The sequence below is a fragment of the Heterocephalus glaber genome, unplaced genomic scaffold, assembly GCF_053883595.1.
Source record: "Heterocephalus glaber isolate CG9 unplaced genomic scaffold, H.glaber_assembly_v1.0 deba00001428, whole genome shotgun sequence".
In the NCBI taxonomy this organism is placed as follows: Eukaryota; Metazoa; Chordata; class Mammalia; order Rodentia; family Bathyergidae; genus Heterocephalus; species Heterocephalus glaber.
In genome coordinates, this window is record NW_028258293.1 from 5,036,725 (window position 1) to 5,108,813 (window position 72,089).

A 72,089-nucleotide genomic window follows, 5' to 3' on the forward strand; every position below is an offset into this window, starting at 1 on the left:
AGAAACTTTCCTGAACTAAAAAAATCCTGGTACCTAAAAAGACACATAAATATCTGCGCCTACACATGAAAGTATGAAAACAGTGCACAAGCCACGGCCTCTCTAAAACACCCAGAACAGGCTGCGCGCCCGAAGGTCATTCTGGGACTCTTCTGCCTTGATAATAGTAATTTCTGGCCCGAGGATTTAGCTCAGTGGTTCTTGCCTGCCTTGCAAGCGGAAGGTCCCGAGTTCAATCCCCGGTACCTCTCCCCCCAAAATAAAATAAATAGTAGCAATTTCTTCCAAGTCGTGGTGCCTTGGAGTTTCTAGAGCATTGCAGGTACGTTTTGTAGAACAAACACACACACACACCACACCAACAATAACAACACCAACAACTCCACCTTCTAAAGACAGGGAAGCTACGATTTAGAACTATGAGGACACTGGTCTAAGTCCAAGCAATTAGTGTAACATGGTGCAAGATTCAAATCCGGGTCTTCTGGCTCCAACCCCTGCTTCCTGTCTCTTTTTTCAGACCTGTTTATCTGCAGTCGGTGTTTTCTGGAGTTGGAGTGGTGAGGGAAGAGTTATGCAGGCTTTGTCTAAAACAGGGAGAGGAGGGGAAGGAAAGGCAAGCTTGGAGGATGTTGAGAGCCCGGGCACCTAGGGGAAAACGGTGCCTGTCCTGAGCTGCTAAGCTTGAACATGTTTAATCAGAGAGGCTTTTTATCTCCATTTACAAACGAAGAAACTGAAGTTCAGAGTGATTAATCCAAAATCTCATAGCCAATGACAAGCTTCGGACTTGAAGTCAGGTGTGCCTGCTGCTAAGTACCGTGATGAAAGCGGGCGCTTTGCTCTCAGCCTGTTCTGCACTCTGATTCCGGTCCGGCCAGCAGCTCCAAGCCTGATGTCTGCCTGTGGCCTGAGGCCAGTCTCGACAGGCCCTGGCGGGGCCTGGCTGTGGGAGGAGGTGAGTCCATCCCAGTGCTGCAGTTGGGGCAGCATCTGGTGAATAAGGAAGTGCTCGGTGAGCCTTAGGGACTAAGATCAGGTGCTCGGATTCATTGCTTCCTTGAACATCGCTCCTCCACTCCTAAGGTCTCCCTGGAAAAGTGCAAGGGATGGGGAGCAGTTGGGTGCGAACGCATGATCAGGTAGAGGGGCGGGTCCTGCTGGCCTCGGCCCTGTGTGTGGGTGGTCTTGGATCCTCGGGCAGAGCTGGGTGGATCAGAGGTGGCCGCTGACCTACATGGAAACAGTGAGGCTCTCCCTGCTGGGTACGGAAGGTGAGGCTGGGAGAGACACACCGACGAGGCGTGTGCATTTCCGAAACTGCAACCTGGAAACCTACAGTGTGCAGGGAGAGGACGGGAGGCCTGCAGAGGAAGCGGAAGCCAGACAAAGCTCCGGGGCCAGCTCCTTGGGAGGCTCTTGCCCTTCCCCTGCCCTTGTGTTCTCCTCGCCCTTCTTCACGGACTCCACCGTGACAGCCGTGTCTGTGCAACTCGGCGCCGGTTGTGCTGGAGTCCCGCCCCGGCATCTCCTTGGAGTCACAAGGTCTGCTCGTTTAGCAAAGAGGACACCGAAGCTGCCTCGCAAGCACCCAGAGGAGCACTTAGGCCATACTGCCTGTGGGCTGAGGCTGCCGGATCAACCTATTTCCAGTGGTTTGGGCTCTGAGGACACCTGGTTATATAAAACACTGCTCCCCACGACTCGGGGCTCCAGCTTGACACTGAGCACCACGAATCACCGAGTCCCGGGCTTGCTCAGTGAGGGACGCGGAGCAAGGAGCCCACTGGGGAGGCTCGGCCTAAGGAAGAGGGGGGCCGTGTCTTCCCGCCCAGGCGCCCGCAGCATCTCCTGCAGCCTGCGCAGCAGGGAGCTGCGTGTGAGCACAGGGTGGTCAACAGCACCCCGCCGAGCTGAGACTCAGACACGACACGGGGCTGCGGCACCCCGGTGGCCGCGCTGGACACAGACACGTGACCCACTCAACCTACCCGCCCTGCAGGGAGCCCACGTGATTGGACAGCTCCTGGCAGGGGTTGGGGTGGGAGACGTGCACCCCAAGTAGGTCCGCAGGGAGACTGGGCTCCACAGGCGGACTCCATGCGGGAACCCAGAAGACAAGGTGTCTGGCGTTCACTTCGGCAACCCCCGTGGGCTTCAGGAATAATTGGGAGAGGGGAGACTTGACATAATGAGGGAAGAGCTGCAGGAGCAATTAAGGGCGAGGAGGGGAACCTGTAACTCATGGGGCGTAAATAGCTTCCAGGCAACCACCGACATTGGGACCAGGAGCCTGGAAGAATCGAATGAAGCTGTAAGTGCAGGCCGGATGCGGACTGCGCGTCACCCGGCCTCCTCCCATACTGCAGACGCGGGGTGACCTCGGTGTCACGGAGAAGTTGCTCTGCTCTGACCTGAATATCACCACATGCCATCTCCGAGGGACTCCGAGGGCCAGCGGAGGAGGGGCGGAGCTGTGTGGGTTCCCCGGGTTTCACACGTGGCAGCCAGTACTGCATGAACTCGGGGTTCCCCGGCGGGTCATGGGGGACCAGGAGGGGTTTCCTGTGAAGTCTCAAATACTGCACCCAATTCAAATGTTTTAAGAAAACATTACAAGGCGAACCGCAACAGGCAGTGGCCAGCCGTGGCTGCTGGCTTGAAGGCTTGTGCTCTGCTGGGAAGAGGGAGGTAACCCTGAGCTCCCGCCCTGGGTCTATTTTAAAACCGGTTCGAGCCTCGGCAGCATCATCAGCTTCCTCTACGCAGACACCACAATGAGGGAGGGGAAGACAGGACCCAGAGCCCGCTCTGGCTGCTTCTCCACCCTCCCTTCCCTCTGCCGGTGGCCCCTCCATTTCTGAGAAAAAGCGACAGTACAGACACCCTTGATGCTGGGCGACCGTATTTCCAAAGCTTGTCGGGGGATTGATGGGTTCTGACATTATCTCTCTGACTGCTCAAGTTCGAATGAGAAGCAAGTGATCTTGGGAATTGGGCAAAAGAGGAAATGTCACACAAATGCAGGAGAAAGTCCCTGGGGAAACCCTGGTGGCCAGGGAAGCGGACACATTACAGGAAGGTCACTGCTGCAGCGCACTGAGAGGCTATCAAATTCACGGACAACATGACGGTGGTTAAGTGAATCTCACCCGGCAGACAGGTAACGCTCTTCCCAGGGTTTTAGCTCCAATAATTTAAAAATCGTCTGTGGCAAGCATTGCAGACGGAGTGAATGCAGATAGCTGTCCCTGTTGAACACCCACTATTCCCGGCACCATGTTCTAGATATTTTTCTGTAGCTGTGGGATGTGGCGGGGGGGGGGGGTGTTAACTGCATCGCGTGCACACTCAATTTACGTCTGTAAAATAAGAGCCATAGCCCTTGCTGCAGCGGCTGAGCTTACTTGTGTCAACTTGGCTGGCTTGGGGTCCGCCCCCGGGATTAGGAGAGCGTGCTCCTGGGTGCGTCTGGGCGGGTCTCGAAGGGGGGACCTGGGGACCACGTCCGGTCTCCGGCTCCTGCTCTCTGAGGCTGTTCCCCTTCCCACCACCACGCCCTCCACCTTGAAGCTTCTGTCCGGGAGCCGGCTGACTAGAAACCACGAACTGAACCTGGCCTCCGCTAAAGTGTGGGGTCCTGTGTCTAGCAACACAAAAGGCGTCTGACAGCTTGTCTTGTAGGCTGATTACAGGAAATAAGACCACTGGAGTGAAAGTGCCCGGTGTGTGTCAGGTACATAGTAAGGATGCAACAGGTTATTGTAATTGTTCTCTCATCGTCACCGTGATTCCTCCTTAGCAGGCAGGCTCTTACAGAGACGCCTCGGTTCGCAGCCTGACTCTTTCCACCATTCTGGTCACAAACCGAGTTGGACAACAACCGAAGTGAATTCAGTGGTTAGAGTCAACGTTGACCTTATGGGGAAATTTGATTTGGTTCTTGTCCAGTTTGGTTTGCAACCAGAATCGTTAGAAAATTGAGCTCTTGAACTGAATATCTGTATTGGATGAGGAAAATTTAAACAAAAAGAGGTTACTTGTCCAAATAACCCAAATTCTTCCAGCCAAGGAACCTGGATTCAAACAGGGGTTTAAAAAATTTTTTTTCAGTGAAGTCCCCCCCAGCCCCCAGAGATATTAGCAGCCCAACATTCTACAATTCTCTGAGCAGTTATTCCTCTCTGGGCCAAGGGCTGACAAAGGCAATGTTCCCTACCTGACTAAACCCCCACCCCTGGTGCCCTTGGCCCATAGCCAATGGCTTTTTTTTTTGGTTGTTAAAACCTACTCAACCTGATTTCAGAAACATTACAAAATGGTGTGTATGTGTGTGTGCGTGTGTGTGTGTGCACATGACTTGTGTGTTGGAGTAAAAGTAATTATTACTATACAGTGGACCCTTGACTTATGAACTCAATTCATTCCCAAGGGCTGGTTGTAACTCAAGTTGGTCAATGAAGGCTCAGGCTTCTCGGCACAGCCTTCAAATTCTGTCTCCTGTGCACAGGCAGAGCTCAGTGTCATTAGAGAGACCTTGGCCCAGGATTTCTCAGTTAACCCCACACAGGAAAGGATGCTGTACTGTTCCTTCCAGAACTCTTTAAGGGTTACATCTGTGTCTGAGACCATCTGGAAGCACAAGGGGCCGGCATTTGGGTCGTAACTCAAGAGTTTGGTCATAAGTTAAAACTAAAATTCTGGTTGTAACCCAAGTTGTTCTTATGTCAGCCTGGTCATAACTTGAGGGTCCACTGTAGTTTGTTGAAATTTACATTTTACTCCGGGTGAATTTTAAAGCAAAGTGTTCATCTTCGAATGAGTGGAATCAAAGTCTCCTCTACCAGGATGGCAGGTTAACCCTCAGTGTTCGTTTCATGACATATTCCTGAAGACCTGAGGTTCCACAGGATAAGACAAACTCGGACATGGGATGCCTCATCATGAGGGGTTAAGAGGAGTCTGCCCTCTCAGGAATGGGTTCTTGAAGGCATTGTCACTGGAAGTGGCTATGAAAGGATAGTTAGTGTAATAATTGACATTTGTTGAAGAGTTGGTAAGTGGTGGGCACTGCTATCAGTCTTTCCACCTTTGCCAGTTAATCCTGACAGCTGTTTTATGAGATGGAAATTATCACTATGCCTTTGGTACAAATGAGGCTGTCGGCTAGCAAGTAGTAGAGGCAGGACACCAATCGAGGACTTCCAAGTGTATTGTCTTGTCACTGGGACACAAAACCCCTAGCACCTACAACTTAAAAGGGGAGAGGTTTAATTTGGTTCATGGTTCAGGGGATTCAGTCCGTGGTCTGCTGGCTCCAAGGCAGAGCAGCATGGTGGAAGGGTGTGGCAGAGGAGGACTGCTTACCTCATGGATGCCAGGAAGTGGAGTGAGAAGGGAAGAGCCAGGGGATCTGTACCACCCAAAGGCAGCCCCAGGGCCCCACCTGTTGCAGTCAGGCCCCAGCCCTAGCAGCACGCTTAGCTGTGAACCCCTCAGCGGATTCATCCAGCGCCCCGTGACCCAGTCACCTTTCAAAAGCTCCGTGGGACATTCTGGGTCTAAACATAGCTCCAAGGGTTGTGAATCCATCAGAAAGACAGAGAGAGGGCAGAGAGCAGGGCCTGGAAGAGCACGGCGAGGCCTGAACACTACTCTCTGGGCCAAGGGAGGCCACTGCACCCTTGCAGGCCGAGCCAGAGTCCCCAAGCTCGCACGTGAGCGCCCGGTGTGCTGTGGGAGTTGTCCACAAGGCCCCAGCTGTGCTGCTCTTCAGGCTGGGGCGCATTGCCCTGGAGATTAAACTCAGTGACAGCTGGCTGAGGACACAGCTTATGCAGGCGCGCCCTTCAGCGCACTGCTCCCTATTCCTCACTGCTTTCCCGCACCTCCCGAGTACACGCCTCTCACACAGGAATCCTCGCCCCACCGTCTGCTTCTGGAGGGACCCAGCACAGACACGGGGCGTGGCCCGAATGTCTGGGAGGAGGGAAGATGCCTGGTAAGGAACCTGGGGCCGGAAGGAAGGCCGCTGTGGACCCGCGGAGGGATGCAGCCCCGCCTTGGAGGGGAGTGTGTGCGCGCATGCGTGCAGTGTCCCTGCAGAAGGTGCCGGGAGACCCAGTTCTGGCCCATTTCACAGATGACCACTAGGTTTTATTTCAGCACATTTGGGCCCGCCCACGACGCACTAGGATCGTGTCTTGGCCCGTCACCCTTCCTCTTTCAGCTCCATCCCTCGTGTGTGCCTCCTCCGCCTTGGTAAAGTTGCCTTTCTACTTCTGTGTCCTCTCTCTCCTTTCTCTCTTTTGCCCTAGATTTCTCCGAAGGGAGGAAACATGGGCTATTTGTCTTTCTGAGCCTGGTTTATTTCACTTAGATGATGGTCTCCAGTTCCATCCATTTTCTTGCAAAGGACATGTTTTTTCTTTTTTAGAGCTGAGTAATATTCCATTGTATATAAACTCCACATTTGCTTTTCCCGTTCCTGTGTTGATGGGCACCTAGGCTGTCCCTATCGCTTAGCTGTTGTGTGTTGTGCTGCACGAACTCGAGTGTGCTGGTGTCCCTCTAGCATTTTGACTTCAAGTCTTTAGGAAATACACCAAAGCACAGCTAACACAATAGTACTTCTCCATTTGGTTCGTGGAGGAACCTCCATGCCACTGTCCAAGTGGGTGTGCTAACTTACATTCTGACCAGCAGTGTAGAAGCTCTCCTTACCTGCCTCCTCCACCCCTGCATTCTGGCTGGCATTTGTTGTTTTTGCATTCTTTTTGTTGTCAGTGTTGGCTCCTTTGTTTTTTGAGATAGTATCTCACTATGTAGCCCAGGTTGGCCTTGAACTGACAGTCCTCCTGCCTCGGGCTCCCAAGTTTGGGATTACAGGTGTGCACCACCAGGCCTGGTGTTTGTTTTTGTGCTTTTGATGATGCCCGTTCTGACTGGGGTGAGACAGAATTTCAGGGCTGTTTTGATTTGCATTTCCCTGAAACTCGAGCTCTCCATACCTAAACGCCTATACTGAGAGTCCGGTCCCCTGAGGCATACCGAGGAGACTCTGGGGCAATCCTACATCAGCCCGATCTCCATGAAGCTCTTGGGTTCAGGCTCTGTCTTTCTGAAAACCTCCCTTGCACTCACCAACCTTCCAGATGCGGCCAGGACCCACGGGCCTGAGACAGAGAATTCTGCTGCAGGTGTCAAATAAGCCTTCATCCTTAAGATTTCTCAGCCATTTGGTTACCTTAGCCTTCCACTTCTAGGAAGCAGTGGAAATGAAGTACACAGAGGCATGCACACACGCGTACAAGACAGCACTGGCTGTGAGAGCAACGCAACAGAAATCACTGCGGATCCGCTGGTGACCCGCACCCAGTGGTGGTAAATAAATTAAGGACAATCTAAAAAGGTGTTTGTGTAACAGGGAGTAGGAGAGGCGCGCTGTAAACATACGTGTTGTGTGATCCCCCTGTGTTTAAGAAGAGAAGCCTCTATGTGGAGGGGCGCTTTGCTTGGTAAAGCCCCAGACAGTTCTGGAAGGACAAACAGCACACTGTCAGCAGTGCAGGGCAGGATAATTCGGGGTGTTAACTCGAGCTTGTCCTCCTGTGTTTCTTCCTTCCCTGCCTCCATGGGAAGCAGATGGTTGGCTGCTTTGTGGCTTCCTGCCACAGGGAGATGTTTGTCTCGGGGCCAGAAGCCAAAGTGGCCAGCAGGACACTTGCAAAGCTGGGGCTGGGTGTCACAAAATCGAAAGGCAGCAAGGTGATGCTGCTGGTGCGGGGAGGCTGGAGAAAGGGAAGGAAGGGTGTGAGGCTGGAGCGGGGACCAGGGCTTTCAAAGGGCGGAGGCTGAGGGCTCAGGCCTGGGGCTGATTTCATGTAGAAAATGCAGGGCTGTTTTGTGCTTCTCTGCATTTGTGGACTAAGGTGTGTTCACTGCAGGTCGCAGGGTTGGAGACTCAGAGGGGAGAAGGCCGTTTCTTGCTCTGTGTGGCTTTCGGGTGGTAGAATGATGGACAGCGCTGATCTTTCTTTTCTCCACCTCCTGGTGTTGGCTTTAATGTTCACGGACACCTCTCCCACCCCGTCTCAGCAGGCAGGGTGTGGCTCGCTGGTCCATGGCACCCTGGAAAGACCCCACACTGCATGGTCTGTGGCTGTGGTCAGGAAGGTCCTCCTGGCCCCGAGGTTCTCTGCTCTCTGGGCCAGGAACCTCTTCTTCCTCCCTTGGCACTGTGACTGCAGGCGTGCGTTCACCAATCGTGTCTCTGTGAGATGCTTGTTAGGTTCCTTTGCCAGGCATCCTTGTGAGGGAGGGCAGATGCCCACAGGGACAACAGGAAGGATAGGGATGTGGTCACAGCCAGGGACAGTTGCAAACGACCTGGAGTGGACCCTGCTGTCAGTGTGCTATGGGACAGCAGGCTCCACCGTGACCAGAGCAGCAAGGTGTCTAAGCCCCCCGCATGGAGGATGAGGAAATAGGCCTTGAGTCTTCCATCTTTCCAGGCTCAACACACAGCTCCGAGCCCTAGGCCAGGGCTCTCCTGGACCCTTGGAGGCCAAGCCTGGTCTCTTGGCCTTTAATTTTCCTTCTAGAGGAGCCACATCATGGACCTTCTCACCCAACCCTATTTATGTCTCCCTGGGGCTTAACCTGTCTTCTCCATGAAACCTAACTTATTTCTCTCCGGTCATAGTCCCCCACTGTGAACCCAGATGTTCCATACACATGCTGGTATGGGTCAAGGTTCTCCAGGAAAGGGGGGGGGGTTGCAAAGAACTGGCCATGTAACTGTCGGAGTCATAAGCTGGCAGTCTGGACTCTGAGAAGAGGCATTGTTGAGGTCAGTCTTGGATTTAAAAGCCTCAGGCCAGGCCAGGATGGAAACTCAGGCAGGATTTCTATTCTGCAGTTCTGAGGCTGAATTCCTGCTTGTGTTGGAAACCTCAGCTCTTGATTTTAAGGCCTTCAGCTGATTGCACACAGCCCACCCCTGATGTAGAGAGTAATCAGCTTTGTTTGACGTCTACTAACGTAAACATTAATCACATCTGAAAAATGTTTCACAACAACGAACAGATGAGCATTGGATACCATACTCTGCCAAACTGACACGTCAGATTAGCAGTTCCATCAGCCACTTCAGGACACAATGGCATCGTGAACCTGGACGGAGACATGTCTGCTGAAGACAGTCTTCTAAGAAGCAGAATCTCAAATCCCTTACAGATCCTGTGACTTCCACCATCCAGGGATGGAAAATATGGGCTTCTCGCTTTTTCTGCTCCAGACACCAGGTGGAAATAGCTTTCACTGGAGTGGGATTCAAGGAAGTGCCGGTGAGCCCAGGCGATAACTGAGTTACCCCTTGTCCCGAGGGACTGGCGGGGTGAGTGGCCCAGAACTGTGACTGAAAGGAAACTGATGTTCAGCACTGGACTTCTCTAAACCAGACTGAGCCCACACTTACGGGGCTGCCCTCTTCCCTCTGTGCTCCACCACCCCCAAGGCAGGCAGGCAGACAGACAGACAGACAGACACAGCAGTGAGTGTCTCTATGCCTCAGCCCTCCACAGGCTGGTGAATGAATCTGAAGCAACCTGCAGTATTGAGGTTAGTGTCTGTCTTCACAGAGGCTCCCAGGAGTCTGGCCAGAGAAACGCAGGCTGCTGAGAGGGGAACCAGAGAAGGTGAGCCTGAAGCTCTGCCCTGCCGGCCTCCAGAGAAGTCACGGCCGCAGACAGCGGCAGCTCGAAGCAGGGGGCCGCAGAGGACAGTGACCCTGCAGCCCCGACGGCTGGGCCTCGAGGGGGTGGGGGACTGAGCGGTCTCGGGGCAGCTCCTGCCCTTTCCCTGAAACCTGTCATCTCCAAAAGGGATGGGCTAGGTCTGACTTTAGTATTTAACATGAAGCACATACCAGTAGTAATTCATCTGCTGGCATCACGTTCCTAGAGTATATTTAGAATTTTCAGTTGTTCCAACAATTACACTTTTTGCCAAATTTCAGTCATGGAAGGAGCTGTGCTTAAACATCTGCTAGCTGCAGATGTGGAGCTGTGTGAACTAGTCTAAGATGCCAAATTACAATTAAGATCATAATATTTTTCCTGGTAACACATCATGCTCATCAGTGGAAATTCAGAAAGAAAGAACTCAATGAGCAATGAATGGAAATAATTCTCTGAATAAATCAGTTGAGCCTCACAGGAGGGGAGACTTAACTTTTAACTAAATCATGTTAAATCATCCATGCCGATTTTCCCAGCTCTCAAACAGCATGGTATTTTTAAAGCAAGGCTGCAGTCAGGTGGGTGAAGATAATTGGGCGACTCTCTCCTGACCTTTGGCAGGCCACTGAATCGGAAGGCATCAGAGTGCCAGCCCCTGAGATGGGACGTCGCCTGTGGGAGCCAGCGTGGGGCATAAGCAACACCTGGGCTCCAGACACAGGCGAAGGCTGAGGACGCGGCCTGACCCGCCTCAGCCTGCAGAGTGAGCCCCGCCACGGTGGGAGACACATCTCCAGCAGGGCTCAGGGCCTTTCCTTCTCTCCCTGGAGCCTACAGCTGCCAGGTGTTGGTTGTTGGGTCTGACTAGGTCGAGGGGAAGCAGGAGTACGAGTGGAGCTTCCAGCAGGGAGAAAGTGCTGCTCTTGTGTGAACTAATCAATACCAAGAAATCTCCAAATAGCTCTCTCCTGCCTCAAATTCTACCATTGGGATTTTTCGAGGCCTGAAACCTTGAAAGCTCTCTAATGTTCCTGAGTAGAACAAAAGAGCCTGTGGTAGTCAGTGGCACTCTAGCTTTTTCCCATTTCAGTTTTAGGCCGAATTGTATCTGCTTCCTCAAAATACACTGATCTTCTCACGAGAACTGGACATACCTGGGTAAATGGTTCAGGCACCTTAATTTGTTGAGTTAGCCAAATTCTATTTTGGGTAAAAGTATATTTCATCAAATTGGCAGATCCACTGTTTCTTCAATTAGTCGTTGATTAGTACCTGTTATGGCCAAACCTAGAGTAGTTCTAGTTTAATGGGGGTGAAAATCCACAATCTTCCATGGGACAGACAATCACCATGCAGTGTAGTGAGTTGTCTTGGTGTTCATAAAAGGTCACACCCGAGCTCACCCTGGCAGTGCACTGATGGCTCTGTCCTTGGGTCTCCGAGTACACTGAAAAAGTGTAATGAAGAAATGTTAAATCAGTAGGGAGTCTTTATAAAGGGTTCTAACATGAGTCCACTTCCGTGCCAGGTGTCTGGGTTGGGACAAGTGTTAGGGAGAGGAGACAGGAGAAATTGAGAAGGAATTTCTCCTGTCTCAGCCCTCAAAGAGTTCACAAGTTAACCGGAAGAAAGAAAGAAACGTGTGAGAAATGATCAGAAATCAAGACAACCTATAAATATGTAAAATACCAGCACCAAGTTGTGGGGGACACTGAGTGACTAGGATGAGGAAAACGGTGAGGCAGGATGGAGTCGGCTCAGAAGGGTCCTCCCAGAAGACGTGGGGCACCGGAAGGGCTGGTCCAGCTCACAGTGGGAAAAACACAGGGCCTAAGCCACCCACGCCTCGGGAGCACTGGGGGAAACGTCTGGAGTTGGCAGAGAGGGGCTGCTCTGTGGGCATCACGGGTGTGGGTGGGGGCTGCAGTATGAGACCAGCTGGGCGGAAGTGGATTTCTGCACAAAGTCTTAGGGACGGTTCAGCCTGTCTGCTTGACCAGACTGGGAGCCACTGAGGGGCTTAGCAAAGCAGACTTCTGGGTGTGTCTGGGTGCGCATGGCCTTGGGGACTCTGTCTGGTCCCTCCCCTTCCTCCCTGGTGCTGTGCTCTGCTCTGCTTGCCTGGCACCATAACATGGGCAGCTCTGCCCCAGCTCGCTCTTCTGCCAGATGCCGGCGCCTGGGAGCAGCTGGCCACACCCTCTGAAACTGCACTGAAATAAACTCTTCCCTCTGTGAGTTGTGTATGTCCAGGATTCGGTCCCAGCAGATGAAAAGCGGACCGACGCTGTCTTCTAGTCTCCTGTTATCGAGGGCCAGGCACTAGGCTACATTACGAATACAGGAATTAACAAATCCCCACCATCTTGAAGTTTATCATCCAGTCCCGCACACGAATTTAAACAGCACATGGTGTCTCTTACATGAGAAACCCAAAGTTTAAATAAATTAAAGACCAAACACAAGACAGATAATAGAAAACAGGGAGACAGAGCTTTTGCAAATGGGAAGGGGACCTAAAAAACCAAGAATGGCTATGTAAAGGTGCCGGTTCCCCAAGAGGAATGTAATCATCATGCATAGCACACACAGGCTAATAAAAGTAATAATTTAAAAATCTAGCCCTAAAAAGAGATTTATTAGAGAGATTTCTCTGAGCTTCAGTGTGCTGGAGTCTGCTCCCCTTTGATGTCACCCTTCAGACTCTGTGTATTCAGTGAAAAGCACTGGTTATTCAGGCAAAGCAACGATAAAGTAACAGTAACAGCTAAGGTGACCATGGGTCTCCCAACCAATGCACCGTGCTAAACACTTTGTATGCCTTATTTGTAATCAAAAGTAACATCTTTTTGAATGTTTCCATGTAGCAGACACTGCACTACAGTCTTTCCAAAGGAGATACAATGTAACATTTCAAGAGGCTTTGGAAGTGTGTGCTGCTATTATACCCATGGTATAAGTGAGAATGTGAGGCTCCACGGGGTTTAATCGTTTTCCCCAAGATCACCAGCAATTTTTTCAGAAGGGAGGAAGGAAAGACGCTTAGAGAATGGTAGACTAACACCATGACCCTCCTATTGTGACATAACATGTACCATGTGACATCATTTATAATGTATACTGGCTCAAAAAAGTAGTTGAATATCAATCTGGTTATATCTTTACATCTAACTTATGGTAAGTGGAGGGATAAAAGACCAAGATAAATGAGAGCAGAAAGAAGCAAATGAAAACTTAGAATTTGACAATATCGGGAACTGCAAAACAACTGACCTGATTTCTTCAACATGTCAAACACAATAGGAATACCATAGGAAGTGACTTTGGGTTGAGTTAATGTTTGGGCTTTCTTTGGGTCCGTGTTTGAGCAAACCAGTTTTAAAGAGCTACATTTTACTAAGTAAAGAAAACATTTTAATGTGGACAGGTTATTGGAGGATACTTAGGAAATATCCTTCGTTTTCTGGTGTGTGGTGGATGATGCCTCTGCTGTGGAAGAAGATGCTGGTTTACGAAGGTGTCGGGGGTGACATGAAGTCTGGGATTGGCTCAAAAACATTTAGCAACAATGACCACGATGGAAATGAAGAAGGAAGAGACTGCGGCAAGTGTCTGCTGATTTTTCAGTCCAGGTGATGGAGAGAGGATTATTGTATCAGCCTCTCCATTTTCCTGCGTGTTTTGAGTGTTGTTGTTGCTGTTGTTCTTTGTTGTTTTTTTTTTTAACAGAAATCATTTTCACAATTGCTTTAAAAACCAAGCAGGCTGAAAACAGACCCTCCCGGATCTCTGGGCCCCTTCCTCGTGCCCAGGGAGGTGCAGCGAGCGCGAGGTTGATCCCAGCTTTGGGGCACGGCATGGGGGCTGCGTGTCCTCAAGTCGCAGATCTCAGCAGCCTGCGCCCCGGGCAGGCGCCTGCTCCGGGTCCTCATCCTGCACGGTGCTTCTTTAGGAACTATCATCCCCCTTCATCTCTGCCTTCGAGGCTGTCTTTGGTGTTAACTTTGATCAAAACTCACAAATACAGCATTTCCAAAGTGAGCGAGGGGGGCGTTTGCAGCGAGGTCACCTTGCGAGTCTGGCTCGCTTGCTTCGACTAAGGCTGATCTCCATCTTGGAGAGCAAGCAGCCACCGCCCCCGAACACGGCCCCTAAGGAGTCTACGCTCCATTCTCACAGCCTTTCCCTGGTGCCAGGCCGGGCAAAGATGGGCCACAGCAGGCGGAGAGACACCCCAGTGCTGACCTCGAACACGACCGGACCGTTTTTTGATATCGAACCTGTAGGGAATAGAAAAAATAACATCAGCCAATATTCTCCCAGAAACTCATTTATTAGACCAAATTTGAACTTTATAACACTTCTTCTCCAAAGGGAGACAAGATGGAAAGAGCCTACTTCTGATGAGACATCTGTGCCTCAGTTCCAGAAGCCAGAGCCCGAACGCCAAGCACGGAACTGGCTCCACTTCCCGAGAATGAAGTGGTGAGGCACCTCATTCCTGCAAACTGAACAGCGCTGCGTTCACAGTGACGAGCGAGCGGGGTGAGGGTGGCCTCTCCGCGAACACGGAGGAGGGTGTGGCCTGGGCCCGAGAGGCAGCCCTGCTCCGAATCGCGCTCAGCCCCTGGGATTGTGCAGTGAGTCTTTCAGTGCTTCGGAGGAGAGATGGCGATTTCTAGGCCGCGCAATGTCCCGCACAGGCGGGACCCCCTCTTAGAATCAAGGGTCTGTTTCTTAGGGGTCCCGAGCCTGAACAAGAAATGAGCGAGAGGACGGGAATGCACGAGCACCTCTCCGCTCTCTCACACGCAGAAGCTTTGAACATATGAAGCTGCACTGCGAAATAGAGCAGTTGCTAACCCCACAAGACTGTGCAAACTTAAATTAAATTGAATTAAAAACCGAGTTCTCAGTAGCACCATATTCCAAGCACTCTGTGGTCCCGTGTGGTTAGTGCTACCATATTGGACGGCCAGGATTTAGAACATTTTCATTGTTCCCAAGAGCGGCGTTACTGGGGTAACTTGTTCCCCATTCTTGTGAAGTTAGAGCGGTATTTGTCTCTGTAGCTTCACAGAAAGATTTCATAGGACCCATAAGAATATACCTGAATTTAACTTCTCTAAAACTTATTCTCAAACTATCGTCTCAGTGTAAATAGTGTACGATTTTGAGTAAACGGATCTTGAAATATTGAGAAAGAACGGCAAGAATTTTGGAGCCTACTTAAATAGTAAATTGGATTTTTGATGTTTGTTACAAAACAGCACTGGATTGGATCTCATTTGAAACTAGGCCAATGGCAGTATGGATATTTATATATAAGTACCTTAATGATGGCAGTATGATCAAAATATTTGATGAATGTTTACAGTCTTGGAAATTTATTACAGTAAAAGACACATTGCCATTAACCCACTTCCCCTCCCTTCGAACACACTTATTTCATTGTTCTTGGCACTTTCTGAAGCAGTTCTTGAAGTTCTCTTTTGTGAGTGTCTTTAGGAAGTATGATTAAAAAAAAATATGGTGAATGCTGCTGCTGCGTGCCATCCAGTAGAAAGGCGAGCTCATAAAGACATCATGGTTTGTGCTCATCCACCTTAGTCACCAGATCTCACACCATGTGACTTCTATCTCTTCCTGAAAGTGAAAATTATCATGAAAGATAAATGTCTTGAATCCACTGAGGACATCGGGCAGCCATGGCAGCACAACTAAAGATACTCACAAAAGAGGACTCCAGATCTGCTTCAGAAAGTGCCAATGGTGGGATAAGTGAGTTCAAAGCAACAGCGAGTATTTTCAGGGAGATTAATGGCAACGTGTCTTTTACTGTAATAAGACAATTTTTAAACATTAACCGCATTTTCAATCACACTGCGTACATTCTGAGAAATGCTTCATTAGATAATTTGTCATTGGATGAAAGCTGCAAAATGTGCACAAACTATCACCTGGCAATATAATCTTAAGGGGCCGCTGTCATATATGCGGTTCAGTGCTGGCTGAAATGACATTATGTGGTACAGAAGCACACACACGTGAGGGCTGATTGGGAATTCCAGGACAGAGCGAAGACATGCTTGTGACTTATCTTTCATGCTGTGTGTTGTCTTTGAGGAAAAGAAGACATCAGACTATAGCACAAGACAGAAAAGAGCAGGTGCAGTTTCTTCTTAGATGTCGTCTTCCAGGAGGAAGTCACTTGTTAGGCGGAAGAGAAGCTCAAGCACAGGAGGAGGTGGCAAAGGGTAAGAGGTAAAGTTCCATCCAGGCTCCGGGGCTGGCAGTTTAATTCTAGGAAACTTCTAAATCTGATGCAATGATTGGCGTACATTATTTTACCCACAGATAAAACCAGTGTTAGACTAAATATGCCTGTGAACCAGTAAGACTTTTTGGAGAAAAAAAAAAAAGCACAGTTACAGGGGAAATATCCACCATTGTTTATTCAGAATAGAGTGGTGCTCTCACTTGTACCAGGCTGTGTGAGGTGCTTACAATTTATTGGGAGAAATCGGCATTAAGAGATAACTGAATGGATAAGCACTAATAACTGAAATAAGTGTTATAGTGAAAAAAAGCAAAGGTCCATATAAAAGCATATAAGGAAAGAACCAAACCTTTGGAGAGTCAGAAAGTTTCCCTGAAGGCTTGACCTGCAGGGAGACACCTAATTAATGTGCAAGGGTACCCCAGTGAAGAGCGGAGGGGAAGCAGTGTGTCCAGAGGTGATGTGCATGGGATCCCTGAAGGGGAGAAGCCGGGCTGAGCTGGCGATCGCTGTGTGGCAGAACACAGCCGGCAAGGGGGAGCAGGACTTCAGGCTGGCAGGAGACTGTGATTGGAGGATAGATGAATGAATGAAATATGCCTGAATAGAAATGCTGCTAGCTTGTGTTTTAACGGACAGTGATAACTCCCAGAAAAAGGCACATGTTTGGAGACGTCATGATCTAGAATGTTCCTTAGTTATCCAGATCCAGGCAAAGAAGGATTTCCAGATGGAAGGAAGCGGCACTTCAGTGTTGTGGAGATAAGAAAAATATGGCACTTTCTAGAAATAGGGGAAGGACATGAAGAAAAGTTAGACTGCTCATGAGGCTACATTGCTGAAATTTTAGACTCGGGTAAAGTAAATGAACTTCCCCTGTTAGGCAGCAGGAAAACTGACCATTTCACGGGGAAATGAAGACTATGTAGGAGGATTGACTGAGAGGTGGTAGACAGTTAGAGAGAGAAAATTAAATCAACAGAGCAGTTTGGATTTGCTGTTGTGGCCAAAGCAAGTTGTGCTAGATTCTGAAGGTGGGCACAGAACCTGGAATGAGGAGAATGACTCAGTGAGGAAGAGGATGAAGTACTGCCGGGTTGGGATTGGGGCAGGTGACATCTGGAGCTGTGGATGTGGAGGCCCAGAAAGAAAACACAGTGGGAATCAGACCCGGCTCCCTCCTGTCCCACCGAAAGCACCCGGTTTCTTCTGGAGACCAGAGCCCCACCTCAGCTTCGTGGTACTGGACTTAGTCATTAATGTGGTATTCAGTAGCTAATTAAGTATTTAATGATCGCTTCAGGGATATTTGAGTTGTTCTCCTCAGGCCAATAAGACACAGGGGACGTCTCCTGGGGCTGCTCCAGAGCGGCCAGCTGAGGTCTTCTCCCTGTATGGAAAGGAGCGGGAGCTGAGGAGCTGAGGGAGCTGCCATCTTTCCTTACGAGGACCACAGAGCCAGGAGTGGAGGGGCCCAGCACAGGGCAGAGCAGAGGCACTGCAGGGACCTTGTGCTCACCGGTCACTGATCCCTGGCCTTCCCTGTGTTTGTGGAGGCCAATTTGAGGGGTTTCTGCAGCCTGCCACCACGATGCCCCTCAGAGATGCAGCAAGGACAGACAAAACTGAGTTAATCCTCAAAACCAGAAAACTGATGAGAAATCCTTGTCAGGTAGGATTAATTTTATCTCAACCATTTGATAAGATGAAGAGTGGCTTTTTAATCCAGAGCATAAGGAAGAAAATAAAGAGAAAAAGAAGTTTATGATCTGTAAGGGGTGCAGCAGCTCATGGTGTTAAAACCAACGATCCCTCTTCCAGCTATGGCTGCTGTTTGTTTTTGTTCTAGAATTGTTGCTTGCAACAAACATGACTAAAACTTCCTCCCTGCAAAGTGAAATTCAAAAATTTAAAAGGCATCTATTAAAAATCACCGGAACTGCTGCTAGGATTCAGGGCCTGTGTTTTGGGGTGTCTCAGCACACGCATTCCTCTCACGATGGAATCCTGATGCATACACTGTGTTAAAACCTGAGTTTTATACATGCTCTAGACATTTCCATGGCAAGAATGCACATCTGTCTCACCTTCTTACAAGCAGCTTCACATGTATGACTCTATCAAGTGTACCTCTAGGCGGTAACGAGTAACAGGTTGAAGCCAAACCGCACGCTTGGATCTTGGCTTGACCTGTACCCAGTCCAGTGCTCTCTGTCCCCTCATTTCCATTTTGTACTTTAAATGGAAAGATGCTCTACAAAGCCTGGCACAGGTAATGAGAGTTAGCATCTTTGCTTTTACTATTATTCATACCCCGGATATGGCCAACAGCCGAGGTGAGCAATGTGGAAGCTCCGTCTTAGGTGTGGCTATCCTGGAATACAGTTGATCTCCCTCAGTATACAATAGAAAAAGTAAAAAGCAATGGCAAGCAAGCAGAAATGGTCATATTCCTTGACACACAAATTACCCTAGGAATATGAGGGTCAGATCTAACCCTTGAGCATGAGCTTGTTCAGTGCCTGGGCACTTGAACCTCTTCTCCGATTCCTTCCCACCTTCCAACAATTAAGCCAGGGAGAAGAGCATGGAGTTTCTGCCTTGGTGAAGAAGTGATTTTCTGTGTGTCCTCAGGCGAAACGCCTGCAGTTGACAGAGGCTCCATCTGTACTCCAGGCAGAGCTGCACGTTCTGCTTTTTTTAAATGTGTGTTTTTAAAATACCATTTGGCACCTACTCTACAAAGCTTAAAAATTAGCTTCTGGGGGAAAAAATCACCCAAAATGTTGCCTCTCGTGTACAGCCAAGCAAATTGGATTCATGTAAATGATCCTTAAGAAATGTCTTTACTTCGGTATTCCAACAACTGCATTTTTAAAAATATACATTGACTTGCTTTGAAAATTTCAGCCTCTTCATATCTATTTTCCTCTATTAAAAAAGAGCCTGAATTGTACAATTACATCTTGCATCAAGAAACCTAGTTTGGGACCAGGGATTTAGCTCAGTGGTTCTGGCGCCTGCTTCACAAGCGCAAGGTCCCGAGTTCAATCCCGGTACCAAAAAGAAACTTAGTTTGATTCATAGGAAAACTAGGGAGTCACTATTTACTCCTCAAAATTATTGCTAAAAACAATTCAAGTAAAATTCCTTTAAATAGGAAACTTGCAAGGGAACTAAAAACATGGTTTAAATTTAATACAAATTTCCTAAAACTCATTTATGTTCACGACAATGAATATTTTAAAACTGTTGATATCGTCTCCATTATACTTTTAGTAATATATGTATTTCTGTAAATATTTTGAACTAGAAAGAGGTGGAGGTATCTTCTAGCATGAATATCCCTATGCATAGAAGAAGGTGACCTCATAGGCAAAGTGCTAATAATACTCATTTGTCCATTGGACTGTAGGTTCTTTCAAGGCAGATATTATGTCTCATACATGTTTGAATTAATGTTCTTTTCCCTCACACACATTGCATATTTGCATTCTAAAACATACAGTCTATGAAATAGTCCACAAATAGTGTTTGCTTATTGATTGATTTTAGACAAAATAAAGCAGGATTTCCGCCTCACCCTTTTATATATCAAAGTTAATTCCACATAGATCAAAGAAAAGATTTAAACATAAAAAACAAAACCATAGGCATCTACTTCAAAAGACTAAGATTTTTGGAGACTCCTTCATGGTACACAACACAATTAAACTTTTAATATGTATGTTTAGTGCATGGATCGAACTTTCTTAGTAAAGAGAACTTCCAAAATCCTTGCAGCTAGAATCAACAAGGGCAAATCATCTGGCAGCTGAAGCTTCTTATTCTGGTCAACACAAGGCTTGGCTTTATGAGCTACACACGAGGTAGGCTGTGTAGGGAACAAAGCAGAATGAAAGGTAAAGCAGAGACTCTAGAATAAAAGGGGGACCCTGCACCCCAAAGATTAGCATTCTCATAAAATATTAAAGAAACTTAAAATAAGAAGAAGCCTTGGTCTGTTGTGGGCTTGACTCTATACAGAACTGAGAAGGAGAGAGAAAAGTGGACAGATTCCTCCCCTACAATTGCTCATCCATAGACTCCCACTCCCACTGGTTGGGAGGATAAAATTAACATTACTTGTGCACCTCCACCCCAAAATGCCTCTAATCAAAACTTTGGATCAGAGAGATAAAATTGACTACTTATTAAATTATGTTTAAATAATGATTAGTCATAAGGAGAAAATGAAATTATATTTCTACCACATGTAAAATTCTTAATGGTTTGATGACCTTTGAAAAAGATAAAAATTTTAAATCTTTAATAAAAAAAATATGATGTGTGATCACAAAACAGGTGAATGTTTAAATAAAAATTAAAATTTACAACAGTCAATGACACATTGCCATTAATGCCCCGGAGATACTGTACCCTCACTTCAAGCCCACTTATTCCATTCTCTCACCGCTTTCTGGAGCAGTTCTGGAAGTCCTCTTTCATGAGTGTCTTTTCCTGGCTGCTTCAATGTGCTGAATCATTTCAAAACATTCAGAGCAATTTCTGTCAAACAAAAACCTTCCAGTGTGTCCTCATCCACCTTACTCACTGGTTCTGGCACTGTGCAACTTTTGGCTCTTCCCAGAGTCAAAATGATCCAGAAAGGTGAATGTTTTTGAGTTGACTCTGGACATCCAAGGAGCCATACCAGTGCAACTAAAGACACTCAGGAAAGAGCACTTCAGAAGGTCTGCAAGAAGTGCCAATAAGGGTGCAGTAAATGTGTTTTAAGTTGGGAGGGGGGTATTTTGAGGAGAATTAATGGAAATGTGTCTTTTGCTATAATAATTTTTTAAATTTAAACATTCATGATATTATCTGACCACATCTTGTATTTTCACCTTGATTTAGAGAAGAATATCTTTACAGAAGATACAAAATGTCCAAATTGAAAAGAAGAGAACGATAAATTTAGATAATTAAAATTAAGAATCATTCATCAAATGAAAAAAATACAATAAAAATGGAAATCAACAGTCCCTAAACAGAAATTACGGTGAGCTTAACAGTAAGGCTTCCAATGATGATTAAAAGCCTTCTCCTTAGGCCAGTGTGGGTCTGCCCACCTGGGTCCCTCAGGTGGGAGCAGTAATGTGGCTCTGATGCCGCATGCTTGCACCATCTTACCTACAAGGTTGTCATCGGTGTTGCTGTGAATACAAATAATGGATTTCCATGAAGAATTGTTCTGATCTACTTGGATAATAACCTTTGGGGAATTTTCCCCCTTACTCTTCAAGGGTGCTTTCATTCATTCATTCCAGAGCTGGGACATGGTCACACTTGCACAATGGGCTCAATGACTTCTGTGTGTGTCTACTTATCTGTGATGGGACTTTAGAGTTTGACCTTAGAGTTGCTCTCATTGCAAAGTCGCACTTGGTAGTGAGATTTGGGAGTAGGAAACCTGGAGTCCTTTCTCTGTCATGATCACAGGCTGCTTACTATCTAAGAAAAAATCAACCAATAATCCTTAGAGGACCTGGTATTTGTGAATAAGCAAATTGGCTTAGACTTGTGGGAGGTGAATTCACAGGTAGGCGTTATTATCTCAGTGTAAAAGGAGGAAGCTAGACTTCCACTCACAGCCAGCAGCCACTAGCCATGGTCAACCCCTCCATTTTCTTTGTCATCACTGCCAACGATGAGCCCTTGATTTGTGTCTCCTCCAAGCTGTTTGCAGACAGAGTTCCAAAGACAGCAGGAAACATTTGTGGTTTGAGCACTGAAGAAAAAGGATTTGGTTGTAAAGTTTTCTGCATTCGCAGACTCTTCCAGGATTCAGGTAACTTCACATGCCATAATGGCACTGGTGGCAAATCCATCTATGGGGAGAAATTCGATGATGAGAACTTCATCCCAAAGCACACAGTTTCTGGAGTCTTGTCCACAGCAAGGGCTGGAGCAAACACAAATGGTCTTAGTTCTTCATCTGCACTGTCAAGACCGAATGGCTGGATGGTAAGCATGTTGTCTCCAGGAAGGTGGATGAGGCGTGAACATCACAGAAGCCATGGAGTGCTCTGTGTCCGGGAATGACGAGAGCGTCAAGAAGACCACAAATGCTGACTGTGGACAGCTGGAGTGCACTTGAACCAGCAGACCGCTCGTTCTGTAACACAGGAGAGCACCCTTCTCACCGTCTGTTCCCAGTACCCTGTAGTCCTCATGGTCTCACTGTAGTTGTTTGGGTTCCATATTTTCCTTACTCTCCTCCATGTCTAGCTTAATTACAGAGTTAAGATTTTGGTTATGAAGAAAAACTGAACAATGAGACAGAAAATTAATAAGGTTTAGAAGTGTAAAGTCACTTCATCAAATTCTCAGAATTAGTAAGTGGAAGATCTGGGATTTGGAAGGCAGGTCTGTGCAGTTCTGCAGCCTTGATTCCAGTCCCTTGACCATTATGTAATCTTGAAACTCTGCTCATGAGGCTGGACACATGGTCACTTGTTACACTGGAGCCTCAGCTGGCAGAGCACACCCTCAACCCATAGCTGGACACAAGGTTCGCTATTCAAGGATGGATCGTCATGTACTGAGCCTCCTTTCCACACCACTGACCAAGAGCACATTTCAGGGCATATTTTTACTATCTGGGTGTCAGACATGCAGGTCTTTTGGGGCTGTGTCTGCCTCAGGAAAGAAGATACAGGACATCTTGAAATCCTATTACTTCCTGAGGTACTTTTCTCAAAGGATTCTGGGTGGAATCCTGCAAAGAGAAAATAATAGGAAGGGCCAAGTTGCTAATCTTATTAGAAGAGTGCAATTGTTTGAACTCGGACGCTTGACAGCGTATGAAATGTGCTGCTCAGTTTACAACCATGTAATCCAATCCAGATAATGCTCTGTCTCGAAGACCCCCTCGGCCCCATCTGGCAGCAGCCCCCGCTGACGGCTTTCTGGAGGGAGCAGCAGGATGCTGGCCACTCTGGCGCTCTGTCCTCTCTGGGTGGGTGGCTACTTCGCCTCACCTTTTGATTCTCCATGCTGCGTGTTCACATCGTCAATTGCACCCTCCCTGTTGACTTCGGTGTTGTGCACTGATCTCACATCCTCCTCATGGCCTAGAAGCCTTGGCCCCAGAGCTGCTCACATGGTGCCTGGTGCCAAGGGAAAGACCCAGTGACCCCAGGAATAATGTAACAGCAATGCCTTGGTCCTCCTGGGCAGCTGTAACAAACCATCATAGACTGAAGAATTCAGAAGCAGCAGGAATGTGTCTGTGACCTTTCCGGGGGTGAGAAAGTCGGAGGTTAAGGCAGGTTTGGTGTCTGGTGAAGATCAGAGCAAAGATGTTGACTTCCTCCCCTGTCTTCACCCAGAGGGAGAGGAGACCTGAGTTATTCTGACCCCGTGCAGTGGTACTAGTCCAGTGACAGAGCTTCACCCTCATACCTGAATCACCTCCCCAACACCCCACTCCAAAGAGCATCCCCTCCCAGGGTAGGATTTCAGCATACAAATTTCAAGGCGGACACAAACATTTAGTTCACAAAAAACAACAACAAAAACCTTACTAATAATAAAGCAATCATTTACTAAGTGGTTATTTTATGCCAGGTACTAAAGCAAGTGCTCTCCATTCATTACTCTAGAAGAGCTCACGACAGCCCTTTGACCGGACATCGTGACTGTGGCCCCCATTTACAGAATGAGAGACCAAGGCTTGGAACGTTCAGATGATTTACACGATCCAAAAGTTCAGCCTGAGTTCACCCGACATTTACCCAGGCTCTTAACCACGATTCTTGCAGACCATTAGCCTGTGGTTTAAGCACCTCCTTTATTGTAATCGTGCTGAGTTGGTAGTGAATTTGCCGTTTCTTGTGAAGAAACTAGAATTCTACTGCAGTGTGGTAAAGAGTACAATTTTGGGATCTGGAACCTGGGGTCAGTCTTGGATCTCTATTGGTAAGCCCTCTGAACCTAAGCAGACTGACTTCCCATGGATTGATTTGCTTCTCTGTGAAATGGAAATGATGCAAACACTGCCCAGTAACTTTGCAAATCCGATCAAATAACAGCTCCACAGCTCACCCCTTCCCAACACTCAGGTAATTATTGGCTGCGCTATAATTCCAGTCTTCTCACTTCTGGTCCTCTGCACTTGCTAGCTGACTGGAGGATCTTTTGACTTTCCAGTCAGTGTGATATGTTCAGCCCATGTCTCTAGCTCCTGTTGAGTTGGATACATTGAGAAAGCCAGGCTCACTGAGAGCTGGAAGGCCATTAGCAAGTGAGGAAACAAGAAGAAACTATAAAACACAGGAAGAAGACATAAATGCAGAGGCTATTTAGCCCTGGGGAGATACCTCAAGAGCTTCTGAAAGCTCCCTATTTTAGTACACAGAACTAATTGTGTTTATTTAAAAATGCAGATAATGGTATAATCAATTTCAGAAAGCTGCCCACTAAACATGCTCAAATTTTAAAATAAAGAGATTTCCTGCTTAGTAAGGCAGTCTTCCTATCTGCAGCAAAACCATCCGGACCTCCCTGCCGGCAAAGCCTCCCTCCCCACTCATTTAACAATTGTTTGGCATCTACCATCTGCCAGACACCGATCTGGGTGCTAGGACAAAAATTCTTGGTCTTATGAAGTTCACTCTTATAGAGGGTATGAGGGGCAGGCAAGGAATAAATGAAGTAAGTATCCACCTGTGTACAACATAATACAGCATGCTGAGCAGAATGCCAAAACAAGGTGAGTGAGTGTGAAGCACTGAGGCTGGGGCTAACACTTTAGACAGTGTGGCTCCCTCACCAGGAAGGTGGCTTTTGAGCAATCATATTGTTATGATTCTCTCTGGATGTCCCCTCATAAGTGGTGCTTTGGGGTGGTGATTGGATCATGGGGTTCTATTCTCATTGGTAGATGAGTCCACTGACAAGTTTACAGCTAACTGTGATTTGGGAGGTGGAGCCTGGCTGGAGGAGGTGGTCACTGAGGCATGGCCTGAACGGGTCTATCTCCCTCCCTCTTCCCTTGATCTCTCTCTGCTTCCTGTCACCATGCCATGGACTGTTTCTCTTCTGCCTTGCCTTTCTGCCATGCTGTCTTGCCTTGGAGCCAGCCAACCACAGACTGAAACCTCTATAAACTGTGAGCCAAAATAAACCTTTCCTCCTTGTAGTTGTGGGTGCTAGGTATTGTGTTCCAGCAACCAGTAAAGTAGTTAAGACAGACATGGAAGAAATGGGAGAGCTTGCTCTTGCTTTATATTCAGCTAGCATCATCCTAGGGAGAAGAAAAATGAAATGCCTCAAAGTGGGATCATGCCTGTGTTGTTCAGAGGGTCAGCAAGGCCCCCTGGAGCAGAGAGAGAAGGGAGTATATGGTTTGAGTGGCCAGAGGATGAAGGGAGGGACCAGGCAGGCAAGTCTTGCAGGTTGTGATAAGGACTTGGCTTTTCCCCATGTTCATCTGATACACTGATACATTGCTGTCACTCTGGTGGTTACAGAGAATAGACTACCAAGGGACAAGGACAAGAGCAGAGACCAACGAGGCATCTTTTTCAGTAACCCAGATAAGAATGATGGTGCCTTGGGCCAGCAAGTGGGCAGTGGATATGATGAGAAGGTGTTGCATGTGGCAGAGCAGATAGGACTTAACGGCATACTGTCTGTGTGGGCCGAGTGGAAGAGATGGTCAAGGATGTCACCACAGTGCTGTTCCTCAGCAACAGGAGCATGGTGGAGGGATTGGCATCAGGGCCGCAGCTCTGCATCATGGGAGACAAGGCCTTCGTGGTCTCCTCTGCTCCTCTCCATTTCCTGTCCTGAGCTCCCAGCCATTTCCGGCTCTCTGAACTCATCAGCTAGCTCATTCTCTCTCTCTCCCTCCCTCCCTCCCTCCCTCTCCACACATGGCACTGCTCCCTGTTACCTTCCCTACCCCTTTACTCCCTGAAGGAGGGGACTTAGCCTCAGCATATGACTGGTTGTGCTCAAAGCGTATATAACTGGATCAACTCCTAAGGATTCCAGGTGGCTGAGGTTTACCGGGAGGATGTCATGGTACTGGACGGAGTTTGGCCAAGGCTGAGGGAGAAGCTGAACTGAAGGGCAGCAAGGAGTTCCCAGGATGGGTCAGTGGGACCACAGCACCTTGTCTGCATCCCTTCACCAGGATCCGCAAGCTCAGCCCCCGGAGGGCGGGTAGGGACTGGCTGGCCCCTCCCTGGAACCTCTCTCAGCCCCGGGAAACTCCATCAGCCAAGGTGCTGCTGTCTCCCAAGGAGCCGCCCACGTCCCTTGGCAGCCAATGTTAGGACGCAGAGATGTGGCCCCGTGACCGCGTGTCACCGCAGGTGGGACTCCGAGGAATGTCCTCGGCCGCAGTGCTGCCCGGGGATGGCTGGAGCTCTGTGGTAGGTCAGCGTCTCCCCTGCCTGGCGCTGCCTTCTGAATCCCTGAGCATGGGCTTCCCGGGAGCACCTCCTCACTGACCTGCGAGAGCTCCATCGCAGCCTCTTCCGCTTGGACCAGAACGCGCTCGCAGCTGGGACCACCTTGTCAAAGGCCACATCCGTGTGGCTTTAGAAGTAGGAGCCCTCTGGGTGTCTCAGGGGCGCCAGGAGCCATGGAGGCTCCGAGAGAAAAGACAGGCACAAGGCCATGGCCCGATTACCGCAAATGTTTATTAGTGAAGCCACGTAGTAGAATTTCATAGAACATTCTTCTCTCTGGAGGTTAACAGATTCGCTGAAGCCAAATCCAGGATTCTAATTCAGCAGAGAGATTCTGACCATGGCACAGGCGCTTGGGCTCTGTATGGCAGTGTGGGCTTTTGAAAGCATTTTGGCTCTCCTTTTTTATTTTTATTTTTTCCTTCTACAAACATCCAAAGAGCCTTGAGAGTTAATTCAGCCTTGTAGTCACTCCAAGGCCATCTGTTGTTCAAATTAAAATACATATTTTTAACTTTAACCTTTCAATCTCTAAAGTTTTAAACCTTTGAGATAGAAACAGCCATTTTGCCACAGCTTTTCGGATTCCTGATTCAGTGACATCAACGCAAGGGTGGCATCAGTGTTAGGAACGTCAGGAGGGAAGGCTGGCAGGGCCAATGCCACTGGAGGGACAGGGAGAATAGACCAGGTTATTTTCTTTTCTTGCGTGACATGGAACTGAGCTATACTCTTGTTAGTTAGTTCATCGAAACTCTGAATAGACTTTATGATAATTTAGGAATCTGTGTTTCTTCTGAGCCATGAATAAATAAAGACGAAGCTGAAAATAAAACTGCAAAATTTAGGTTCATGTGTTAGTTCTATTAATCTATCAGCATATTCTAATGCAGACACCCAAGTAAAATACAACCCCAAAGCTAATTTCTTTGTGAATGATTTTTTTCTTTTATTTAATACATCCACATTGCAGAAAATATGGAAACTGTGGAAAACGACAAGGATGCTTATAACCTGCTATCTCTCTAGATAAATGCATGTAAAGTCTTGATGTGTTGCATTCCTACTGGAAAGGGTTCCTTGAAACATCTCCTGAAAGCAGAGCTCAGGTCCTTGTGATGTATTTATCCTTCATCTTTTTTTTTTTCTTCCAGTACAGAGGATCCAACTTGGGACCTTTCACTTTTGAGGCAGGCACAGTGCCACTGAGCTAAATCCCCAGCCCAATCCTTCATTTTCAAAGATGCCATTGCTAATCTCTGATTAAGAGGAGGGTAAGTTTTGAATCTATTTCACCTTATTTCTTCCCACCAGAATTCGTGATATTTGTACCATCCACCTTACCAGTAACAAATGGATAAATTTGCTAAAACTATTACAAGGTACACAAATTAGGATGTATATGAGCACTCTGAGTTCAAATTAATTCAACAGCCCTTTCAGAAATGACAGCTATTATATATCCTGCACTGTGCTGGCTAACACATAGAAATGGGGTAGGACAGAGATGCATAAATATGAAGATAGGGCAGTTCCTATTTCTTCGTCTATGCAACAAATATTTATTGGACACCTACTAAATGCTGCACATTAGTTTAAGTATTGATCAGGTGACAAGGAACCCTAAGCACCTGGTGCCTACCTTTACGGGAGTAAACAGACAAAAGTATACACGAATAAATGAGTAGACTTCAGATAGTGTGCATTCATCGTGCTTTTGGTTTTCAGTATCTTATGATGTTTTGACACCTCAAAAATCTTGGAAGGAAACTACCCCAGGGCCAGCCAAGTTTTAGGACAGCAAAGGGCTGAGGAGCCCACCTTTCATGTGCCAAACAACCAACCATCTTTTTTATCTAATTCTCACGACCACATCTGTATTTCTCCTGCCCTCAGTCACCCCAGGTACCAGACAACTCAAGACCAGCCCAAGAGCCAAAGCCTGCTGAAGTCCCTCAAACTGCCCAATCCCCGGTGTGCATTCTCTCCACCCTACCTCTTCCATTGGATCTCCAATAATGCTCTGGCCTGAACTACTGGCGCATCCCTGCTTTGTCTCCTGACAAAACCTGCTGCTTCCTGTGCAGCCCTGTGTGGTTCGGTGTATTGTGTCTCCACCCCTTGGGAAATGTAAATTTATAAATTCTTATTTCGGTGGCATTTGCCTGTCCACATTGTCACTGTCACCTGCATACACTAGGGTGCTATTCCGGGGGCCAACAGGAAATGCCTGTCTAAGGAGGTGGTATTTTGGCTTGGGCCTGCATGATGGAAGGAGCAAGCCCTACAAAGGATGCTCAGTGTGCAGAGCTCCTGAGATGGACTGGCTGGGCTTACTCTGTGAACAAGGAGGCCAGGCGCTGAGGCAGAGGGGGCAGGAGAGGTGGGAGGGCTGGGTGGGGCGGTCATGCAAGGCTCCATTACAGAGCTGACCAGACGCAGGCCAATACATATGAGGACACATGAGGGGCAGTGCAGATGCCGAATCTCTCAGTCTTTGGAGACCCAATACTGTGAGACCCAAAGGTTGGAACCTCTGATGCAGCTTCTGGAACTGTGCCAGCATCACAAGTGACTCTTCTGGATGGATGGAGTTGATAGCCCCCTTCCAGTAAGCTCTGGCTTTTCTCCTGTGTGCCTGTAAAGTGAATCTTTGTCTATGGAAGGAACACTACTGTCTTAGTCACTCCCCTCATTGCTAGAACAAGATACCCAGCACTTGCAAACTGTAGGAGGAGAGGTTTATTTTGGCTCACAGTCCATAGAGGTTTCAGTCCGAGGTCCTTTAGCTCCAGGCAGAGCAGCGTGGCCGAGAGGGATGGTGGAGAAAGAGCTGCTCACCTCATGGCAGGGAGGAAGTGGAGAGAATGATGGGGGAGCTGGGAAGGGAACAAACCTCCAGTGACCCAGCCCTTCCAATCCGGGGACCCCCCCCAGCAGCGAGTCAGCTGCAAGCCCCCATAATCCAATCACCTCTCCAAAGCCCACTTATGCATGCATGAGGCTCTCGGGGACATCTAGACCTAACCGTAACAACTACTCTCATCCAGCAGGACTGGGTGATGTAAATGTCGCAATATGCGCAATACAGCCTGAACAAAGCCCAAGTGCCTATGCTTCTGTGTGCGATGGGAAGAAGGCAGTTCCCCTTCATATGAGGGCTCACTGAAGGCTGGTTTACCAACAGCTGGGCCCAGAGACTTGCAAGCTGGCCCTGATTTTTGATCAGAATGAGCACTAAGCAGCTTGGCCCCCAGCAGCTTTGTAAAATTAGATGCAAGTAGCTGTGCCCACCTGTTCGGCTTGGTGTGACTTAACTCTGTTTGTGCTTACTTGCTAAGTCCATGCAATTATTTGACTTCTAGATTCAGAAAACAGACTCCAGGTATTCTAGGGCAAGGATACTTTGCAATTTCCCTCTTCCCATAGCATAAAACACTTTCTCTGGAGCAAAGAAAGCTCGGGCCGCAGTGCTACTCAAATGAAATAAGGGTGCAGGTGAAGGAGAGTTTACCAGCCTCGGTCGCATGAGCCGAGCTTCCTGCTTAAGGTTGCACAACTGAACACACTCACCATTATTACAGCCAGTGGTGGGGAGCCTGCAGCATGAATGCCACAACGGGCTGCCTGCATCATTGAAGGCTGTAAAAGGTTCACCATCACCCGGTTCTGTCGCTGCTACTGTTGCCCACACTTCAGACAAGGAACCTGGGTCTCAGAAAGATTAAATTGGTGACTGGAGCCCAAACAGGGCGACCTCGCCATGGGGTGGAGCCCACATTTGCAGGAGTGTTTGCCTTCGGCCTCACTGCCACCACCTGCACTGTCCCCACACAAGGTGTGGGCCAGCCACAGCTTTCCTGGTCCTCATCAGAATGGAGCACACAAACCGTGGCTTTTGGGGGCTCTACCCACAGCAAGGGGAAAGCAGGCAAACAGAGGGAAGCCACACACTGTGCTGCACCCCGCCTCGTCCACACCCCTCACTTCAGTGCCGCTCAAACCCCTGGAGGTGCCAGGTGGGCGCTTCTGTGCACCGTGTGAAGGCCACCTCTGCAGCACCCCAAAGTTGCGGGGTCTCCTACTCAGTGAAGAAAGTAGCGCCTTTAAAGTACTAGCTCATGCGTAGCCTGGTACTTATTTTCTCCATAACACGTCCTCTATATATTTTCCCTGGAATATATTCCATATATAATTCCCCTAATATATTTCCCCAAGACGATAGTAAGCACAACAATCTATCAAACGTTGGTTTTGTGGATATTAACACTTATTCCACATCGGATTTCACGAACAACAGGAGGCACCTTAAAATAGGCAAACAACTCGACATTATACAGAAGATTATAAAGAAGTCTTCACAGAATTCAAAGAAAATAGACAGGAAAGGAAAATGGGAGCAGAGAGCATGTTACTGTAGAGGTGCCTGAGAGCCCTCCAGTCTTTCTAGAATTCGAGTGCATTGACCCTCTTGCTCCTCGACACAACCCTCCGGTGTGGGGACACAACTCACTATTAACTCAATTTTATAGATGAAAAATCTGAGTGAAAAGAGCATGGATGATGTTTCCAGAAGACAGAACCAGTAAAACGGGTGGGGAGTTAGCTCAGTGGCACTGAACCTATCTGGCAAGCCCAAGGTCTGGAGTTTGGTTCCTGCTACCAGAAGAAGAAAAAGACGAAGAGGAAGAGGAGGAGGAAGAGGAAGAGGAAGAAGAAAGAATCGTAAAACAGGCCAGGACCAGATTCTAGATTGCTTCCCTGCAGTGCAGTGCCTCACTGTAGTGCCAACGCTTCAGTGGCTGTCCTCAGCCCTCTTGGTGCTGGCCAGCTGCTGTGCCCTGAGCCCCTCTGCCCTCCTCCACTTCTCTCCCCACCTCTACTAGCACTTTCACCCAAACTGGCCTCCAGGAGCCATGCTGTGGTGGTTAATTTTGAGGCAGCAGTTTGACCTGAGCCAGCCCGGCCTAACAGCTTCCTAAGCCCCGGGTGTGTCTCTGAATGATTGACAGGTAGGCCACCAAGTGAGGAAGGAAGGCCCGCCCCAGATGCGGGGCACCAACCAATAGGGTTGTGGCCTGGAGGGAATGAAAAGGGAAAGAAGGGAAGTCTGCCTTTGGTTTCTTCGGAGGTGCTCCCTGGCCTTTGGATGTTGGTCTCCAGTTCCTTCAGGATTCCAGTGCAGACTCTTCGGCTTTCTGACACAACTCGCACAGGACTGCAGTGAGCTCCAGGCCTTCAACTTTGGACTGGCTCCTCTGCTCTCCAGCACAGAGAGCACCCCACATTCTTGCACCTCAGACCTGTCAGAGGCCGCTGGGACTCTTCCGCTTCCCATCCTGGTAAGCCTACCTGGCAGTTCCTTTACATAACCGCACACGCTATCTGCTCCTCCAGCAAACCCTGACTGATTCACAGTCAGATCTCTCTGACATGATGAAAATCATCTAATCCGACTTTCTCGGTGACAATATCTGGCTCGTGGGTGCTGGCTGAATTTGTACCTTCAGGGGTAGGCATAGGAGGGTCCAGCAAATCATACACCAAAGATCGAGTGGGCAAGATGGTGCATACCTGTAACCCCCGCACTCTGGGAGGCCGAAGCAGGAGGATTGACAGATAGTTCAAACCCAGCCTGGGCAACTAAGTGACTTAGTAAGACCCTGTATCAATATAAAAATTTAAAAAGGCTGGAGATGCAGCTCAGTGCAAAGGGCCTGGGTTCAGTTGCTACCACTAAAAAAAAGAGAAATCCTGAGCCAAAGGTGATGGTTATGCACAGTAAAGTCTTGGTCTCAATAAAAGCCAGCCTTTCCCAACAGCAAGGCTGCCCCCAGACCAGCGTGGGCTGCTGAGCTGTCGGGGGGGGGGGGGGATCCTGAGCTCCCACCTCTGCGTGGCCCCAGCACAGCCCAGAATGTGGTCTGTGACAGATGCATCCTCTGTCTGCCTCACTGTCCCTCTGTGTCCTGATCCCCTTTCTCAAGAGCCTGTGACTGCACCAGGGTGAACCCTGAGCCCGGAGCGCCCCCAGCACCTCTAATGGGACCCAAAAGGAAACCAGAGAGCCCCATAACCTTGCTGGCTGCAACAACTTTCTCTGGTTTTTTTGGTTCTTTCGAAAGCCTCTCTTCTCAGAGCATTTAAAGGGTTTTCCTAAAAGCACTGAATCATACCTCTATTTTTAAAAGCTTAAAGGCATTTCCTGGTGAATTTGAGTGCTGTTTTACCTGAAAGCTACCTTTGTTGTGTCCCCCAAGAATGGCAGGGGGCAGGGCTGGGAAGAGGAGGGAGAGAGTGAGGCGGCAGCCTCATCCCAGGCCTGAGCCAGGGGTTACTAAGACAGGGTGCAGAGTGCTATCCTGGATGGCCAGGAGGAGATGCAGAACCTGTGCAGGCTTCTGAGACACCCAGACCCCAAGGCTGGTGCTGCCACCAGGTCTCCCAGCACCCCAGGCTGCTCACCAGATCTTCTTCAACCCCAGTGTTACCTGTGTGCTTCCATTGGGTGGAACACGACTGGACACTGCCCTTGAGGAGCCTGTATTCTTACCAAAGATGAAAAATGTGATTTTAGCTTTTATGCTGCAGCAGGCTTAGGAAAGAATTAAAGATTGTTTGCAGAGGAGAAGGAAGGATACCATGGAGCACAAGAACAGTGAAACAGTATTCAGCCCCGAAAAGGAAGGGAATTCTGCCACCTGCTACACCATGGGGGTGGGAGTAGCAAAGTGAACGAAGTCCGCACACAGACTGTACTCTTAATAGTGGTCAGAATGCTCAGCCTCAGTGGCATACAACTGTGATCCCTGCTACTCAGGAGGCTGAGGCAGGAGGGTGGCAAATCAAGGGCCAGCCTGGGCAGCTCAGTGAGACCTTGTCTCTAAGTAGAACTTTTTACAGGGCTGGGATGCAGCTCGATGGCAGAGTGCTTGCCTAGCATGCGTGAGGCCCACAGTTTCCAGTACTATAAAGAAAGGGATTAAGATGGTCAGATTTTTTATCACCCCAAACTGCATCTTAGCATCTGCTTCCATAGACCTGGACCACGGCCCACCCAAAAATCTTGGAGAAGCAGAGATGGGGCTGCCCCCAGGAGGTGCCCTGTCTCTCCTCTCTGCCGTCTGCCTGTCACCTCCATCCCAGATTGCCTTTCACTCAGTCCTGGCAAACCTGATCATGAAGAGTTCTGGTAGCTTTGGCCACAGAAATGGTCCAGTTGTTATTGTTTAGTTTCAGATTAAAAACTGCCTGACTCCCAGGAATGAACGAGTATGAAGAGCAGGGCTGGGGTGAGGTACTTACCCCTAGACGGGTCCATTCTGGCAAGACATCCAGGCACTGCGGTTGGGTCAGACAGGTTTCTCGGGAAGAAATTGCACAGAGCAACATGGCGGCCCTGTGGACCCCTGAGGTAGGGGCTACTGAGCAAAATGAAGTGAGTCCCTGTATTTGGGGGTGTCCTGGCTTTGCCTTTTGAAGATTAACGTGGGGCTTTATGTATATATTTGTTTTCTTTTCTGTGGTGCTGGAAATTGAACCAGGGGCTGTGTACAGAAGCCATGCACTCTACCACTGAGCCCCAGCTCCAGCCCCTAATCTGGGACCTGGAATATCAGCTGTTAGAGATAAACCATCTTTATCTAGTTCATTGGGCTTTGAATGCGTAAAAGTAATAGGACTCTCAAACAAAACTTTCTTGAGAGCACCAACAGAACAAGCAGTATCGAAGGAGCTACTGATTTCTGAGCAAAGCAGAGGCCCAGAACTCAGTCTTCTGTCCTCAAACTTCATTTCCCAGCAGCCAGTGCAAACTGTGTTCGTTCACTCAGCAAATATTCACTGGACACTCACTGTGCCTTGGCACTGTGCTAGATGCTGCGAGACAGTAGCTGAGGAGAAACAAGCACAGCCCTGTTTGTGGAGTGTGCAACGTGTGGTTCCACGCACTGTCCTGTGCAATTGCGCGGGATTGGAGAGAAGAGCAATAAAGAGCTGAGACCCAAGAGGGGTGGCTTTGGGGCTGTCCCTTTGACCGGGGAAGCCAGCCCTGACCACTGTGATAGCGAGACGTGGCAGGCAGAGCCACCCAAGAGGAAGTGAAAGGCAGGGTGGGGACAGTGATGTCACGGAAGAACAAGTGACAGGTCTTGGTGACAGCCTCCTACTGGATCTGGCCAGTGTCCATTAACTCATGGTATTCACACAGCCCCATGCACACTTCCTGGAACTGGGTCCTCTGCTCGCTATTCCAGCTTATTCAGTGCGTAGTGTCTTCCAATTCGCATGGCTGCACTGACCTTTAATCACTGTGAGATCTGACAGCACCGCACACTTATACAGATTTCTCCCACTTCCAAACACCACCTTGACAGTGGGCAGCCTGGGCCAGTCCACGCGTCAGCTTTGGACACAGCTGCAATCCATTCAGATTCCTGGGCATGTAAGCTCAGCTGCCATCAAATGTGTCTTTCGCCAGGATATCATGCTCTGGCTTCTCAGACACATTTTGTGTCCTATGAAAAAATTTTAATACTCCTCTTGCATATTTGAAGTTCAGGGATTGTTCAGCTTAGGATAATATGAAATAAAGTCCATTTTTCTGGCCCTCACAATGACTTGGCATTTTTGAAGCGGCTTTGGACTGAAAATGCCTCAGAGCTACCCCTCGGATACTCACTTTGCAATTTAGATTTTCTAGGAGTTCGGCGAGATTTCTTCCAGAAAGGCCCTGATGAATCTTTGCCAGCTGCCCGACCCCATTCGCATTTCATGGTTGAGAACAACCCGCGAGACCGTATCCTGGGTTTCTGCATTTCAGTTCTGTGTTCTCTTCCTCTAGATGACAAGACAAGATGAGGACGTGTGTATTTTATACAGCGACGAAAGCGTCCAGGCAGTTTGTTGGTTGCGGAAGCCCCGTTCCCAGGCCAGCCACGAGCAGTATGGCTGAAACCTCCCTCCTGCGGCAGGGTCTCTTCCCCTGCACTTAGGGTTCCGTGTGCTTGTCCCTTCAGTATCTACCCTGGCTGGATGCTCCTTGAAGGCAGATACCCTACGTGGGAGGTGTTCTCACAACTTCCATCCACTTGGCTGGGCAGGAAGATTCTAGGCCATGCGCTGTATCCGTGGGGTTCCCTGGGGGGACAGAATCACGGGAGATATAGATGTGGTGATGCCCAGGGACGTATCAGCTCTGCTCACGGGTCAGAGGCAGCAGAGTCCACCGAGGCCATCTGCTCCCTGGAGAACCGAAAGATGCAGGGCTGCTCCGCCCAGGACGATGGAGGCCACAGGACAAGACGGGTCAGGGATGCAGCACCAGTCCAAGGCCAAAGGCCCAGAAGCTCCCTGGAGATTCGCAGGTGCAAGGCTACGTTGGGAGGATGAAGGACCTGGAGATCCTGTCCAAAGGTGATGGTGTAGACTGGAGCTCTTCCACAACAGGCCGGCTTCCTGTCTTCCCTTTTTCATCCTGTCCAGGCCCCAATCCTATTGGTTGGTGCCACCCACACCTGGGGTGGGTCCTCTCCGCTCAGTTGGCTGGCCTACCGGTCAATCATCCACGGACGCGGTCAGAACGGTGCTTTGCTAATCTGCTCAGTGGTTCTTGACCCACTCTTGATTGGTGTGCCAGTCACTTATTCATTTCACAGATATTTATGGAGTACCTACTGCACAGCAGGCACTGTTCTAGGTACATAGGAACACACATGTCGCATCCTCTTCAGGCACATTGTACTACCAGAAAATTGACACTGGACAAGATAATATTCAGCGAGTGGTGAATGTGATGATGTTTACAGAAAGGAAGTCCAGGGTCAACAGGAAGACGCTGGCGGCCACTCTGCCTCCCCTTCTCTCCAGCTTCCATCCTCCTCTCACCCCTCCCTGAGTCCGGGAAGGAGCTGGCATCAATGATGCCACATGTGAGTGCCTCACTGAGTGATACTGGTTGATGCAAGTTGGCACCTCACAGCAAGACTGGGGGTGTCTCCCGCAGAGCACAGCTGAGGCGACGGGCCTGAGTTCCTTCCTTCATCCCTTCCTCCAGGCATTCAGCAGACATTTATAGTGGGCTTATTCTGTCCCAGGTTCTGTGAGTGAAACAGCCACTGCTACCCTCATAGCGCACATATGTTTGGGAAGGCATATTTAAAACAATCACCCAGATGAATATAAAGTTACCAAAGCAGTACATCCTATACCTTACCTTCTATACAGTGGGAGGATTTGACTTGTCTGACACACTCGACACAACTAACCTGTGTCTAATTCCCTAACTCCAGCTCTCCATGTCCAGTCACATGGAAAAGTCGATGACTCCATGGTCATGTCTGAGCTCTCTCTCCACATTTAGCACAGATTATTTAAAAGTTCTCCCCTTTGTGGCACCCGAGTCAGCTCAAAACACCATCACTGTTCTGCCCACTGGAATCCCACATGAAAACATCACCGCATTGTCCCCCAAGTGTTTATAAGCAGCTAACAACCCTTTAGAGCCCTGTATTTCCAACATCCCACCCTGGAGACACGTCTCTGCGGCTTCTCTTGGACGTACTGGAAAGCTCAAGCTTGGCCGCCTGGGAGTCCGTGTGCCCATCTCCTGTTTCCATTGTTAGTAGGTCTTTATATCCTTGGCCACTGAGCCTGGGTGAAGCCTCATAATCCACCTCAACACAGGCAGCTGTGGTCAGTCAGGTGGTGTCAGTATGAAGGAGAGACCTTCTCACTGTCCCAGCCCAGCAAGGTCCCTCTACAAGCAAAGTGCACAGAGCTAAGGACCAGGCGCTGCCCTGGGTTTCTGCCCTGAGAGTAGATGACATCACCCCAGCTTCTCTCTGGGTATTCTAAACGGTCACCAGTGTTGCCATCCTTGACAGCCCCATTGCCTGGTGCACTCTTGCAAATCATGACGAGGAGATTCCAATCAGGAGTTCCTCTCCTGCCTCCACTAGTTGCCACTTTCTAGCTTCCTTTCCTGCAGCTCTTTCTAACCACTTGCAAGTGTGATAACGAAGCCTCCTTGACAGGGTCCTTGCGAGATCAGTGAAACATTGCTGGCAGAGGTTATGGACCCTTGATGTGTTTTCTAGCCTTTTCTTTTTTCATCTCTCCTTCGTGATCTAGGGCTGTTCTTCCTAGGTCAATCAAAAGATTCCATGAGAAACTGTAAACCACTCTTGAGAAACTTTTAAAAGACTTGATTGAATGGAAAGACCTCTCTTATTTTTGGTTTGAGTAAGTCAACGTTATAAAGATGCCAGTTTTCTAGAAGTTAATTTATAAATTGAATACAATCCCAGTGTAAATAACAATAAGCTACTTACAATGTTGATTCCAAAGATTAGGTGGAGAAATAAGCACATGAGAATAGGCAGGAAACTCTGAAAAGAGAAAAACTACAATAGAGAACTAGCTTTGCAGGATGTTAAAAAAAACAAAGTTTCCATAACCAAAATTATTTGGTATTGGTGCTAGAACAGACAAGTAGACATGGGAAATAGAATTGAAAGTCCTGGATGAGACCCTAAAACATGGGACTTAGTATTTGATAGAGAACATTTTGAATCTCTGGAGTAAATACATATATGCTGTTTAACAAATAGTTGTAGGAGGCCGAGGATTTAGCTCAGTGGTTTCACCGCCTGCTGCGCAAGTGCAAGGACCGGAGTTCGATCCCCAGTACCAAAAAAAAAAAAAAAGTTCCAAAGAACAAATAGTTCTAGGACAACTGGATACATTTGAAGGAAGATAAAATTAGATCCGTATGAATAAACTCCAAATGGATTAGTGATCTAAATATTAAAAAAAAGAAATTGTGCAAGTACTAGAAAAAACCATGGGCAAATCTCTCTTTAATCTTAGTGTAGGGAACACCTTTCTAAGCATGATTCAGAGTCCAGAAGCAATAAAAAGCAAGAATGATAAATTTTACTAACTAAAAATAAAGTTTTTGGTTACTAAAGCACCACATAGGAAGTCAAAAGTCAATCAACTGACAGAGTCAAAGGATTTCTATCTGATAATAAAAAGGGCTGTAGTCCTACTATTTGAAGAACTAACCTAAGGAAATATGAGGAACTGTAGGAAACTGGGATGCTAAAGACAAAAGAATTATGTATATCCTCTGCTTAGATTTGAATCCATAGAATAAAGTAAATATCCCCATGTCTATAATGGTGTGTAATCAAATAAAGCAATGAGGGAAAGCAACACCTCTTTCTTGCCACAAATTGCAGTTGACAAACAGAGGGCCAAAAAGAAATCCAGACTGAACATTAGATGAACATCACAGTCCTAACTGCTGCACGTAAGGCCCACTGTGGGTACCAGTTTCTGGCCAGAAGTTCCAGGAGAAATAGGCTTTGCAGAGTCCTGAGACATCTCACCCGAGATACTCAGCAGCTCTGAAGGAAAGAGAAAGAACTGAAGAGGGAAGAAACTGCGCAGGCACCAATCTGACCAACTAGTGAAGGCAACCATGGCACCGTTGACATCACAAGCTCCATCTGACACACTGAGAAAGTTACCAGAGCATTTATAGTTTCTCCACAAAACACAGTACTTTGGGCTAATCACAACAAAACAAAACAAAAAATCCAAGTTGAGTGACATTGTAGAAAGTAACCAAAGATAAGGAAAGGCTGGGGGCTGTTGTGGACTAGAAGGTAGAAGAGGAAGTGATGAATGCAATGTAGGATCATGGTTAGGATGCTGGCAGGGGAGAAGGTGCTAATGGACAGATTGGCAAAATGCACAGACTGGGTGTAGTTTAGTTTCCCAGTACTGTACTGATGTTAGTATCTGTTATGGCTGTGTCTAGATGTCCCCCCAAAGCCACCTCATAGGTGGCTTTTTCAGAGGTGGTTGAATCTAGAGTGTGGGATGCTGGCATTAAGGGTGTGTAATTACTAAACCAGTGCACTGGTTGGTTTGGCACCGACCTAATCCCAGAAGTCTGGGTGGGATAAAAGGGACAGAAAGATGCTGTTAAGGTTCCCTTGTTGCTTTTGCTACCATGTGGGCACCATGAACTGTTTCTCCTCTGTGTTGCCCCTCTGCATGTGTCACCCTGCCTTGGAGCCCGCTGATTATGGACTGAAGCCTCTACAAACTGGGAGCTAAATAAACCCTTTCACCTTTAACTTTGGTTGTCAGGTATTTTTTGTCTCAGGGACAGGAGAAAAGTAACTAACACAGTATCCTAGTATGCCAAGAAAAGCCAATGTAGGGCAACTGTAACCATGATGAAGTCTAGGGTAGGGCCTGGTGGGACACACCTGTAATCCCAGTACTCAGGAGGCTGAGATGGGAGGATGGCAAGCTTGAGGTCAGCTTGGACAACTTAGCAAGACTGTCGCAAAATAAAATAAAACAGCTCTGGGGATATATCTCAGTCTGCCCTAAGTTCAGTCATGGGGTGAGGTGGGGGAGTGAAGATAAAACCTAGAAGCTGCTAGATTTCAGAGGTCAAGAAAGAATGTGTGGGCATCCAGGCAAAAAGGCCCAGTCATTGATGTGGTAACAGAAGCGTAGATGGAAATCAGGTTAATCTTAAACATCTCCGAGGCATAATTTAACATTAGAAGATGGAGGAGCGATGCCTGCGGATATCTTGCACCCCCAGAATTTTAACTGTCTCAGCCAGAGGTCAGAAAATGCTTTTAGGAAAGAACCAATGGTAAATGTTTTCAGCTCTGTGGTCCTGGCATCTCCATCCATCTACTCACTTCTGTCATTGTGCCCAGAAGCAGGTATAGACAATACAAAAGTGAATAGGCATGGCTGTGTTCCAATAAAACTTTATTTATAAAAACACCGCCTGCTGGATTTGACCCATGGGCCATAATTTGATGATCTTTGAGCTAAACAATCACTTCAGTATAAAGCACAAGATAAATGTTCTGGAAGTTGTGAGGTCTTCAGGGAAGTAATCCACATAATCTAAAACGTTAGAACACAAATTTCAGCGGACAAAAGATAAATGAAGAACCTGAAGCAAAAATACTGGCAAGAAATAAAAAGCTAAAATCTGCTCTCCTACCTGGAGACTAGAAAAAGAGCCATACCTTCCGGCTCCTTTGGCAGCAAGAGCCTTCGAGGCCCCATGACGTGCAAGGATAATTCAAGAAACCAAGACATCTGTTGGAAGCCATAAAAATTATGATTGGTTCTAAATAAAGAAGGTGATGTCACTGTCACAGAGCCCTTTTAAAAACATCGAGCGGTTCGCAGGGACACTTGGATTCTTAACCCGGGGTGACAGCTGAAGGGGGGCCTCATTCTCCTCAGATGTAAAATGCAGGGGTCGAATCAGATCAGCCCTTCCCTGGCCCTGGCCACCCCTTTGGATCACCAGAGGCAGATTTTTTAATGCCTATTCCAGTGTCCCGTCCGAGACCACTTAAATTACACTTTCTGGAGCTGGGAAGGACAGAGCTTTCTTGGGCTCCACAGATACTCGGGCAGCGGAGAGGGGAACCACTGAATTAGATGGTGTCTGAGGTGCTTGTCAGTTTGTATATTCTGTAAATGCATTTGTACATGTGGAGAATTAGCCAAAGCTTAGACATTTAGAAATGGCGCATTGAGAAGGCTGGCCTGGCTGCTCAGCCATGGCTGTGCACTGCCATAGCAGACCTTTGCATCCTTGTCCATCCTGGCCCAAGCCCCAGGACCTAAAGCAAACCTAAAGACCTAATGTCACCCTAATGGAAAGAAGCTGGTAATTATTCAGGAATAAAGAAAAAAGGAAGTATGTCCTTTCAATAATGTCATTAATTCCATATTTAAAGGCCAGGGGTTTCCCAGCAACCAAGTTGCAAAACATCAAAATGTGTGGGAAGCCGCAGGCCCCCAGGACGGTGTGCGTTTGCTTTCAAAGAGCATCTCTGTAAGACTCATCCCTAGTCTGTTTCTTAAATGGCTCATTGCCAAAACCCAGCACAGTCAGAGAGAGATTTTAAAACAAGAAGTCTCGATGGAGAAAATAGCTTCCTGGAAAAAGCAGCTAACCCCTAATGGCTAGAGTCACAACAGGTCTGGGCCCACAGCCCCCCTGGTGAGGCTGTTTCCCCGGAGCGGTTATGAATAGGCCTGCATTTTTCTAGTGCAGGTGAAACACTGCAGTCACCGCACAATGGGTACGGACAGTGACAAATGAGTTGTGATGCTGCCACAGCAACAGAGACCCCGCTGGAAGTGTGTTCCTGGTAACACTGTTCCCTCGCAAAAGGACCAGGTGGTCAGAGGAGCACCATGGGGCACCTGTCTCGGTTGGCTCTGTGTGAGGCGGCCAGATCACGTGGTCCAGCCAATAGCTAATACTCCCTCGGGAACACTGGAGATACTGAAAACCAGCCCGGAGAGGTTGGAGACTCAACCAGAAGAGGTTGGATGGGAGTCGGAAAGGATTCGATAAGATGCTTAGGGAGAAGATCCAGGGCCAGGGCTCAAAACCAAGCCTGCCAGGAACAGCAGGGGGACGAGAAGCCTCAGCCAGCAGAGAGCTCAGCACGGGCCGATTTTGTCTGGGAATGCCTTACTACTTCCTCCTGGCTTTTACTGACCTGACCCACTGCAGAGGTGTCTTAAGGTATTACACCTGTGGCATTCAAGTAGAACTGTAATTTATTAAAAAAATTAACTGAAGTCTACTCTGCCACAGATTTCCTTAATTCAGAACTTTAATTCAAACTGTTCAATTATTTTTTTTGAAAAGCCAACTTTTCAAATTAGGAAGCCTGGTTTTCAGAGAAAACTGATCAACAGACACTTCTTGGCTGATTGTTATTTGATCCTCTCAGACTTCCGTGCCTCGGGTGGAAGACTGTAGGATGCAGGAAGCACACAGGTGAGATGTCAAATCAATCCCAGCCGGGGAAGCCCCGGGTGCTGTCACAGGAGGGAAAGATGCATTCTCCCCCCTCCATCACATCCCAGAAGGAGAGGCTGGCCGCACCCTGAAAGTGAAGGATAACATTTATTCATTCGACACGTAATTATTCAGCATCTCCTGTGTACACAGCACCATGTCTACCTGGTATATTACAGGGGTTTCTGAAAATGTGAAGAACGAACCACTGCAACTATAAATATTTGTGTGATGGTAACAGAGAAGCATCCCGTAAATCCTTGATGTATTCATTCTGTGAATGGCTCATTACTTATGGCCCCATAGATGCCACAGACTCAAACGCTAAGGTAGTAGCCTGTGATTTCTTAGGAAGTGGAGACCAGACCACAGCTTGCTTTCCTGTGTATAGCTTCTCTTTCACACCCTCAAAATTCTCAGCCTCATATCTTACTCTAGGGTTTAATAGACCTATTCCCGTCCCATAAATTCTAAACTTGTTATGCTAATTTCAGTGATTTTCTGTTTGTTGCAAGGAAATTGAATTTTCTGTTGACTAAGACAGGTAACAATGGCAAATTTGAGCCCAGCGTGGTGGTGTACACTTGTCATCCCAGGACACTGGAGGCTGAAGCAGGAGGATCGCCCCACATCCAAGGCCAGTCTAGATTATGTAGTAAGTTCAGGGGCAGCCTGAACTACACAGCAAGACCCTATTTCCAAAAAAAGGACAAACTTGATATCTTAATATAAGAAAGTGACAACTTTCTCCTGACATTTGACAAAATTCATGTCAAAAATTTAGTCACCAAAGGGAATTACTTCTGCAAAAACAAAAAATGGACTAAATGCAAAAAGGAGAGGAAAAGCCCAGTGACAAATAAGGTATAATCTTAGCGGAGATTTTTAAATCTGACACTGGAAGCTTGGTGAAGGCCATGTGGGGGAGGATACAGTGAGAAATGGAGCTGAGAGTCAGGAAGCACACGAAAGCCAGTTTAATCAAAATAGAAGTTACAGAATAGTTCGTGCCTTCCTAAAATAGACTGCGTTTTTATCACTGAAAGTGCTGCTTTCATTGAAAGTGTTGGCACCTCCACAGTTCTGTTCACGGGATGAATTTGGACATCGTGAACTTCTAGACCCACGTTTTAAACTATCGCTCGGTGGTGCTGCTACTGCTGGACCAAACAGCAACTGCAGCCCTCTCTACAGCCACCTCTGCCGTAGCAGTGTTTATCTGAGTTCTTATTACATCTTTGTAGTTACTCCCTAATTATGAGTGAAGAATAAAAAATAGGCATATTAATGCTACCATCAGAAATGTATTTCTCCCAATCTTAGTACAGTTAGAACCAAAAGTGTCTATAAAAGCTGTGTTAAAGGCAGCAGATCTTGGGCCGGGGTGTGGGTCCGGGATAGAGCCCTTGTCTAGCATGGGATGGGGCTCTGGGTTCAATCTCCAGCACTGTGAACAAAACAAAAGAAACAAAACAAAATAGATCCTTTGCCATCAACTTAGTCATTGGGGTCAAGCTGCCAAACGGATGCTTAGTTTTAAAAGAAAAAAAATATTAGAGAACAAGTATACAAAGTAGAACTATCCTCCGTTGTACTTTTTGCTAAAGGTGTGATATTGCTGAGGATTCTTCATTCTTCTGGAAACAGAGTCCTGCATTCTAACACCCAAGCGGGACTTCTCCTCCGTACCTGCATGTGGGCTTCCCATGTGGCCTCAGGGAGCAGGCATGCACTGAGGTAGTGGACAGCGTCAGAACAGGGCGCATGGGCAAGCTGTGGGATTGTGGGAAATCTCAGCTCACTTAACTACTCAAAGTCCTCGAGCTCAAAGGGAACTGGTTAAAAACTGTTTTACTGACCTTACTGCCAATATTATCTCTTAAATAATAGAAGATATGACAAAGGAATACAGCTATTTTCATCCAGCTCCTGTCTGACAAGGAAGAGCTGGCTGGTTACCATGTCATCCTGGAATGTGTAATAAAGCAAGGAAACACAGGGCAGAAGCAGATGTGTGCTGAAGATTTTAGGAAAGCAGATGTCAAAAATTTCAAAGGCAAGGAAGAAGTTACTGCACACAGGGAAAGAGCTCACACTACAGACTCAAGAACCATGTAGGGTTGACGCCTCAAGGTGAGGCTTACCGGTTGTGTGACACTGCACAAGATATTTCGCTTGTATAAATCTCAGGGTTTTCTTTTGTAAAGTAAGGACAGTAAGGAGAGCACAGGCTGCATGGGAAAACCACTTAACCTCGTTTTTTTAAAATATGGAAACTAAGAGTACAGCCTACAGAAGTTTATTGGGAGAATTAACTACGAAAATGCATTTAAAATGCCTAGCACTGATTTAGAAAAGAGTGCGCATTGGAAAGACACACACACACAGTGTCGGAGTGCACGGGCTTGAATGTTCTCAGAAAGAAGTGAAGGGCTGATGAATGAAACTTGTCTGATGAGCTCAGATCTAAAATGAGTAGAAGATGCAACCGAGGAGAATATGTCTAAGAATGGACGCCAAAGGCCATGACCAGGTTGGGAGATGAATTCTGAAAGCCTACTGGTCAGAAAGAGAGGAAGTTAGTGCTGAAGACAAAAGGAGCTCCTTAGCTATATTTGGAGGAAAGGCCAGAGATGGAACTCACATTCTTGGGAACTGTTATGCAAGGCTGCCCCACAATCTCCTACCTGCCTCCTTTCCCATCTCCAGAGTCTACCTCACTGTTTCCTACCATCACGCCTTTATCACTCCTACCATCACTCTCTAAATTGTTTATCTTTTGTGTTTCTCATATAAGAGAAACTATGTGATATTTAATCTTCTTTATCTGATTTATTTCATCTAGCATTGTGGTCTCAAGATCCATCCATTTCCCTACAAATGACTCCAATTTATCCTGTTTTATTCCTAAGTTGTGCTCCAGTGTGTGTGTAGACCTCATGTTCTTTATCCACTCACCTTTTGATGGGAATCTGGGCCACTTCCATGATTTAGTTATTGTGAGTTGTGCTGCTGTAAATATGTATGGGTAAGCATGGATCACTGTGATATGATTTTCTTAGCTATATTATTGTTGCTGGAGCAACAATACTCACAAGTTAAAGGAGGAAAGGTTTATTTTGACTCACAGTTTGTAGAAGTCCATAGTCAGCTGGCTCCAAGGCAGAGTGGCATGGCAGAGAGACATGGAAGAGAAACAGTCCATGGCAGAGCAGGCAGAAGACAGCAAAGCAGCAGTAGCAAGACTCCCTTTCCCTTTAATTCCATACAGACTATGGTCTGTTGGATGTTGCCACCCACACCCAGATTGGGGCTTGTGTCTTTAGTAAACCCATTCAGCCACACCCAGGACTATGCTAAACCAATTAAACCACACACCCTTCATCCCAGTATCACACATCTGTGATCTAGCCACTTCCGAGAAGCTACACTTATGAGTGCAGCTAGTGATGGTGAACCTTTTAGAGCTTTCCATGATACAAACAGCTTGCCATGGCACTTGTGCTCTAGGTTCACCACCATTGATATAAGACATAGCAATGATGTTTCTAATTCTTTCAGGAAGATATCCAATAAAGAATATCTAAGTCAATGGAATTTCTATTTTATAGCTTCTTACAACTTGTTATAACAATATGGTTCTGAAATTACTATAGCAAAGCATATATGAGATATACTCATTTAAATAACTTGGCCACCTTGATCTTTATAGATTGTACTGTGCTTTATAAAGCATATGTGTTTGGCTTTGATGCTTTCCTAGGTGGAATATTTAATTACTCAAACCAAGTAAGATGCTTCTACGGCCAGTCAACCATTAGTAGATATCATCCATTATGAAAAAGTACTTCATCCTTCTGAAGACCGACAAGTAGGTCAGTTAGACTCATTCTTACTCATTCCAGTGAGAACCTGAGTTTTGAATATGAGCCCAGTGATTTGGAAATACAAAGATGATCCTTTCTGTCCTTGTGGTGAGCTGGGTGCCTAACCATGTGTGTCAGTTAGGGTGCACCTGAGGAGCAAAACTAATAGGAAGTGTATGTGAGATTACACAAAGGACCTAGGTAGGTTTACACGATGGGAAGCAGAAGAGTGCAGCAGGACGTGGATGCAGAAGAAGGAATAACTGCCATCTGCATGCTAGAGAACTGAAGGATCCAAAAATCGAAGGCCTAGAACTCACAGCAGAACCCGGCGTCTGTGTTAGCAAACCCGAGGTCTGAGTGGGAAGGCTGAAGAGCCTGGGCTGGAAGCCTGAAAAAACAGGAGACAGACGTCCAAAGGCAACACCCAAGACCACGGCTCCTCTATGAAATCCAGTCCAGTTTGGGCCACAAGCCCATTGGCTGATGCCAGTCACATCCGAGCAGGTCTTCCTTTCTTGGTTTGCTGGACTACTTGTCAGTCATCCACAGACACACCCAGAAGTGTGCTCCACTCATACTAGGTGGCTCCTCCTCAAGTCAGGTTGACACATCACAATGCACTGTCACACTGTGAACCAGTTGGTGCTCAAAACAGTTTGAAAAACCAAACACAGATGTGAGTAATGGATGAGGGAACACAAAACATAATTTGTATGGAACACACATCAGAAGGATCCTTTCACAAAGCAGACCAGATCCAAGTACCCAGCACAGTGAGGCCTGTCCAGCAGGAAGCCACACCTGCCAGAGGGGAGGCTGCAGAGGAACGGGGCCTCCAGAGGTTACAGGAGTTTTCGTAGGTGTGAAACGGGAGATTCTAACAAACCTCGTAATTTGAGGGAAGAAAATAGATATACAGACAAAAAAGAAAACATCCATATTATGTAACCAAAACTTCAAGTGTTTAAGTTCCTCAGATCATCAGTATGTTTGACTTCAGTTCCGCAGTAAACGCTGTCGCTGACAGCTCTGATCTTCCAAGCATGCACTGTGTGACCTAATTACTACAGCTCTTAGCTCATTCTCAGCCTATGAGAAGACACAGTTATAATCTCCACTTTACCAACCGAGACTTCAAGTGTTTATCAACCTGTCCAAGTTCATCATAGCAGGTGAGGGTCTGAATTTAGAATCAGATCTATAGCTCTTTTGATCCAAAAGCCATAGCCGTTGATACTCCATATATATATATATATATATATATATATATATATATATAATCTCACTCTGTAGCCCAGGCTAGCAATTAACTCACGGTGATCCTCCTGCCTCAGCCCCCTGAGTGCTGGGATTACAGCCGTGCACCCCCACACCCGGCGCTGATCCTCCCTTGATTATGGAGAAAATTGGGCTCAGAGGACAAGTAGGAGGGGAGAGACATGCTTACAACTGTGTCTTGGGTGGCTCTGCAGGGCAAGAGTCAGGAAAGGATTTAGCTAGGGCTCTGCTCAGTGTCTCGAGGCTGTGCTCCTGGTGTCCACTGGGTGATAGGCCTCTCGAGGGGCCTGGCTGGGAAGAACCTGCTTCCAAGCCAATTCGGGTGTCAGCAGAATTCATTTCTTTATGGATACATAGCTGACCTCCCATTTTCTTGGTATTTCTCTGCTAAGAGCACCTCTTGGCTCCTGGGGTCAGGCTGCAATCTCTTCATAACCTTGCAGCTGATTCTTTGACTCGGCAAGAGAACCTCTGCTGCTGCGACTCTTTGGGCTCAGGAAGTTAAAAATCTTTTTATTTGTTAAGGGCTCACCTTCTTAGGTCAGGCCCACCAAGCTCAATCCCTCTTGATTAATTCAAAACCAATTGATTAAAGACCTTAATTACTGCAAAATCCCTTCCCCTTGGTCATACAACATAACCTGACCTCTAGATGCCATCCACTATTCCTGGGTCCAGCTCACACTTAAGGAGAGGGACGACCCGGGAAGGGTGGTGCCAGGGACAAGAATCGTTGGGGCCACGAGGGACCCCTTCCTGTCGCAATTGGTGGCTGATTTGGTACAAGGAGGAGTCAAAGATCAATCAAAGTCTGATTAATTGAGAGGATGCTGGTGTCACTAACAGACACAACACACGAGGAGAAGAGGTCTAATGAGAAAGATAATGAATCTTGGTCGAGTACTCATCTCCAGGCATCGTGGTACATTCATTTATCCTGAACCAATTCCATCAGTTTGTCTCCCCAGCACCTAAGGTTTAACTAAGTGTGGTGGAGAAGAGGGGCTTCTTACATCTGGAAGTGATTCTGTCGTAAAGTACACAATGCTGAAATGTTACAAATGGCCATGAACTTGAGAAACAATTAGCAAGCTGATTATGTTTTAGATTCATGTCTTCTTTCCTTTAATCCAGCAACCAGTCACAGAGTTTTTTTTTTAATTGAGTTGTTTTAATAAATGTGCCTTTCAGACTCTGTTATTTCTGAGAAATAGCCAAACATCTTTTTCCCTCCAGGAATGTTTATCTTAAAATACATCCAGTAATAGCTGAATGAGTTGTTAAGCAAGGAGATAAATGAAATACCCAAAATAACCAAGGAACCATTAGGGTTATACTGATATAAATTGTACTAAATAATCTAAACTCTTGCTTAAAACCATGTGAATTGTCCCATGGCTTTGAGATTCAGGCGATCACATGTCCTGTGCTTCACACAGCCAATTGCAGGATATTACAACCCGGTACAGTGTAGGAAAGACTTATTTGATGAGTGTTTTCCTAGAGCAAAGCCCCATGCTAGAACTTTCACATGCGCTATCTCATTTCCTTCTAGCATCTCTGAAATAGAATAGTATTTGTCTCATTTTTTTAAATCAGTAAGGCAGCTGTGGCTGGCAAGTTAAATATTTCACCGAATCTAGGAGGTAGAAATAACTGGGTTTCAAATATACATGCATCTTCCTTATGTCTCCCTCTTTCCGCCATTCATTTTTCTTCAGCTCTCAGATTAGCTGTAAGTCCCTCTGAGAAGCCATTCATGATCCCTCTCTGGTCTTCCAAGACTCTTACGTGGCTATTTCCACCACTACGTTTTCCTGTAGCAGCCAATTAGAGCCTGCCTTCTGTGAGTGCCAGAGTTTCCAGGAGTGTACAGACAGGATCCGCCTGCCATGGGCCAGGATACACATCCGGCTTTCCATGTGCTAAGTTTATAAACTTGCAAAATTGACCAAGCCTTAAGCCTTTTCAATAAAAAGGAGGAATGTGGTTCCAGGGATCGTGGGGAGAAGACCTAGTGAACAGAGACCCCTATTATTGCTCATTATTAATCACTGTAAGACGTGTTCCATCCATTACACTGGGTTGCAGTTGCATGCTTACTTCGTATTTCACACTGGATTATAAATCCCTTCCTGAGACAAAGGCTGTGTCTCGTGAGCTGTGATTTTTCCCAGAGCCTAGCACCGTGTCTAGCTGGTCCTTGGCAGGCACCCCAAAACTTCTCCTGGGAAGGAAGGAAGGCAGAGGAGTAAGACTGCCCATTATACAGGTGTTCCTGTTTTCCCTGGCATGGCCTCAGCAAGGCATGCGACTACATGCAGATGAAAACAAACCATGAGTTCCCTTGCATCCTAAGGATAGGCTTTAGAAAGCAGAGTTTGTTATGACATCCTTAATGCCAAGCAGAACCTGGAAATCCTCAGAGTTAACTGGTTCCTAGACAAGAACAAAACCCAGGCAGACTCTCAACAAAGGAACATCCTGCCTCTTGAAGGGAAATGATTATCGCCTTTGTCCTCACGGGCTGAGAGTAATGTCCTAAATATGAGAGGCCTTGCTGTAGCCTGGAAGCTGCCCACAGGTCAGCACCAGACAGCGGCTGACTGCGCACTGTGATGAAAAACGCTCAGGGCTCGTTTTTCATTCGATTCATCTCAGCTATGCCAATTTCCACTCTGTCGCTTTCCGCTGCTAACAGGCCAGTGCCTGTTTCTGTTCTTCAGGGGGAGAGAGCACATTTGGATTTGACTGTGTTTTCCACACCCTTTCAAAGCCCTGCGTAAAGTAAGAACCAGTACTAAAACGAGTGTGTCTAGTGAAGAGAGGCCCAAGCGTTTTGGCCACTTCTAGGCCATGAAAATAAAACAGGATCTGGGCTGGAGATTTAGCTCAGTGGTTTTGCTGCCTGCTGTGCAAGTGCAAGGACCCGAGTTCGATCCCCGGCACCAAAAAAAAAAAGAAAAGAAAAGAGGATCCTTCCTGATTTTTCATAGGCTTTATAATAGAGGCAAAGTCACAGGTCAAACGCAAATCAGGCAGAAGTGACCCCAGAGAGGGGAGCTGACCAGGGGCCTCTTCGTTATGATACAGAAATCCGTTATCAGGAAGAAATCTTAGGCAGGCTGTGATGTGCATAATTCAGCTAGGAAGTGACGGTTCAGTATTGAAAATCCGAGGGAAAGCAGAAGGGACTTCCTGCCCACTCCTGTAACTGCCCTGCCTGGTTTTGCCCGTGGACAGCGGATCACTGACTGCCTGGGTGACTAGGAGTGAATGCTGAAGTTCTGCCCTGAAGGCTCAGACCGGGCTCTGAGGGAGCTCTGGATGCATCCCCTTGCCCTGTCACCTGGCTCGCCCTGCTGTGCTGTGTGGGGCTACCATGCCTCTTCCAACCTGGCCCCTACCCACCTGCCCACTGCACTCGTGCATGACAGACAGCACCCTCCTGAGTCAGGCCGCAGCCCGCCCGACTCCTTCCATTCCGTGTCCTCCGAATCAGCCCCACGCAGAACCAAAGCAGGGCCTCCCGGGCACAGCCTTGGTTGCAGACGTGTAACCACAGCATCTCGGTGGGACCCAGGATGGCAAGGATCACGCCCAGGCCGTGTGTGACACACGTGTCCAGTGGGTGATGTCACCGCACGTGGTGGCTGGGTGTTCTGTCCCTGCTCCGCGGAGCTCCTGATGACATATAGCCCACAAATCCAAACAGATGTGTTTCCCATGACCTTCACCCTGACTAATAGAGTCATTTTATGTATTTCCCAGTGAAAATTTCCGCGTTTCAAAGTGCAGTCTCCTATGTTCTCTCAATCCCGGTGCTTTTCACACTTGTTACCATGCTAGCTATTTCGGGAATGTCATAACACTAGTGAAATATTAGGACAAGGAAAAGAATAAAGAGCATATAGGCTCCGGCTTTTAAAAGCTTATTTTAAACATATTAGTTTCCCATAAGCTTTGCTCTCAATTAACTAAAATGAGAGGAAAGAGCCTTGCATGCATAAAATGTTCTCAGAAGGAATGCCCAAGGAAAAGCCATCTCAAATAAGATGATGTCCACATATAGATGTGAAAATCTAGCAAGAATTCACAATATGTTCTAAGATAACTCTACAACAAAGTGAGATGGCCCTAAGCATGCCGATAGATCAGCTCTATTAAAACCATCCCACCCCCCCAAATGCCTGGATTGCTTCAATTATCTCTTTTTCTGTTCTGTCTTGGTTTGTTTTCCTTAAAGGGTCTGTAGACACAGAGGACTTTGAGCAGCTGAGAGTGTCCCTTATTTGTGCCTGTTAATGCAGAGCTTTTCAGTGGGTCCATACCAGTGTGGTACAGTGACTAAGGGAACAGTGGCTCTGAAATCAGAACGGCTTGAGATTGAACTTTTAAATGGTTTGTTTTAAAGTTATAACTTGTTTTTGTGAATGAGTTTTAAACTCACAAGGAAGTCCATAAATAGTACAAATAGTTCTCATGCATCCCTCTTCCAGTTTCCCCCTAGTGTCTTTCCTAACCACAGGATATCCTTAAAACCAAGAAACTGAGGTGGCAATGATCCATTCACAGGCGCAGAGCTAACTGGGTTTCTCCAGTCTGCATGGGCTACTCCTGCAGGGCCTGTACACAGGAAGTGATCAAAACTGGAAGCGAACGTTCTAATTTTTTTCAATTATCAGAGTAAAAGACACATAGCCAAGAATAATGAGATGAATGTGTTTGAAGTGAGGAGGAGTACTTTGAGTGTTCTGAGGGGGATTAATGGAAATAAATGTTTTTCTTTACACAGTCACCATGTATTTGATCGCAGCTTGTATGTATGTATATATAGTCCTGCGATTTGTGGAACCATTGCCACAATCAGGATATAGAACTCTTGTTACCACAAGGAAACTGTGGGAGGCACCTTCCTTGTCATAGCGCAACCCAGCCTCCACTTCCAGTCACAATATGATTCCATCACTGCAGGAACGCTATACAAATGCAATCGTGTGGTACTAAACCCTTTGAGATTGGCTTCTTTTGTTCAGCATAATTCCTTTGACATCCACTCAAGTTGTTACACATTTCTTCATGAATTTCATTTTCTTGTTGAGCAGTATTCCACAGTTATGGGTGTTTCCGTTTGTATTTCCATTCACCTGTTGGAATGGTTTTTCATTATCACACATACATCTGCTGCAGGTTAGGGTGTTGCTCAGTGGAAGAGCACTTGCTAGCATGTGTTAAGGCCTGGGTTTGATTGTCAGTACTGAAGAAGGAAGGGAGAGGGAAGGGATGGAGCGAGGGAGGGAGGGAGGGAAGGAAGAGAGGAAGGGTGGCAGAAAGGGAGGGAGGAGTGTGGGGGGCCTTGCCCCCGCCCCCCGCTAGAACTCTTGAGTGCCTTTTACAGGCATGTCTGGGCCTGCTGCAAGTCTACCCGGCAACAAGGAAGTAGCCCCAGTACCCTCCCCTTGCTCCTTCCCTCTAGCCCTACGGTATATATGCTGTAGCAGCTTCTGCAATAAATGAGACTTGATCAGAAACCTGTCTTGTCTCCATCTCTCGTGTCCCCTGTCCTTTGTCATTCTCACTCCCCCTCTAGGGTCTCCGTTGACTTACCCGCGGGCCGGGACAGAGGAGCACATGTACCTTTAATTTGCATTTCCTTAGAGGACAATGATGAGAGATACAGTGGACCCTTGACTTACAAACTCATTTCCAAGGGCTGGTTGTAACTCAACTTGGTCGATTGTCCTCTGCACAGCCTTCAGAGTCTCTCTCCTGTACACAGGCAGATCTCAGTGTTCTTAGAGAGACCCTGGCCCAGGATTTCTCAATCAACCCCACATAGGAAAGGATGTTGTCATGTTCCTTCCAGAACTCTTTAAGGGTTAAATCTGCCTCTGAGACCATCTGGAAGCACAAGTGGCTGGCATTTGGGTCCTAACTCAAAACTTTGGTCATAAGTTAAAACTAAAATTCCAGTTGTAACCCCAGTTATTCATACATTAGGCTGATTCAAGGATCCACTATACATCTTCCATGTATGGTTTGCTGTCAGTATATCACTTTTTTTCTGGTACCAGGAATCGAACTCGGGACCTTTGGACTTGCCAGGCAGGTGTGGCACCACAGAGTTACATCCCCATCCCACCACTTTTAGAAAAGCATCTGTCCGTGTTTTTTGACCCTATTCTAATGAATTGTTTTCTTACTATTGAGTTTAGTAAGTTCTTTATATATTCTAGATTCAAGTGCTTTATCAGATATCAAATACTTTCAAGTATTTTCTCTTCATCTATAGCTTTTTGTCCACTTAGCAGATACCTTACATGCAAACTGCTTCCCTATGATGAAGCCTAATTTATTAGTCTAGTTTCCTCCCAGTGCAGGGCAGGGATAAGGGTCGGGGTCCCGGCCGAGGCTTCCGGGGCGGGCAGGTCTAGGCTCTTGTGGCCTGGCTGTGTCCTCCTCAGTCCCTGTGTTGAGCCCGTGCCCTGGGGTGGCTGCAGGTATTTACAGGAGATCTTTAGGGAGGTAAAGAAGCTTTGGAGACCACGGGGCAGGCCACGCCTGAAGGAGAGGAGACCTGGTCTCAGGGTCTCTCGGGCAGGTGCTAAGAAAGGCTGTGAGAGAAGTCCAGAAGGGGCTCTCTACACTCCCAAGAGAGGCCTCACCGGAAACCACCCTGCCGCACTTCCGTCTTAGACTCCAGAACCGGAAAAGGACTGATTTCTGTTGTTGAACCAGCCACTCGGCGTTACGACTGGGTTTTGCATTTTCTGCTGCAGTAAAAGGACACTGGTGAAATTACAGATGACAACAGAAATGACAGAAATACAATGATGATACAGATGACTTGGCCAGTGGTTCTGCAAAGGGGTAAGCCCAAGGTGGAAGCTGCACCTGGTGAGGGCTTCTTGTCCCATCTAAGGTGGCAGAGGGCACAGGGCAGGAGCACCGAGGGAGACGCAGAAGCACTGCACCAGTAACCCGCCCATCCTGCGACAGTGGCCTCCACTCCTCTGGAGAACTGCCTCTCCTCAGGCGTGAGCCCAGCCGCCTCATTTTTGCTTAGTTTTGCTCTGTTCTCTCTTTTGAGGTGCTGGGATTGAGCCCAGAGCCTCTACATGCGGGCCAGGCACTGTGCCTGCCACTGAGCTACAGCCCAGATGTTTTTCATTTTTGCTGTGAGTTGGGTAAGCTGCCTCATTCTTCGCGTGTAAGTGGGCTGGATGTGGGTCAGCAAATGGGATTGACTCTTGTGCCAACAAAATGAAATAGGGGAGCTCTTACCAGCCTGTGGCTGCAGTCCATAATGCTCACCTTCCTTGTGTGCAGTTAATGCATGTGCATTGCACATCTTAATTTCTTTTTTTCACTCCCTTTCCCTCCTCTATCTCTTGATCCCCTTCTTGTTTGAGGAAAATCTATCTCCCTGCTTCCTATTATCTATCTCTCACTTTGCTCTTTATTTATAATTTGAGTTTCTCATATAAAAGAAGTGATGCAATATGAAACTTTATATGTCTGATTTATTTCACTTAACATGGTCTCAAGGTTCATCCACTTTTCCACAAATGACCCAAGATTATCCTTTTTTATGGCAGAGTCGTACTCCATTGTGTATAAATACCACATTTTATTTATCTCTGTACCTGTTGATGAAATATAGGCTGCTTCCAAGATGTATCTATTGTGAATTCTGCTACTATAAACATAGGTATGCATGTATCTTCACAATATGTATTTCACCAAGATAGCTACAAGGGGACTAGCTGCCTCCGATGGAATTTCTAGTTTTAGTTTTTTGAGGAATCTCCATCCTGATTTCAATAGTGATTATGCTCATTTACAGTCCCACCAACAGCATAGAAGGGCTCCCCTTCCCCTGCCAAAGCTTAGGAGAGTTTTGATGAGAAGTACTCTAAGAACACAATTAGCATTAGCTGGGTGCAAGTCTCATCACTTTAAAAAAATGTCTTTAAGAAACAGGCTCTAGACAGACCATATGTGGGTGTGGGGAGAACCTGTGACCCTGAGACAGCTTCCAGGTCTTTTGCTCATGGGACAGGAGTAGTAAGTGGGGCCGCTCAGGACAAAAAACATTCGAGGAAGACAAGGAAAATGGGAAATGAGATAAAGGTTTTAGATTTCAAATAGATTGAAATTTAAGTGTTTGGGGGTATCCCGGTAGATGAATCCACTGGGTAGTTGGAGAAATGCTAGAGTTCAGGACAGAAACTATGACACTGGGAATTGCCAGCACATTGGAGTGCAGAGCCAACAGAGGAAGAGCCCTGGAGGAAAAAACAGAAGAGTGATCCTATCTCACTACATTAAAAAGTTCTCAGTCGGCTGCGTAGGTGGGTACAAAGCACCGACAGCCACAGGACATACAGCTTCGCCTTTTCACCTCTGCATGGTTTGAAACCAGCATGGTACATATCAAATCCCAACAAAAGAACTGAGTGACCAGCGAAGAGTTGCCTTTGGAGATCTCCCCAATGCCTGAAATTCATGACTGCTAGCAGAAAGTTCAGTTCAACAGAGAAATCAGAGTGTCCCACAGCAGCTCCTGTCTGTGGCATCAGAAGGAAACAGCAGACTGAGCCAGCAGTGTCTGCTGTTTGTGGACAGAGGCAAGAGACCCAGAATCCTGGTGGGTGGTCAGGGGGAGCAGAGCCTGGATGGTCAGAGTTGCAGTGCTGCAGGGAGGGTAAGGAGAAGGAGAAGGCTCAGATAGAGAGGCCAGAAACAAGGAAGATTATCCATTGCCAGAACTGTGGGACCTAAGCATAGGGGTTGGAACCAGAAGAAAAGCAATGGACACCCGTTCATCTATCCTAGTTCATCAGTTCTGCCTTCTTAATATTCCCAAATCCAACAACTCCATTTCCACTACTGTTCCTTTCATTCAGGCACCTGGTGCCTAGATTCCTGGACTCTTCTGACCTGCCTCCAGGTTTGCCCTTTCAACCTGAGCTCACTCTTGTCATTGATAACCTCTTAGCATACATCGGATCCTGCCGCCCATTTGCCATATTAAAGCCATTCTCCAGATGATTTCATGGACTGGATTATGTACTAGGTAAAGAACTGGCAAATGTCACCTGCTGACGTAGGACAGTAAATACTTTTGGCTTTACCGACCACACAACTTTTCAGCTACATCCCAGTCTCGAAACTCAGCCAGTGTGGTGTGGAAACATTGCACATCACTTGCAGTGTGTAAGTGAGTGTGGCTTGTTACAGTGAAATTTGGTTCAGAGACAAGTGGTCAATGAAGTTGGTCCCCAAATCAGCTTGATGACCCTGGGACTACGGGAACAAAGAGCTTCCTGTCTCAATGGTGTACAAGAGAATTGCTGAACGATGAATGGGTAGGTCTGACTTAACTTCCTGTCACCCTCCCCATACCCCGGTGGCTCAAAGCCTGTTCCTGTTTGTGTGAAGTCCAAGGAGCAGAGTGTGTTGGTCCAGGAGAGGAAATCCAACTACAGTAGGAGCTGCCTGGGACCCATCCGTCCTCCTTCCCTCCTACACGCTAAGCGTCTTCTGTACCAGTGTCCAGCTGCAGCCCCACTGCTCTGCTCCTGCTTCCTGGGCGCTGGCTTTCTCTGTCCTTCCTCGGGGTCTTCAGTGCTATTCTCTCCCTGTGGATGACACGCAATGAGCACGTACGAGGCCCTTGGTTTGATCCATCACGTCAATAACAAACAAGCAAGAGCCCTCTCGTACACACAGACACGCCTTGGCTCAAAGTGCCCTGGACGTTCTGAGATCGGAAAGTTCTGTTCTAGGTTGCTGTGGCATCATGGTGTAGTGGAAAAAGCCCTGGTCTTTTTCTTAGTCCTAGATCCCTTCTCTCTAGCTGTGTGCTTTGTGTTACTTTACCCTCTCTGAAAATTAATTTCTCATTAGAAAAAAAATAGGAGTAAAAATATGAGCTGCACACAATCCAAAGAGCTATGAGTGAATTATGCATAATAACAGGGCAGGTGTCAAGGGCTGCATGGCACTGTTTTTGGGAACCTCCACAGGGGCCTTTCAGTAACTGTCCCTCTCAGTCTCTTGGAATTGTTGCTCCCCTGACCTGTGCTCATCTTTGATGACCTGAATCATCCGAGGCGCTTGACTGCCTTCACCACTGAGAAGAGAACTATCAAGCTTGGCTTATCACAGAGCTTGGAAATAGTCTATTCTTCGCTCAAGCATATTTTGCAACAACTGAGACCCCCTTGGGCTTCTATCTTCTAGTTTCCTTCCCAAATATGAAGCTCATTTTTTTTTTTCTTTCTCCTTCTGACTCCGATGTTAGCAGGATCCCTGCGAACTCTCCCTCAAGGATGCTTTGCGGGGAGCGAGAATGACACGTGCATTGTCTCCTTGCCTTTGATCAGTGTGTACCCTGGGAGTCCCCCGCAGAGGTAATTCTGTGAAGCTTCAGCCCGCACAGGCATGACCGGAAAGCAGAGAGCAAATACCCGGCCTAGCGCTACCGCTCCCAGGCCCATCCCACGTACACGTTGCTAAATGCACAGGGCGCTCTGCCTGCTCCTCCCAGCCCTCTCAGATCCCGCTCCAGCCAGCCATCCTCAGTCAACACCTGGCAAGTGCGATAAACCCAATTAGCTCCAAATACTGCAGAGGCGGAGCCTTGCTCTGAAAGTTTGCTCTTAAAGTACCGGAGCAACCTTGCATAAGACTTCTGCCATGCCAGCACTGGAAAATGTCCTTAATTCTGCCATTGATGTGCTCTTTGGCTTCCTGCATGATGCTCCTTTGAGGTAGGAGGATTGCTCTAAGGAAAGATTAATTAAATGCAGCGATTCTGTTTGGGGTACAAATTCACAGGCTCCAGTGATGCTCATGAGATGATTTGTTCCATTTTCCAAAGCAGTTGTACACTTTTGTTTTCCACTTTGCGTTCAGGTGCCTACGCAAATTCTTTCCTGTCGTCTTCCTTGTGGGCAGAATCAGGTTTTGCGCAGATGTTCATAATGCCCCTTTGCTCTGTCTGGGTGGCATCTTCACTTCGGCTGGTGGGCACCACCCGGCCTCCTTTGGTTGAGTACTTTGAATAACACTTCCTAGTTGTTCATCCCCTGCCTAGCACCTGCTCAGGGATGGGTGCCCTCCTTGCTGCTGGGAAGGAATGGGAATTTGTCCAACCCAGTCAAAGTGACCTCATTCTCCTTGCCGGGGGTTGGTTTAGGAATTATCAAATAACCCCTTCCTGGCCCATGATATGGGAAGGTAAATACAATGGAAAAATGTCTTCAGTCTTAAGAAGAGATGTACAACAGGCTTCCCAATAAAGCTTGCAGATTAAATGAATAAATATATGTATTCCTCATTGGTTCCTTCCAAAACCCTACTAAAGAGAGAGCAAAGGAATTTCCTTTAAGGCATAAATTTATAACAAGAAAAATAGGTGTTTGAGTCACTTTCCTATCACTGGGACAAAATATTGAACACCTGCAACCTAAAGGAGGGGAAGTTTATCTTGACTCATGGTTTCAGAGAGTTCAGTCCTTGGTTGGCCAGCTCCAAGGCATAAACAGGGAGGGATGGAGAGAGGCCTTTCCAGATCATGCTCCCAGAAACCCACCTCTTCTGACCAGACCCCACCTCTGAACACCAAAGTCAGCTACAAACTCATCCATGGATTAACCCACCAATGAATATAGCATCTCGTGACCCAATCACCTCCAAAATCCCCTACCCTGAACACATGAGCCTTTTGGAGGACATTTTGGATCTAAACCGTAAGAATGGAAAAAGACCAACAAAATTATATTAGCTACAAAGCACTCCAATGTAGGAACTGACTTACAGACCCAAGAAAGCTAAGTGTAAACCACTGAAGGAGAAAGCTGTGAAGCAAGCCCATGTCACAAGAGTGCCCAAAAGTCTCAGGAGGTAGAAGCTAGTGAGAGGAGTCATGAATAATCTTAACAAAAGGATTTTGTTCACATCTTTATTAGAGAGAGAGAGAGAGAGAGAGACCCAGACAGACAGAGACAGGGACTCAACCCAAGGGACGGGAGGATCTCTGGCTTGGAGAATGCCAAGCAAAGCTGAGGCCAAGGGCAGCGTATTGCAAACAGGGAGAGGAAGTGAAGTCCCACATACAACGATTGAGATCCTTGCTCTTGTCTACAGGCTGAGTTTCCAAAATGCTGGGAGCCAGAATCATGTGCTCCAGGCAGGAGCCTGAGATTCTTCTTTTGCTAATCTATTTAAATCAAAAGAAAATATTAAAGATTGTGCTATGGAGGATCCCTCCAGCAATCCTGCCCAGCCAGATCCCTGGCAGCTGGTAACTCTCAATCAACCCAGCTGGTAGTTGGGCCCAACCACATGCTAACAGTTTCCAATTAGCTTTTTAGTGTTCCCTTATTGGATGAAATTAGACTGCAAAGACTAATCAGGCACTGGCAGAAGGCTGTAGCATGAAGCATGGAGTCCAAAGCAAACATACAAAAGCAACTGAGAAGCTGGGAATTGTGGCACAATCCTGTAATCCCAGCACTGGGGAGGCTGAGCCAAGGGAATCTTGAGTTCCAGGACTCCTTAGGCTATAGTGAATACCAGGCCAGCGTGAACTACAGAGAGAGATCTTGTCTTGGAAGGAAGGGAGGGAGGGAGGGGGAGCAGAAGGGAGGGGAGGGGAGGGGAGGGAGGGAGGAAAAGAGAGAGGAATGGAAGGAAAGAAAGAGGAAAAGAAGGAAGAAAGGAGAAAAGGAAGGAAGCAAGAACAATTGAGAAAACACTTAATGATCCACGGAGAAGAAAACATCAAGGAACTCAATAGCTGCAAATAGCCAAAATGTATTTTGCATCTATAAAACAAAATAAGAAGCTATTTTATAAGAGAGGTAGGAGAAAGATTAAAAGAACAAAAAAGAGCTCTCAAATTAAAAAAATTTTCACTAAAAAGGTTGGAGCACTCTTGCTTTAAAAAAGAGAAAAAGTGAATATAAGGGTGAACAGCAGAGCAAAAAAATCAACATCCAAATGATAGAATTTGAAGAAAAGAGAAGGAAAACTCAGAGGAGACACTAAATCTGCTGGAGTCTTTGTCTTGGACTTAGCAGCCTCCAGAATGATAACAAATAAATTCCTGTTGTGTTATGAACCATCCAGTGTATGGTGTTTGTTAGGTCAGCCTGAACATTCTAAAATATCATCGTGAAATTTCAGTTGCAGACAGAGTATATGATAAAGGTGTGAGGAAAATCCTACTACATACTAAGGATTGAGAATTAAAGTGTTGCTGGGTGTGGTGGTGCACACCTGTAATCCCAGCACTTGGGAGGCTGAGGCTGGAGGATCGCTGCAAGTTCAAGGCCAGCCTGGGCTACATAGTGAGTTCAAGGCTAGCCTGAACTAATACCAAAACCCTGTTTCAAAAAGAAAAAGAAAAAAAGAATTGAAACATCCTCAGACTTTTCTACATTTACACTGGAAGCTGAGAGATTGTAGAGCAATTTCTTCAGATCTCTGAGTAAAACTTACTTCCTAGCTATACTCTATATCCAGCCAAACTTTCAATCAAACGTAAGGATAAAATATATTTTCAACTATTCAAAATTTCAAAAAATTATCTGCCATGTACCCTATCTGAGAGAACTACTGAAGGATTTATTCCAACCAAAAAGGGAAATAAACCAAGAAAATAAAACAATAAATCTGGAAATTCAACACAAGAAATAAACCTAGAGAACTCTCGGGCGAAGAGAGGAGACCTCAGGATGATGGGTGAACAGCAGGCTGGGGAGGAATTTGGCCTACACTAGCATAGATCAGGAGATTCTGCTAATAAGAAAATAAGGTTGAGAAGTTGTGGTGGACTAACTAATGGTCACCTTGGAGTGCCCAGCTGAACTGGATCAGTGTGGTTTGGGCCTGGAGGACCCACCAGAGAACTGTTGCCAACAGCATAAAAAGAACTGGAGGGGAAGATCAGGGGCTGTTGATTTTCTAGGGGAAGCTTGCTGCGGATGGTTTTCCTGATGTGAACTCAGCTGTTCTCTTCAGGGGAGTGCTGATCTTCACTGTGAGCGTTGCTTCCTGGCTCTAGTGCAGATCCCTCAGCCTGGTGAGTCAAATCCTTCATCTCACCAGAGCAGGTTTTCTGGCTTCCCCCGCTGGCCTTTGGGCCTTCCAGGTACAGACCCTCAATACAGACAAGCATGAGACATTGCTGTGGGCTCCAGGCCTCTGGCTGGACTCATGGGGACAACAATGCCATGGGCTCCAGGCCCTCAGGCTGGACTATGCAGGACATTGCTGTGAGACCCAGGCCCTTGGCTGGATTCTTCGGGTCTCTAGTGTGCGGCTAGATCTCTTGGACTCCTCTGCATTTGACATTTTGGGTGACCATTATAAAGTAATCCTATAAATTATGTGTCCTGCATTAAATCTATTCCCTTGAAAACCCTGAGTACCACAGAAGTGGAGCTATTCAAGGCCTCTAGAATCCACAAGGAACAAATCTCAGGCAAACGGCAAATGTCGCCTAAACAAACAGGAAAGCTGGGGTGAGCCCATCCCCTGATGCTGTCCCTGAAACCATCCTGGTCCCCAGACTGTAGTGGGAGAGACGATTAATGTCTGTTGTTTAAATTGCTTTCACTTTTGTTTTCCTGCTTTCCTTGCAGCCAACATTATGTAATTGATATAGAGAATCAAGTTCCTTCAGAAAGAGTGGGGGCAGGTGACTGGGAGTGCTCTGGCAGCCATCATGAGTTCAGGCAGTGCAGTCAGTCATCACGGAACGTGTGTCTGTTGACTGCCTGTCGCCCAGGTCTGTTTGGTCCCCGCTCTGTAGCCACCATTTCCTCCGCTTACTTATGTTGTCTGCTAGTTTTAAAAGCAAACGGCTGGGTGCAGCTTCCCTCTATTTCATGGCTTGATCTCACACGCAGTTCCTGCTGTCAGAATGTACCTTCTCTCGTAAATCGTTGAGAAAGTTCATAGAATTGGTCCAGCTCGTATTTTAATACTGGGCTGGACTGTGTCTTTGACCATCTTTTTAATTCGTTCATTACATGAGTTCACCAGTTCATTACAGTTCCCGTCCTTGTCCACACCGTCATGTGCATAGGAAGGAAGGAGTACTGGGCTGTGGCGATATGAGACTGATCATCTTCACTCAGCTATCACTTCAGAAGCTGGCTGCTGTAAAAGGGGTTGATTCTTATTAGAGTGGGCTGTGGAATAGGCTGGTTAACTCAGATAATGAGTTGCATTTTGAGAGAGAGAGAGAGAGAGCTTGCAAGCTCCTTTAATGGTCCATTCCTCTTATGCTGCCTCACAGTAAAGGCATTTAAATCTCAAACCACAACTTCCTGCTGTAATTATTTTTTCTCTTCTGGCTTCTCTAGAAATGAGATACAGCAACTTCCCGCCATTCTGGAATCATACTCCTTGGATATTCTCATCTTCAGGCAAAAAAACCAAAAAAACCCCACACAATTTCTTTACACTTTCGTTTGAAGGACAAGGGAAAGTATCTCACTCAACACATTTATGGAATTTATCTCCTCTGATAGCTTTTTTGTTTTTGTTTTTCCTGTTACTGGAGATCGAACTTGGGTCCTTGGGCTTGTGCAGCAGGTGGCAAAACCACTGAGCTAAATCCCCGGCCCACCCTCTGATTGTTTTTGTTCAACAGTAATCAAAGGCATTATGCAAATACCTAAGGCAATATTTTAAATTATGGTATTTCTATTCACAGACTGTGCAGTGAATACCATTTAAAGATGCAAAATCTCGTGTCCTGACGTTGATCACAAAATACGTAGGTGATTTCCTGTTGGACAATATCCAGAAACTAGTGGCGGATGATAGAATAATGTAGGAAGATTCATAGAGATATATGGTAGAGTATAGAGAAATAGACCCACCAACTTTATAGATAGTTTACTGCGTGGTATGGCTTCTATCTTGGTGTCCCCCCAAAGCCTCATGCAGTCACGGGTGGGGCTTTTAGAGGTGGCTGGATCTAGGGTGTGTGGTGCTGGGATTAAGGGTTCCCCACCCTGGGTGTGAGTGCCACCTGTCCTAAGGGCGAGTAACCCAGATGGAACGTAACAGGACCAAGAGGGCTGCTGTCCTGCTTGCTGCTGCTGCTGCTACTGTTGTCTCCTATCTGCTCTGCGGTGCCTCTCTGCCCTGCACCCTGCCTTGAAGCCAGCCAATTAGAGGCTGAAATCTCTACAAACTGTGAGCCAAATAAACCTTCCCTCCTTTACCTTTAGCTGTTAGGGTTTTTGTTTCAGCAATGAGAACAGTAACTAAGATGTGCATCATGTGTATTTCCAGGTAATGCTAATATGTTTTATGTGATGGAGAGGTCTGAGTGAATGAGTAAGTATGGATGTTGAGGGAGAGAGAAAAGGCAGTGACGTCTTTAAAAGTATGTATTCACCAGACACACATGTTTAGATATTGCAATGCTTCTCTTGTGTGAGGAACCAAAAGGGTAAAATAGGACCAAAACGGAGGATAGATATGGGAACGTAGGAAGAAAATGTTCAAACGGGAAGGGGAATGAGGGATTGGAAGGGGTGGAATAGGGACACAAAATGTTTTTAAATGAAAGAAAAACAATAGAAACAAAGTTTTGTACATGGAGAGGGGAAGGATTGAAGGGAAGGGAGGGGAGTGGGAAAAGAAAATGAGTTAAAATATAAGCGGGGCGTGGTGGCACACACCTGTAATCCCAGCACTCAGGAGGCTGAGGCAGGAGGATCGCTGTGAGTTCGAGGCCAGCATGGGCTACATAGTGAGTTCAGGTCCAGCCTGAACTACAAAGGGAGACCCTGCCTCAAAAATCCGGCCCCCCCCCAAAATATATATATTTATATTATGTACAGGTACAAATCCCTATGATGAATGTAATCATTCTGTATGTCAAAAATGTACCAATAAAGTTAATTTTAAAATAAAGATATGCATTCATGTGGGTCTTTAATATGTATTTTAATGTGGCCCAAACACTAACCCTATGTCAGCCCAGAAAAATCATAAAATTGACCTAGCAGTGAGGTAATGGCAGATTCCTCCGTTCTATTCAAGTGTGGTGACATCCTGGTTAGCAGCTGACGTGTCCAGGCCAAGGCCAGTAGGAGCTCGTGTTTCCTAAGGGCTTAGCAGCTGCTGAGGGTGGTGTTCAGCTCATTCGCCGGTGGACGGGAAGCTGTTCCGGATAGCGTTCTTTCTTCCTTTCCATCCAAGCTCATACCACCTCAGGGAAACCTGGTCAGTCACCTTACAACAGAGTTGAGGTTCCTCTGCCCTTCCATCTGCTCCTTGCCGCTTACTCCTTCTTTTCTTCTTCTTCTAGTACTGAGTGAGACCTGAACCCAGGGCCTCTGCACTGAGCTATATCCCCAACCCATGTTTTTGTTTTCTTTTGTGACAGGGTCTGGCCAAGTTGCCAAATCACCCAGGGTGGGCTCCAGCTTGCAGTTAGTCCTCCTGCCTCAGCCTCCCAGAGTGCTGGGATTACAAGTGTACACTACCATTCTTGGCTCGCTTACTCTTTTTTGACAGGGAATACTTGATGGCAGAGGTCCCCAACCTTTTTGTCACCTGGGACAGGTTTCCTGGAAGACAGATTTTCCATGGCTGAGGGGAAGGACTGAGGGGAGATGGTTTAGGGATTCAATTCTCATAAGGTGCTGGCACTGCAGATCCCTCTCATGCGCGGCTCCCAGTGGGGTTCGTGTTCTTACGAGAATCTGACCAGAGGTGGAGCTCAGGTGACAGTGGGAGCAGCCAGAGGGGCTGTAAATCCAGAGGAAGTGCACTCTTCACCTGCTGCTCAGCTGCAGCCCTCCGGGCCTGCTGGGGGCCCTGCTAGGGGGATCGCTTCTCCCTGGCCTGTGAGTATGAGGAGACAGAGACTGTCTTCCCCCGTTTCTGTCTCCGGTTTCCACACGGGAGGTAGCATTCCATGGGAGTCAGAGGAAAATCACAAGGCTTAGCAAAGTGTGAGTCTTTCCCATTCTGTGTCCTTGGATGAACGGGTACAAGCACCTTCATCTGGAAATGGGACAGGCGGGCACACGATCTGTGCAGTGGTGAATTTCATGTGTTCACTTAACTGTGATGCCCGGACACCATTATTCCTGGCTGTGTCTGGGAAGAAGTTTCCAGATGAGATGAGCTTTTGAACTAGTAGAATGGTGAGGAAGAAGAATCTCACAGACAGGATTGGCTTATCCAGCCGCTGAGTCCAAAGCATCGCACAAAGATGGAGGGAGGGCAACGTTCCTCTCTCCTTGCCAGCTGGGAGACCCGTGGGCTTTGCCCTCAAAGTCAGAGCCCCGGCTCTCAGGCCTTGGTACTAGAGGACGGGCATCAGCCGTGCCTCCCGGGGTCTGGGTCTCAGGCCTCTGGACCCAGGCTGAATCCTACTTCTGGCGTCCCCTGGTTCACAGCCTGCAGACTTATACTTGTGTTTATTGATTCTGTTTCTCTGGAGAATCCCAAATAGCACAGATTTTAACATTAAGAGTGGTTCTAGGGGAACAGAATTTTGAGGGTGGTATTTTGTAGCTGGTTCTGAGGTTTCTGGAATTGGATTTCTAATTTGATTAGATTTTAAAATGATGATTCTTATTTCCTAATCATTACTTCTGAGCATCGGGAAGCTCAGGCACTCTGAATGCGATAATACTGAACATTTTTGGAAACTAAGGAATATGATGACATTGGACAGTTATTCCTAATATCCCTGGGATAGTAAAAGAAATGTGCTCACCGGTTTAAATTCCCAGCTCCGGCACTGTGTATATAAATGACCTAAGAGCTTCAAGGTGTACCCGGAGGGAAGCCCTCCTCCCCTACAACTGCAGGGCTGAAATTGCTGAAAATCCAGTGAAGCATCTCACCCTGTGATTGGCTGAATGAGAGCTCAAGTTGAATCCCCAGCCTCCCAGGCTGTCTGCTGCCAAGGTGAAGGCTTTGGTCTGGAGAGAAGAGGAAGCTGTAAGTTAAGACGGGGACTGGGGGGAGGCCCTGATGGACTGGCAACATTGAGTCCCTAATGGAATTAGTCTTCTTGACCAGGGGAACTCTCACCATTCCAGTACAAGTGGCCTCCACTCTCCAAAGCATGGCCTCCCCAGCCCTAGCAGAAATTACCTCCGTGTCTCCAGTGGCAAGAGGGTCCCCACCCTTAGCCAGCTCCCCACTCACAGTGGCTGAGCTTGTCAAAGCGTATTATCCTTGCGTGACGTGATAAGACTGGTTTCTCCCAAGGCAGGAGTCACACAAGACCCTGCTGCTTAGTTTCAAGACCCATCCCTGCCACCCCTTTTTGCTTCTGGACCAATAATCCAAATTGATTTCCACCCGGCTCCTAGGTGTGAGGTGCAAAGTGCGACCCAGGAGGAGTTACACTGCATTCCGAAAGAACCACCAGAGTTGCCCTATTGTAAAGCTTGAATCCAGGGAACATGTATGGGAATAAATATTGAGAGAGTGAGATCATGATGAAAAGAATTTAACCATTTACCAGTCCAGTCATTTAAATGCAGGACACCCAAAATTGCATTGTAAATTAATTTTTATAAGATAATATAACAAGAAATACAAAAATGACAGTTTTATCAAATTTATTCAATAATTTTTCTGTGTATATCTTACAACATTCGAGGTACAATGTCATGTGATAATCTGGACAGTAGTATCTAGCCTCTTTCTCAATTCTTTTGGCATTATTGTCTTTCTTTGAATAACACACTTTACACTGTTGTGTTGGCCTTTACTTTTTTTCTATGGGTGGTATAATTTCAATAAAATGTCTACCCAATAAAAGTAATGGTGAGCTGGGGATTTAGCTCAGTGGTTCCACCACCTGTCTCGAAAGCACAAGGTCCTGAGTTCGATCTCTGGTACCAAAAAAAAAATTGTAGTTGCAAAAGTAATGGTTTAGAGGCCAATAATCGATGTCCTGGTTGGTGTTTCACCATCCTCAATTTTTCAATTATTTGATCTGTTAGAGCTAATCTAAATTGTAAATGACTTTTTGAATCCCCTTGTTTTGAATAAACAACAAACAAGTTCCATATTGTTTGATCCAGAAGATACATAAATTTTTTTTTTTTGGTACCGGGGATCGAACTTGGGACCTTGAGCTTGTGAGGCAGGCAGCAGAACCACTGAACTAAATCCCTGGCCCCATAAATATTTTATAATAATAATTTCTCCTTGCATTTTGATTGCAGGACAGCTTGTTAGATGTGGGTCAACTCAGTCAACACCACCTGTGAAACTGTTACAGTCACTGACCACTATTGGAATTTTTTAGTTTTGTTTCTTCTTTCAAGTTCTGTCATCTCTGTATCATGAACAGTTGACAATAAGGAGGTATGTTTTTTGTCTTTCCATTTCATCACACAGACTTTTCCTCTTTGATATCCTGACATTTCTCGGGTTGTTTTTTTGTTTGTTTGTTTTTGGAGATCTTTTGGCACTTCCTTCTTATTCAGTCTCAAATGTGTCCATTCTGTATTGTAAAAGAATATCACTGAGTTCTGAAGAAGTAAAAAAATTCTGTCTAGTGACTTATGATAAGAGTTTTCATAGATTGTAGCACCAAATTATAGGTTGTTTATAATGTTGCCTGAGCAACATTTGGGATAGTCAGTATGTAAACAAACATGCCATCTGAGAGGCACTGAGTGGGGTAAACTGTTAAGTGGTTAAAGTCGAGTCAGGTTGAATTTATTGATATGGGTTCACTAAACAGATTCTGCATTTAATGTTACACCTTGGGAGTTAGAAAGCACTCTGAATAGTTCAATGATTGTTTGGCTAAAATATCCATGAAAAGATGGCCCACCATGAGCACCCTAGAAATGCTCCATCTACATTGGTTTAACATAGAATAAGGGATTCAAAGACTCGAGATTAGGATGTTAGGGTGCATTTGTCATCTAAGACCTATTCACCTACACTGGTAAGGTTCAGATGATGTATCTTTCACCAGTACTTTGGGAAATAATTTGTGAGGGAGTCCCAGCATCCTTGAAGAGCTCTGTGACCATTCTTCTCTGTAGGCCAGATCTTACAAATGCCCCTAGCCCCTATTCTGCTGAGGCAGGAGATTAGGGCATGGCCAGCTGGCTGAGCAAGGGGGCATAACCTGCCAATCATGGAGATCCAGGACACAGGTGTAGAAGAACAATTCCCAAGCCCTGCACCTGAGACCAATCAGAAAATGCTATCTCCGGGCTAAGGATTTAGCTCAGTGGCACCGTACCTGCCTTGAAAGTGCAGGGTCCTGAATTCCATCCCTGGTACCAAAGGAAAAATAAAAAAGAAAGAAAGAAAATGCTGTCTTCAATTCTTCTGGTATGAGATCAAGCATGTTTTTAAAAGGACAGCCTAGATCTGATGTCAGAATGGGGGGAGAGAAAAGGTGGTGCCCATTAACCTCATGGCCACTGTGATGGACTAACTAATGGTCAACTTGGAAGGCCCAGCTGAACTGAATCAGTGTAGTCTGGGCGTGGGGATCCACCTGAGGATTGTTGCCGACGGCATAAAAAGAGAACTGAAGGGGAAGATCAGGGGCTGTTGATTTTCTTGGAGGAGCTTACTGCGGATGGTTTTCCTGATGCAAAACTTAGCTGTTCTCGACAGAGGAGGAGCTCGGGGCCTCACTGTCACTGGGAATGGCTGCTGTTTTTGTCAGGGTAGCTCTGATCTTCACCATGAGCATCACTTCCTGGCTCCAGTGCAGATCCCTCAGCCTGGTGGCACAAATCCTTCACCCCATCTGTGAAGGATTTCTGGCTTCCACCACTGGCATGTGGGCCTTCCAGGTGCAGATCCTTGATACGGACAAGCATAAGACATTGCTGTGGGCTCCAGGCCACTGGCTGGACTTATGGAGGGCACTGACTTGGCCTCTAGGCCCATAGCTGAGCTTGTGTGAGATATTGCTGTGGGATGCAGGTCCTTGGCTGGATTCTTCTGGCCACTAGTGTGCAGCTAGATCTCTTGCACTCCTCCGCATTTGACTTTTTGGATGACTATTATAAAATAATCCTATAAATTATGTGTCCTATGTTTAAATCTATTCCCTTGCAAGCTCTGACTACAACAAATTTGGTCAGAGAAATGGGATCATTGATGTGACATTACCTGGCCATGTGGCTCAAGAACCTCTGGAACTGGCTTGTGGGAAGGGGAAGAGTTAGGAAAAGTTCAGAGATGCTGGCTGAAGGAGACCTAGACTGTCTTAGGCTGTTCTGTATGGGAAGTTCTAGTCAGAGCTCAGAAGACCAGAAATCTAGTAAAGATCAGGCTCAGGAGTTTCCTGCTGGGAAGAAGGACTGCATTGGGTGTTGGACTCCAGACGATGTGTATTATGGCTTGGCAGAAAGTTTGTCTGCATTTTGCTCTTGTCCAAAGAATTTGCCTGAGACTAAGGGCAGTAGACTAATCTCATAGAAGAAATTTCAAGGCAGTCTAAAGTTGCGGCGGTAGCATGGCTACTGTTGGGAGCTTTTAGTAGGACTTATGTTAAGAATCAAGAGCAAAGAGCACAGCAGAATGACTTAAAATGTGAGTTTGGCTAGAAAGGAAGTTCCAGTGAAGCTGTGGACTGCAAAGATAGAGCAGAGGAGATCTTGATTGTTGAGAAGGAATAGGAGAATAGAAAAGATAGCCTGAGGGCACCACAGGAAGCAGGACTCCACCCTTTGCAGTCTCAGAATTGCAAAAGTGAAAGACTGCTTTGAGAAGAAAGCCTCAGAGAACTATGTTCCAGAATGGCAGCCACCTAGAGAATCTGTTTCTCAGAATTGTATTCAGAGTGCTCAGCAACCCAGGCACTCGACTCCTACAGCCAAGAGAGGAGGAAGCCTGGCTACTGCTCCAGCTGGTGGCAGACCTTGGCATCATCCATGTGGCATTGGTATTAGATGCATGCAGAATGCAAGAGTTGTGGGGTCAGGAAGGCTTCCACCCAGATTTCAGAAGAAGACTTGGGAGACCAGGCAGTGCCCCTGGGAGGACAGGCAGTGTGTGAAGCTGTGAGTGCGAAGCCAAAGGTGCAGTGGAGACCCCAAAAGTTTGGGGAAGCCAGGAGGGTGGATTATTTAAGGAAAGCTTTGAGGGAGCAGAACTGGCCTCAGAGAAACCACAGGAGCTACAACCATCTGCAGTGCCATAGGAGCAGGGTCACCCAAGCCCTTTGGAGTTCACAATTTGCCACAGATTGCTTGGGATGCTGGAAATGGAACTGTGGAATGTACTGTTTGGCCCGCTGGATTTTGGCCTTGCTTTGGTCCCATTCCCGTGTATCCTCCTGTTTGTACCTTTTGGAATGGTAATGTCTATCTTGTGCCATTGAATGTTGGAAGTGTTTAACTTTCTTTTCATTTGTACAGGGGCTTGGTGCTAAGAGTTTGCCTTAAATCTCAGAGACTTGGGACTTGGACTTTTTAGCAAAGGTGAAACTGTAAGGACTTTGGCAACTCTTAGAGATGGACTGAGTACTTTTTGCATACATGGATGTGCGTGAGTCTTTGGGGGGCCAGGGATGAAATGTTGTGGCTTGTGTCTAGATGTCCCCCGCAAGCCTCATGTGGTCTTTTCCAAAGGTAGCTAAGTCTGGAATGTGTGAGGCTGAGATTAAGGGTGTGTGTTTACTAAACCACTACTCATGAGTGATTTGGTTTGGCACTGTCCTAATCCCAGAAGTCTGAATAAGATAAAAGGAGCAGAAAGAGACTGTTAAGGGCCCTTGTTGCCTTTGCTGCTTCCACCACTATGAACTGTTGCCCTGTGCCACGTGCCTTGGAGCCAGCCGATTATGGACTGAAACCTCTATGAACTGTGAGCCAAATAAACCCCTTCCCCTCTAACTTTGAGTGTCAGATGTTTTGTCTCAGCAATGAGAGAAAAGTTAACTAACACAGACACTAACATCTTTCTTTCTCTCACTCTCTGACCGACATTGTACTTTGTAGAGCATACTTTTCTTATCTTTAATATATGTAAAGCCTCACTACCTTTCCCACTTTCCTTGTCCAATTCTTTGTTCAGGACAACAAGAATCTCTACAAGGACCCCACAGCACCCCAGAACCCCAGGAACATTGCCACACTGCCTCCTTTCTTCCAGCTACACTTATGGCTTCAAGCGGAGGTCCCTCCGGTCCATTGACAGAGTGAGCAATAACTTGGGCCTGGTATACAGATGGCTCTGTAAGGTATGTGGTACCCTCAGAGGAACCACTGGAGCCTGGAGCCCCTCTGGGACAGATCCAAAGGACGATAGTGAAGGGACCCTCTCTGGAGAGAGGATTAAGGCTTTCTCCTTAGTGTCACAGGGTAAATGGCTTGACAAGCAATTGTACACTGACTCATAGATGGTAGCCAGTGGTTTGACTAGATAGTTGGAGATTTTAAAGGAACATGATGGAAAATTGGTGATTAAGAAATCTGGGGAGGAGGTGTGTGGAGAGACCTCCCTGAATGCACAAAAAATATAAAGACATTTGTGTCCTATGTGAGTGCTCATCAAAGGGTGACCTCAAACCTCAGAGTAACTGCATTT

At 47.0% G+C, this 72,089-nt stretch overlaps 1 pseudogene; it reads left to right on the top strand.

The window, feature by feature from the left end:
- The first annotated feature begins 21,594 nt into the window (after positions 1–21,594).
- On the top strand, positions 21,595–22,159 carry LOC101716976 (peptidyl-prolyl cis-trans isomerase A pseudogene; annotated as a pseudogene).
- Positions 22,160–72,089: the final 49,930 nt, after the last annotated feature.